The sequence below is a fragment of the Heteronotia binoei genome, chromosome 8 (genome assembly GCF_032191835.1).
Source record: "Heteronotia binoei isolate CCM8104 ecotype False Entrance Well chromosome 8, APGP_CSIRO_Hbin_v1, whole genome shotgun sequence".
Lineage (NCBI taxonomy): Eukaryota > Metazoa > Chordata > Lepidosauria > Squamata > Gekkonidae > Heteronotia > Heteronotia binoei.
Genome location: NC_083230.1, coordinates 41,092,177 through 41,163,424, shown reverse-complemented (window position 1 = coordinate 41,163,424; position 71,248 = coordinate 41,092,177). Strand labels below are relative to the sequence as shown.

Sequence of the window (71,248 nt, the reverse complement as noted above, 5' to 3'; positions counted from 1 at the left end):
GGGGGGGGGAGCCGCCCCCAAAGTGACACCACTTCCTGTTCCCCCCCCACAAGTGGTGGCCATTTTGGGGAAGTTACATCACTTCCTGTTTCCAGCAGGGCTCCCTCGCAAGTGGTGGCCATCTTGCGGAAGTGACATCACCGGAAGTGACATCATATTCTGTTTCTGGAGGCGTGCACACACATGGGGGGCCCACATAAATCTTGGGCCCCGGGCCCCCAAAGCCCTAGCTACGCCACTGCTAACAACCCAGCCTCAACAGATCCCTTTATATTCACTCTCTGTTTCCTATTAATTAGACAGTTTTTGATCCACAAGACGACCTGTCCTTTTACTCCATGACTCTAAGGAGCCTTTGATGAGGAACTTTATCAAAAGCTTTCTGGAAGTCAAGGTAAACAACATCTATTGGGTCCCGTTTGTCCACATGTTTGTTCACCCCCTCAAAGAACTCTAACAGGTTAGTGAGACAAGATCTTCCCTTACAGAATCCATGCTGAGTCTTCCTCAATAACTTTTGTTCATAAATGTGCCTACTAGTTCTCTCTTTATAATGGTTTCCACCAACTTTCCCAGTATTGAAGTCAGACTGACTGGCCTGTAACTTCCCAGATCTCCTCTGTCAAAGGTACAGCTTCCTGATCCTTTGTAGCCTCTGCCTTTTCCTGTGACTTCTATGTGGGAGTTCCCCCTGGGTGGATTCGTAACTCTCAGCCCAAGATAGGTTTTGTGGATTAGCACCTTGCTTTCTTATACATCTGAGCAGCACCAGGAATAGTACCCCACTCAACACCTCTCTCAGGGGAGAGGTGGCAGGTGGGAGTGGGGAGGGACAATAGGTGGGCAAGGGATGGCAGGTGGGGGGAGAGTGGGGAAGCTGTCACTTTAATGGAATGTGCCCCCCTTGTACTAATGGTGTATTTAATATTTGTGCCATCTACTGTTTGTTCCTCAGTTGGTAAATACACTGTTTCTAAACATGAGGTTCTCTTGCTAACTTATGCTATAGAGTTGCCAAGTCCAATTCAAGAAATATCTGGGGACTTTGGGGGTGGAGCCAGGAGACTTTGGGGGCAGAGCCAGGAGCAAGGGTGTGACAAGCATAATTGAACTCCAAGGGAATTCTGGCCATCACATTTAAAGGGACAGCACACCTTTTTAAATGCCTTCTTTCCATAGGAAATAATGAAGGATAGGGGCACCTTCTTTTGGGGCTCATAGGATTGGACTCGCTGGTCCAATCATTTTGAAACTTGGGTGGTATTTTGGGGAGAGGCACTAGATGCTATATTGAAAATGTGGTGCCTCTACCTCAAAAACAGCCCCCCTGGAGCCCCCGATACCTCCAGATCAATTCCCCGTTATATCCTATGAGAATCGATCTCCACTTAGGGAATAATGAAGTGCCCAGCAGACATTTCCCTCTCTCTCCCCCTCCCCACCCCCGTTTCTGGCAACTCTGAAGCAAGGGATTGGCATCTCTACTCACAACTCGCTGCCAGCTTCTTCAAAGTAACACAGACACACCATCCCAAGAGGAAGCCTTTCCAATCGGAGACTGAAGCCTCTGGAGGGGGAAAGTCACATGGTGACTGTGGGGGCGGGGCTTCCCCCTGCCAGTCAGCTGACTGGGGGTGAGAAGGAGCCTGGGAAAGCAGGAGAACCCCTGCTGGGACCTGGGGATTGGCAAGCCTATTGTGCTACATTTTTTAAAATTAGTCTTTAACTTCCTGTAAGACACCTGTTAATTTGTGCTATACAAACTTAACACCGCTACTTCTCTGGAATCATGATTTGTGAAATTGCCTCATATATCCCTTAGCAAGTATTTATTTGCTGAGACACAACATTCTAGGGTTGACCACAAAGTCAATTCACAGTCATAAGCACTGGCTAGATTCTTAAGAAATTTGTGGTTAACTCTACACTAGTTTTGAAGAAAAACAGTATGAATTATCTTATATTGTAATTGAAATATTTACATCCTGCCTTTCTCTTACAAAGGGCCCAATTATAGGGTTGCTAGCTGTGGCTGGGAAATTCCTGGAGATTTTGGTGGTGGAGTCTGGGAAGGTTGGGGTTTGAGGAGGAGAGGGACCTCAGCAGAGTATAATGCCACAGAAATCAACTTCCAAAGCAACTATTTTCTCCAGGGGAACTGATTCCATCAGCTGGAGACCAGTTGTAAGTTCTGGAGATCACCAGTCACTACCTGGAGATAGGCAACTTAAGACCCAAAGCAGCTTTCATCAAGGGAAAAAACCCCAGGGCCTGTGTAAATGAATCATAAACAAGCAATATGATGTACTGCCATCTTGTGGCAATACTGTTAAGGATAAAGGTAGTCCCCTGTGCAAGCACCAGTCGTTTCTGACTCTGGGATGACGTTGCTTTCACAACATTTTCAGGGTGTGGCAATCTTGATGGAGAAAACAGTGTCTTTTCTATTAGACAAGTTACTAGATGTGAAAGATAGATATTTATTTATTAAGGGCACTGTAAAGGGACAGAAACTAACTCTAGCATTGGTTTATGCACCAAATTCATATCAAATACAATTCCCGGAAGACACACTAATTCAACTGCAAGGTTTTCAGGAAAGGGAACTGATCTTGGGGGGAGGGGTGGACTTAAATTACTTAGTGGGCCTCAACCTAGATAGATCTGGACCAAAAATCTGTTCTCACTGTAAAAAAGAATTTAAAACCACACTGCATGATTTATTGGTAAAACACAGTTTATGTGATACCTGGAGACATAAACATCAATCAAAGAGAGATTATACTTATTTCTCTCCAAATTCAGCACTCCTACTAGAACAGACTTTCTCTTAATCTCACAATCACTGGTAGATAGTGTTCTGTCCTCAGACACTGGCATTACAGTGTGGTCAGATCATGCACCAGTCAACTGCAAACTGTTGGAAAGATGACACAGGGAATCTCACTGGGTGCTGAACAAATCAATTTTATTGTCAAATAAAAACAGAAAGGATATAGCAATAATAATTCAAGACTATTTCGCTGTGAATAGTCAGGGTGAGGTGCCCCAACCTCTAGTATGGGATGTGTTTAAAGCAGTGGTCAGAGACAAACTAATTTCACTGACCATGTATCTGAAAAAAGATAGAGAACACGTCAAAACTTCTGATATCAAATATTGAGCAGTTAGAGAAATGACATGAGACAGGAAATAAAAAGCTCTGTAAAAAACTACAAGCTGAACAAAATCTAGAAATGTTGGAGACATCCCAGGTACAAAAAAAAAAATCTGTTGTACATGAGATAGCAGATGTGGCAAAAAAACTCAACTTCACTAAATCAAACCCTGAAGAATCTTTAGCAGAATTTTGTAATCATATACTGTAATCATATAATGTTCACCAAGGCAATGCCTCCAACATGGTCAGAAGTTAATATTTTAATCCCTAAAGTACAAAAACATTTAATGAACTTTGCAACTTACAGACTTATAGCTCTGCTGAACTCAGATGCAAAAAATATTCACTAAAATTCTAGCTAACCAACCGAAACAGATTATTATTCATTATGTTAAATCAGATCAAAATGGTTAGCTAATGGACAATATACAATTGTTTGCTAATGGACAATATACACAGAACACTTAATGTGATCTGCATTGCACACCCAATACAGTGGAAGCTTTTCTTATGGCACTGGACATATAGAAAGCTTTTGACAACATGGAAATATCTCCAGTGTGTGTTACTTCAGGGACAAATTTATGAATGCAATTGTGGCTATCTATGTAGACCCCACTGCAAAACTGAAAGTAAACAACCTAATGTCTGAGACATTTCAGTTGTGGAGAGACACCAGACAAGGTTGCCCCCTCTCACCTTTGCTATCTGCTATCTTGCTATAGAGCCATTAGCAGAAACCATTTGAAGAAACTCACAAATTCCAGGAATTAAAATAGGTGACACAGAGCATATAATCAGTTTACATCGGGGTGGCCAAGCTGCAACTTCTAGCCCTCCCAAGCTTGGCTCTCCCCCACTTTGAAAGTAGAAGGGGTTTTTTTTGTTTGTTTCTCTCTAACCAGAGAGAGAGAGAGATGGTTAGGGGGGAAGGGCAACCAGCCAGAGAGACCTAAGCCCTGACCCCAGAAGCACTCATTTGGGACAGGATAAGCTGGGGGCTCCACGTGCTGCCTCTTCTTGTCTTTGCCATCACTGGGAGTCAGAATGGTAAGTTCTGTGCAGGCCGCTCTGGGCATGGGGTGGGTGAGAGGGAGGGAGTCTTCTCAGGAGGGGGGTGGATGGGGAATGAGAGTGTCCATGGCCTGCACAGCCTCGCCAGTGGAGCTTTGCCCGCTGGTGAGGCTTTGCAGGACGTAGTTGAGGGGTGGGGTGGGCACCTTCTTGGGAGGGGGGTGGATGGGGAATGAGAGTGCCCGCAGCCTGCACAGCCTTGCTTTGAGCTTCAGAGATCAGTTGCAGCAGAACCTTCCCAACACAACTCACACAGTTGCAAGGGCTGAGAGATTTAAAGCTTCGGGGCTCACACTGGCCTCTTCATGTCCAGCATCTAAGACCCCGGGAATCCAGCCAGCAGGATCCAGCCAGCCTGGCAAAGTCAATATTGGGTGGTTCTCTTTCACGCTACTCGGAGGCTTCTGGGCAGGCAGGCATGCTGGAAGGCTCCACAGGTGAGAGAATCTCCTTCCACGTTGGAACAGAGGCCAGTTTTTGAGTTGCAGTTTTGACATCTTGGAGCAGAACAGGAACACAAAGACAGCACAGAATCTCTCCATCAGCACTATATATTCCTTTAGACGGGAATCAGGCAGATCTGAATATGGTGGTAGTGCCATTTTTTCTTGTATTTTTCAACCCTTCACCAGACTGGATGTTATAAGCCTATAGGAATTTCTGGTCCTTTTCACAGCCCTTTTTACTTCAGCAAAGGAATCAATAAGGCCCTCAGACATTAGAAACACATTAAAAAAATTGTAAACCAATACACTCTGATTTTATGATGTTTGTTCAAGTAGTTTGTTAGCTGCATTTTTTTCTGGACTTCTTTTCTTTTGCAAAAGCAGGCCAGACAGCTCCTGTACCCATCCACAATGCAGTTTTATCTTCCTTACAGACATATCTAGCCTTCAACGCAAGGAGTGAAAAAGCTGAGTGGTAAGGTTACCTGAGCTTTGCTGGCTACCCACGCTATTCTTGGAGCTCATGGAGCCACTGCGCCCTGTGCAGCCTCACCAGTGAGCAGAGCTCCATCAGTGAGAATGTATATACAAGTTATCCAGGAACACCACAGAATCTGAGGCTGCCTAGAGAGATAATTGAAAAAAGAGATCAGCTGTCTCTTGATTCTAAAAGCAGAAGTCATATAAACTGTTTTGCAACTCACTACTAGATTATTGAGCTTAAAAAGATGAAGCAAAATAATTAATACTAATAAAAAACACCAGGGGTTGCAGTATGTCTGTTTGGCATGCAGAAGATGTTTCAGTCCCTGGCATTTCCAGTTATGTAATTTGAAATTACATAACTGGAGATGCCAGGGACTGAAACATCTTCTGCATGCCAAGCAGACATACTGCAACCTCTGCCTGAGACTTTGGAAAGCTACTGCCAGTCAAGTAGATAGTACTGACCTTGGTCTGATCCAGTATGAGGCAGCTTCACATATTCTCACGAACTCCCAGGACCTATTATTTGCAGAAAATGATTATAGCCTACACATTTTACAGTTGAGATAAGCAACAGGCAGCCACAGAATTTAATCTGACTACAGACGTCTCACCCAGTCCCCCACATGGCTGTATCTCCCAACACCAATCCCCTGTCATAGTTATGTACCACTTGATTTCTTTCATACCCACCAAGGCACAAGCAAAGGGCTCCTTTAAGCCATTTTTTCACAGCATGAACAGCAACAGAAGCCTATTATAGTCCTAGGAAACAGGAGTTTAAAAGTAGAATGTGTAAGTGGCAAAACACACCACATCATGTAATGTCTGCCATGAAGACTAAGAGCTAAACATCTCAGAGATCCTGAGACATGAATTGTGGCCCTGGTGTTTGTATGTGTATGTGGTAGTGGATTTAACACTTTCCCACATGCTGTCTTCCTGACCATAAATGAGGTGATGGCAGGAAATGTGGGGGGTGGGGAGGAGGAAAGGTAATGCTCCCTTTTGTATCAAAAATCCCCTCCCAATGGCTGCTTTTTGCAGCTAAAACAACCGTTTAGGATCCAGCTGTAGATTCCAGCATTATATTTGATTGGGTTTCATGCCCACACCACGGCTATAAAAGGAAAGGGGTCAGGGGATTAAGCCTGTCTGCAAGCCAGAGGCCTGAGAACTAGTTGGATGAACTAAGTCACATACAGCATTTGTGTATGTGAAAATACAGCATTTACTATGATGCAGTTACAACACCAAACATGGAGATATTGCTATGAAATTTGGTAGACTCATTCCAGACATTATTCCATGAGCAATACCAAATGCCCCAGGGCTCCACAAGGCTGGTGGCCCTCAGGGTATGAGGTTCATACCACTTAAAGTGAGTGGTCAAATGAGGGTGTGCCCATCCAAACTTTGATCTTTCACCTTTCACAAAGCTACGTAAGTGGGATTCCTGTTTGCTCTATTGATCGATCAATCTATCGATCTATCCAATTTTTATTTTATAGCTTTCTACTCCCCCCTCCCCATGAATGGGCTCAGGGCAGATCACAACCATGATAACAACAACAACAACCCCAAAATTAATTAAAATAACATTAATTAAACAATTACAATAGATCCAGGTGGGCAATCATGTTGGTCTGAAGCAATAAAACAATGTTGAAGTCCAGTAGCACCTTTAAGACTAAAAAAGTTTTATTGAGAATGTAAGAATATAAGACTGAGAATTCTGATGTTTATTGTCTTTGCTGGTTTTTTCCACCCAGTCAACCCAACCGATGATTACCAGACCCCAACTTGTTATTCTTTTAACCTGCTAAAAACATTTTTACTATTTTGCTTACTAATTCACTGCCCACTATGTTGTCGAAGGCTTTCACGGCCAGAGTCCACTGGTTGTTGCGGTTTTTCAGCCTGTGTGGCTGTGATCTTGGCATTGTGAGACCTGACGTTTCGCTAGCGACTGTGACTGGCATCCTCAGAGGTGTAACCCAGAGAACTGGAGTTCTCTCTGGGTCAAATTCAAATCTGCCAGTCACGGTTGCTGGCGAAACATCAGGTCTCACAATGCCAAGACCATGGCCACACAGGCCGAAAAACCACAACAACCAATGGACTGTGGCCGTGAAAGCCTTCGACAACATAGTGGGCAGTGAATTAGTAAGCAAAATAGTAAAAATGTTTTCCATGGCCACACAGCCCGGAAAATCTACAACAATCACTGCCCACTCTCTATATATGTAGGACTGCTAATTCCACCCCACACTATTGCCTGATGAAGTGTGCTTTAACACAAAAAAGTTTACATTCTCAATAAAACTTTCTTGGTCTTAAAGGTGCTACTGGACTCAAACTTTGTTCAATTAAAATAATATATATTTTGAACTACAAATAGCACTATCATATTTCAGTGTCACAAAATTATGGTGCTCGGACTGCTGGGCAACAAGATGTCTACAGTCTGCAATCTGGGTCACCTATTGATGAAGTTCAGCAGAGGAAGCTGATGTATTTAGACATCCAAAGGCCTGGCAGAACAGCTCAATTTTGCAGACCCTGCAAAATGGCATAAGGTCTGGCAGGCCCTGATCTCAAGCAAATTGGCTATTCATGGCTATCATGGCCTCCTATCCACGCCAGTGTTAGATGCAACTGAGCCTTGGCAAGGCCCTATGGCCCTTGCTTTTTTCTCCCTCCCTCCAACCATCCACAGCACTACCTTAGCCTGCCTCCCGCCTTCCCTCACTCTTATAGCCACTGATGGCTGTCCTCCTATGCACGGCACCATCAGACACCACAGAAGCTTGGCGAGGCCAAATGTTGACTGCTTTCTTCTCCCACCCTCCATGCTTTTGGCTTCCTCCCCCCCCCCCCACTCTGTGCCAGCCCACCAAAGACTGATTACAAAGCACATACATGATCATCCTGCACATAGCAAGGTGCAATGCTCCATGTGGGGATAACAGTGGGTCTCTGCTGACAGAAGCCATGCTGCACTTTCTATCCACATTGGTTGTTGTTGTTATGCTATGCTATTGTGTGTTTACACTGACTGCCAATTCCACGTCTGTCAACCACAATGTCTTTCTAGAGCCCGTTGTATTTATTTCTACAATGGGTCTTATTCCTAGTTGAACAATAAAATTGAACAATGAGCATGCGAAAGCAACAATAAAAAAAATTACAATAAGATAGATCCAAGCGGGCAGCTCATGATACTCAGATCAAAGGTTTGCTCAATTTGTTAATTTTACTATTCTGTCATTGTACCATTTTACATTCTAAACCACTGCCTACCAGATAATTTTACTTCACTATCATTGGTTCTTAACTCTGTACCATGTTGCATTCTGGGCCACTGCCTACCCAGCTATATATGGCTCTGCTCAGCTATGTATGGCTTTGCTCACTGTGCTGGATTCCTCATCTGATGAAGTGTGCTTAAGAGCACACAAAAGTTTACATTCTAAATAAAAATTGATTGGTCTTAAAGGTGAAACTTGACTCCTGCTTTGCTCAACTGCTTCAGACCAACACAGCTGCCCGCTTGGATCTATTTTTATCTTATTGTAATTTTTTATTGTATTTCTTATTTGGAATAGTAGATTGGAATAATGATTGCAATGCAATGCAATGAATAGTAGAAGCAAAGGACCTACGAAGACAGAGGTCCTTTGCTTGGGCCGCCGCGGCCCGGAGAGGGGGATCCCCCTGCTTGCTTTTGATTGTGCGCCGCTTACGGCGGCGGACAGGGTCAAGAGCTTGGGGGTGCTATTGGAGCCTTCCTTAAAGATGGAGGCTCAGATAGCAGCCGCTGCCAAGTCCGCATTTTTTCATCTTAGGCGGGCAAGGCAGCTGGCCCCCTTTCTGGAGCGCGACGACCTAGCAACAGTGATCCATGCTACGGTCACCTCAAGGTTGGACTACTGCAATGCCCTCTACATGGGGCTGCCCTTGTCTCGGACCCGGAAGCTGCAGCTGGTGCAGAATGCCGCAGCCCGGCTGTTATTGGGTCTCCCAAAGTGGGAACACATCCAGCCGGGTCTCCGGACTCTGCACTGGCTTCCAGTGATATACCGAGTCCGGTACAAGGTGCTGGTTATTACCTTTAAAGCCCTATATGGCCTGGGACCTGCCTACCTGAAGGACCGTCTCTCCCCACATGTTCCCCAGAGAGCACTGAGGTCAGGAACACAAAATCTCCTCACTATCCCCGGGCCAAAAGAAGCCCGTCTGAAAGCCACCAGGGAAAGGGCTTTCTCCGTTATGGCCCCCGTATGGTGGAATCAGCTGCCGGAAGAGGTGAGGGCCCTGCGGGACTTGGCGCAGTTCCGCAGGGCCTGTAAGACGACCCTCTTCCGGCTAGCCTATACCTAGCCTATATTTAGCTAGGATGACAACTTGAGGTAACTGGCCAGCCATCTGTTTACAGGAAACTGAATTACTCTGTTTTTAATGTTTTTAACTGTTTAAATATTTAACTGTTTTATACTTGAAATTGTTTAAATTTTATGTTTGATTAATTGTTGGAAGCCGCCCTGAGCCATTCGTGGGAAGGGCGGGATATAAATCCCAAATAAATAAATAAATAATGTAATTTGTAATGGTAGATTGGAATGTATTTCTCTGGTCTGGGGAAAGAGATGACATAACACTGCACAACTAATTGGCCCACCTGCTGTTAAAAGGATGCTGTTAGTTACTTGATGCTTGAGGAGATGGATGAAGCGTAACAACAGGATCTCAGTTAATTACTCCCAGCATTCCACAATTAAGAAGGGCACATTTATACATCAATCTTCAATTTTGACATATTTATTTGCTTCACTATGCTTTCCCCTGGAATTAAATCCAAATGAATGGTGGCCATGTAATCTAAGTTTGTTATACTTGTTTGGTCCTAGCATCTGTTAAACATCTTCTTTATGTAATGTTGTATTAGGGTTGCCAGATCTGTATTGGAAAATACTTGGAGACTGGGGTGAATTCAGGAGAGGGCACAGTTCAGGGAGGGGAGGGACCTCAACACAGTACAATGCCATAGAGTCCATCCTTCAAAGCAGCCATTTTCGCCAGGGGATCTGATCTCTGCCAGCTGGAGTTCAGTTGTAAAAGCGGGAGATCTCCAGGCCCCACCTGAGGGCTAGCAATGCTATTTTTGTTGCTCACCCTCTACCTATATTTATGAACTGGTAACTTCCATTTCTTAAGGAGTGTGTGTGCACAAAAGCTTGTACCTTGAATAAAACTTGGTTTGTCTTAAAGGTGCCACTGGACTCGATTCTTGTTTAGGTTTGCCAGGTCCTCCCCGGCCGCCGGGGGGGGGGGGAGGGGAAGCGGAAGTGGGGCTGCCAGGTATAGGCTGGGAAACTCCTGGAGAGGTGGGGGTGGAGTCTGGGAAGGAAAGGGGCCTCTGTTGGGTGCAGTGCCAGAGAATCCACCCTCCAAACCATCCCTTCTCTGTAGTCTGGAGATGACCTGTCATTCCAGACAGAGGATCGTCAGGGTCCACCTGGAGGCTGGCCCGTAACAGGTTCTAAACCCGCTAAACGGAGACCTCTCCTCGCGCCTAGCGTAACACCACCACTCACTCCTAGAGTGGGTGAGCTTTCATTGCGCTTGCGCACAGCTCTCACACCCAGTCCTTTTCTTTTCCTCTTCTCCGGCTGGGAACCGGGAAGACCTTCCCGAAATAGCCTTGGGTGATTGTGGAGCCCTTCTCCTGTGTCTCTCTGGTAGGTAGCGCCGCTGCGCAGGCCGCTCAGGCTTCCGCTAGGCAGCGCCGCCGTGAGTCCTTCTGTCTGCGGAGAAAGTGGAGGGCGCTCGCTCCCTGTTCTCTACTGTTGCCGTGAAGGGACATGTGACCGGGAGCTGGCTCAGAGCAGAACGCGCGCGGGGAGGAGGGGGAAGCGGCCTACTTCCTCCTATTTGTCCTGCCGCCGTCGCTGTTGCGCGAGGCTTCCAAGGAGGGCACATCCTATGCGCCGCGGAGGCGCTGAAGGCCGCAGAGCCTCCATGTTGAGGCTGCAGTAACGGAGCCTCTGCCCAAGCCGTTCGTTCTGAAGACGCCGCCAGGTAAGAGATGAAGGAGGGCGGGTAGTGCCGAGGCAGTGGAAGCCGGCTGTGGTGCGGGGGGAGGGGAACAAAGGGAAGGCGCGGGCGCTCTTGTCGGAGGCCTGGAGGAAGCGAGTGGCCTCTCGGCCAGGCCTTGTGAGGCAAGCGGGCCGTCGAGCGCCTTCTCTGCCGTTGTTTGTTCTTAAACGTGCAGACTGTTGCAGCAGGGAAAACAAAAAAGAGACTGGAAAGGCAGTTGTTCAATCTGCGTTATAACGGAAAATGCGTAATGGAGGAAACTTTCACTTTCTGTCGCTTGAATCGCAAGAATTAATACACGGGCTCTCAGCAATTCACCCAAATGCAGGCAGTGGTGAGAACCAAGCATTTTAAGAGTGTTCTGAAGCGGCCAGAACGTGGAAGCTGGTTCCCTACCATTGTTTACAGTTTGCTGTAGCTAGTCATTATTTTCTAATATTTTAAGATTACTTGTTTTCGTGTGTGGCGAGTGACCTAGGCATGCCGTTTTAGTGGTGGCCTTCCCTTGTTCATTTATTGATGCAAACCGGTGGATTTTTGTTTCCATAGGTTCTTGTTTTCTGTCAGCAAAGCGTTGTGGTTTGTTTGAAGCATGTCAAAGCATCTTAATTCCTCTTCACTTTCAATTTCAAACCGTTGCGAATCAGTTTTTGTTGTCAGGCTATGCCTTGATGCTACACGTTTGCTTGCTTACTAGGGTTTTTTTTTTTAAATGATGTTTTCTGAATCTGATTACTGTTTCTGTTTTGTGTGTTTGGTGTCCTTTTACGGGTTGCTTTATGTGTGGAAGCCACAGCATGTATAACAGAGTAGTCTAGCATTAAAAATGGGGGAAATATTTAATTTCCCCACATTAACTTCTCTTGCTGCACTAGAATCATATTACAGATATTTAACAACCAGCATTGTATACTGCTTAGAGTTTCTGACTAGAATCTGGAAGATCTCACTCTGCCCTAGTGTAGGGGTGGGAACTTTTTTTCTGCTGAGGACCATATGGATATTTGTAACATCATTTGCGGGCCATAAAAAATTATCAACTTAAAAAACAGTGCTCCGCCAAGGGAAAGTGATTCAGGCCAGCAAAATTAATGAAAATAATTGTTTTTCTATTTGAAGTCATGTTGGAAGAGCCTAACCTGGTGTGCACACACACAGTCTGCCGCCCTAGGCAAATGCATAGGTCCAGGGCTTTTTTTGTAGAAAAGCCCAGCAGGAACTCAATAACATATTATATTACATCCCCTAATATTAGCATATTAGGTCACACACTCATTAGCATATTAGGCCACACCATCTGGGATAATCAAGTGTAAACTGAACTGTGACAGTAACTTTTCCAGGCTCTGCAGCAATTCTGGCCAGCCAGCCATGCTCCAGGGTGGCTGCTGCACAGTACATTTGGGCCCTGTGATCCCTGCCTGGTGTTGGGGAGGCTGCTGCACAGCACAGCTGGGCCCCACAATCCTCGCTGGCCAGCCAGGCCCCAGGGAGGTTGCCACATGGCTCAGTTCAGCCCAGTAAACCCTGAGGGCCACACCAAGTGACCTCGAGGGCCGTATATGGCCCTCAGGATGGAGATTCCCCACTGGACTAGTGACACATTCTCATCCCTGACATACTTCATGGGGCTGTTGTGAATGGTGTGTAAGCTGCTATTTGGTGGGGAAGGTTGGTATAAGTAATGTAAATAACTAAATTTAACACCCTTCAGTTAATCAAACTCTCTTCTGTGTATGGATAGAAAAAAGCAGGGAAGTCATTGAGTGCTTCTCATGGAACAAAAAGCAGTTGACTGCAAAATCATTGACTGAAAACAGTTGTTAGAAACAACCAAAACTACTTGATAAAAGAGAAACTAATTTTTAATTACAGTACATACTTTAGCTACATGCATTGTTTAGAGAATCAGGAACATAAAGATGTATAATTTAGGGTTGTATTTTTAAAGTAATGTAGAAGATTTTCTCAGTGACTGAAAGTAAGAAAAAAAAGAGCCCCATGGTGCAGAGTGGTAAAGCTGCAGTATTGCAGTCAGAGGCTTTGCTCACAACCTGAGTTTGATCCTGGCGGAAGCTGGGTTCAGGTAGCCGGCTCAGGTGGACTCAGCCTTCCATCTTCTGAGGTGGGTAAAATGAGTACCCAGCTTGCTGGGGAAAAGTGTAAATGACTGGGGAAGGCAATGGCAAACCACCCCATAAAAAAGTCTGCTGTGAAAGCAACACCCAGAGTCGGAAATGACTGGTGCTTGCACAGGGGAATACCTTTAACTTTAAAAAAAAAAGATTTTCTCAGTGACTGAAAGTAAGAATGAGCAGAAATTGAGATCAGTTTTTTCAAGGTGTTGGGTTGTTATTTTCAGGTTGATAGCACACTGCACAGTTTACTGTCTTCTGTGTCCCTGTATTTGCTTAAACAATGCCAGGAGGGAGGGTGAGTAGCAGTGCAGGGGTGTACCAGCCTATTCTATTTGAAATGATCCCCAGCCAGCCTGTTTTCCTCTTGGTTTCTGTTTGGAAACCTAGCTGCAAAGGGAGAAAGAAAGATTACTTGACCTTTACACTGGAAAATAATAGGCAGGGAAAGAGTTAAGTGGCCTTCCCCATTTCCTGATTATTCCCACAATTGACCCCTTCCTGATTTATGTATGAGATGTGTATTTGTTAAGTGCCAACTTCTAAGCTATAACAACCCTGTGAATTAATGACTTCCAAAACTCCCTATTGTTAACAGCCTTGCTCAGGTCTTGTAAATTGAGACCCATGGCTGCCTTGATTGTCAATCCATCTCATGTTGGGTCTCCCTCTTTTCCTTCTGCCTTCAACTTACTATCTTTTCCAGTGAATGTTGTCTTCTCATCATGTCACCAAAGTATAAGAACATAAGAGAAACCATGTTGGATCACGCCAATGGCTTATCCAGTCCAACACTCTGTATCACACAGTGGCCAAAAATTTATTTATTTATATATGTATATATACACACACACACATATATATATATACATATATATATACACACTGTGGCTAATAGACACTGGTGGACCTCTGCTCCATATTTTTATCTAACCCCCTCTTGAAGCTGAATGCCCACGAGTTCTTGTATTGTGAGAAAGGGAGAAAAGTACTTCTTTCTCTACCTTCTCCATCCCATGCATAATCTTGTAAACCTCTATCATGTCACTCCGCAGTCGATGTTTCTCCAAGCTAAAGAGCCCCAAGCATTTTAACCTTTCTTTATAGGGAAAGTGTTCCAAACCTGTAATCATTCTAGTTGCCCTTTTCTGCACTTTTTCCAATGCTATAATATCCTTTTTGAGGTGCGGTGACCAGAATTGCACACAGTATTCCAAATGAGACTGCACCATCGATTTATACAGGGGCTTTATGATACTGGCTGATTTGTTTTCAATTCCCTTCCTAATAATACTCAGCATGGCGTTGGCCTTTTTTATTGCAATCGCACATTGTTTTGACATTTTCAGTGAGTTATCTACCACGACCCCAAGATCTCTTCTCTTGGTCAGTCTCTGCCAGTTCACACCCCATCAACTTGTATTTGCAGCTGGGATTCTTGGCCCCAATGTGCATTACTTTGCACTTGGCCACATTGAACCTCATCTGCCACGTTAACGCCCACTCACCCAGCCTCAACAGATCCCTTTGGAGTTCTTCACAATCCTCTCTGGTTCTTACCACCCTGAACAATTTCATGTCATCCGCAAACTTAGCCACTTCACTGCTTACTCTCAACTCCAAATCATTTATGAACAAGTTAAAGAGCATGGGACCCAGTACTGAGCCTGCGGCACCCCACTGCTTACTGTCCTCCACTGCGAAGACTGCCCATTTTTACTCACTCTCTGCTTCCTATTAATTAGCCAGTTTTTGATCCACAAGAGGACCTGTCCTTTTACTCCATGACTCTCAAGCTTACTAAGGAGCCTTTGATGAGGAACTTTATCAAAAGCTTTCTGGAAGTCAAGGTAACAATATCTATCGGGTCTCCTTTGTCCATATGTTTGTTCACCCTCTCAAAGAAATGTAACAGGTTAGTGAGGCAAGATCTTCCCTTACAGAACCCATTCTGAGTCTTCCTCAATAACTCGTGTTCATCAATGTGCCTACTCATTCTGTCCTTGATAATGGTTTCTACCAACTTTCCCGGTATTGAAGTCAGACTGACTGGCCTGTAATTTCCCGGATCTCCTCTGGAACCCTTTTTAAACATGGGGATGACATTTGCTACCTTCCAGTCCTCAGGAACGGAGGCAGATTTCAATGAAAGATTACATATTTTTGTCAAAAGATCCACAAGTTCAACTATGAGTTCTTTCAGAACTTTTGGATGTACGCCATCCGGACCTGGTGACTTACTAGTTTTTAATTCGTCCATCAGTTATAGGACCTACTCTCTTGTCACCTCAATCTGGCTCGGGTCTTTCAACACCCCTTCCAATAGAAGTGGTTCCGGAGCAGGCAAACACTTCTCATCTTCCACAGTGAAGATGGAGGCAAAAAATTCATTTAGCTTCCCAGCCATTCCCTATCCTCCTTCAGTAATCCTTTGACCCCTTGGTCATCCAAGCGCCCCACTGCCTCCCTGGCTGGTTTTTTGCTTCTAATATATTTGAAGAAAATTTTATTGTTGGTCTTTATGTTTTTTGCAATATGCTCCTCATAGTCCCTTTTTGCCTGCCTGATCACAGTCTTGCATTTGATTTGCCATTGCCTGTGTTCCCTTTTATTAATTTCACTTGGACTAGCTTTTCACCGCTTAAAGGAGTCCTTCTTACCTTTTACAGCTTCCATTACTTTGTTTATTAACCCTGCAGGCCTTCTCTTATACCTGTTCATACCTTTCCTAACTTGTGATATATATTTTATCTGTGCTTCTAGGATTGTAGTTTTAAATAGCCTCCAAGCTTCCCCAAGGGTTTACCTTTCCTTTCAGTTTCCTCTTCACATGCCTCCACATCTCAGAGAATTTACCCCTTTTAAAGTTAAACGTGGTTGTGCCGGTCTTTTGGGGCAACTCTCTATTTATACAAATGGTGAAATCAATAATGTTATGGTCACTGCTCCCAAGCGGTGCGATCACTTTTACATCTCTCACCAGGTCTTGGGCATTACTTAGGACAAAATCCAGTATCGCCCCACCCCTGGTAGGTTCTGTGACCATCTGCTCTATAGCACAGTCATTGAGAGCATCTAGAAACTCAGTCTCTTTCTCTCAACCAGAACACATATTGACCCAATCAATCTGCGGGTAGTTAAAATCACCTATGACGACACAGTTTTTTCGTCTAGCCACCATCTTTAAGCCTTCCATCATATTATAGTCGTCCTCTGTCTTTTGATTTGGTGGGCGATAACAAACTCCCATAGTTAAATTGCCTTTTGGGCCCTCTATTTCAACCCAAAGCATTTCTTTAAGGGAGTCTAATTCTCTGACCTCAGTCTTACTGGACCGTTTGCCCTCTCTGACATACAGAGCCACCCCACCTCTAACCCTTCCCTCCCTATCCTTCCGGTATAACTTATATCCTGGAATCACCGTGTCCCACTGATTCTCCTCATTCCACCAAGTTTCTGAAATGTATAATAGCCTCCATTTGATCATTTGAAAAGTATAATAGCCTCCATTTGATCATTTTAGCTTCTAGGCTTGATTTGATCTAGAACCCACTTGTTTGTCTTTTTGGCAGTCCATGGTATTCATAAAGCTCTCCTCCAATACCACATTTCACATGGATCGGCTTTTTTCCTGTCAGTGTTCATCAGCTTTTATATCCATAGTAATGCAGGATACTGTAGTATGAATTGTCTTGATCTTGGTTGCTGGTGGCACAGCCTTACACTTTAAGGATCTTTTCTAGCTCCTTCCCAGTCTCCTGCCCTTCTGATTTCTTGGTTGCAGTCTTCCTTTTATTATTTATTTATTTTATTGGATTTATATCCTGCCCTCCCCGTCAAAGCAGGCTCAGGGCTGCTCACAACAGTAAAAACATGTACAAATATTAAAAACTTTAAATATTAAAACCTTAAACAATATAACAAAACATTTTAAAAACAATTTGGTGCTAATAATACATTCCAGTAGTTTCAGTTTCAGTCTTCTTGAGTATCGTCATACATGGCTATAGATTAAAAGCAAGTTGAAATAAAGCTGTTTTGTAAGCCCTGCAGAACTGAATGAGGTCCCGCAAGGCTCTTGCTTCTTCCGGCAGTTGGTTCCACCAATAGGGGGCTGCTATAGAGAAGGCTCTCTCTCTCGAGTAATCTTCAATCTTGCCTCCCTCGGTCCAGGGATTGATAACAGGTTCCATGTCCCTGATCTGAGTACCCTCTGGGGAACATATGGGAAGAGACGGTCCCTAAGGTAGACAGGTCCTTGGCCATATAGTTGATGATGGAGCCAAGAAAATCTTGAACATCTGTAGATGTCAACTGTTAATGTTCCTTCCACCAGTTTTCACTTCACCGTAATCTAAATCTAATCTTCCTTTCCTTATGTTTTGCATATAGATTCAACAGATAAGGAGATTAAATAAATCATTGCCACCCAGGAACCATTTTGTTTCTCCAGAGCCTGTCCTATCAGTAGTCTCTTGTCCAGAGTATAGGTTCATAGGGTTTTCAAGGTAAAGTATAGGTGGTTAACCATTCCTTTCTTCTGTACTGTACTTACCAGGGTTAGCACTGCTGTTGCCTGTGATAGATCTTCAACCGGTGTCACTTTCCACTACTGTCGTTGCTTGGTAGCTAACTTCAAGGATTCTTCCACCCTCATCACCATTGGAACTATCCGTTCTCTACTGCTGATGTGTCTGTTAATGCCTGAAGGGGTGATGCATCTTAGTCTGGTGTCTCAGCTGTGACTATTCCACAGTAGTAGTATCGTGCTCGTAGTTTAGCCTCTTGACAGACCTGAAACTCTTTACAGTATTGATCTCAGCTTCACTGAAACACAAAGATCCCCTTACAACATTAAAGTGTTCGTTCAAGAGGGGATATGAGAGAGACGTGAGCAGTACTTAAGGAAACACAAAATTTGGAATGCTTTATGTTCCCTAATAATGTGTGATTGTTCTTCAATCTCTCTTTTAGATTATTTTTTAAATTCTTGAGCTAGGTTCAGTTTGAGTTTGTCATTTTTTGGAGGTTGGCATTACTTTCTTCGCCTGTCAGGTATACTTTTTTATTGGAGTAAACTTTAATTTGTATATTAAAATATTTGTCTTGTATGGAAAAATTTTAGCAAGATGAGAGTGTGAAGAAGCATAGAAAGACTCTGGACAGTCATTTAAGTATATGTATGCAAACCTGTGTTGGCAAATGCCCCTTAACTTTTTACCTGTTGGCCGTAATCTGAAGAACTTTCCAGGATACTCAACAAGTTGCATGCACATAATTAGGATTGTTAAAAATTCAACACCATCACTTCACAAATGAAAATTAAGTAGGAATTCTGCTAGGACGGATAAAAATCTATTTTTTAAAAAAATTAAAAATTGATTTTAAAATTTTTAAAAAATTAAACGCTAGTTGAGGGGAAAATATATCTAAAGATAGTTTTCTGTTTAAGATACATTATAGTCCAAAGTTTATTCATCATGAAATAAGGATTAGTTTTTAATTATGTAGCGTGAGGCTGTATATTCATGCAGTGTTTAAATTTTTTGGTAAATGAATTCCATTAATCTATTCACAATGTCATGCTATTCCAGAGGTTTTTGTAAGATTATTGGCAGTTTTTCTATCTAGAAGATATTATCACAGATGCTTGGTTTTCAGTTCTCAAAACTGAATTTGTGTCTGCAGAGATCATATGCCTTTTCTTTACAGCAAAAATGTATTAAAATAAACATACAGAATTAAGAAACCTCAGTCCTCTGAAAATCTATGCACAAAGAATCCATACCTTACCTCTTAAGTGCTAACTTTCAAGAAGTTAAATGAATATAATATTGTTTGGATGGAATAGGTCTGGATGAGGAGATGTTGAGCTAAGTGTGAAGAGAAAGGGGCAAGCAGTACAAATGACAGTGAAAGTTTTTGAGCAGCATACTCCAGAAATCTTGAAATCTTTATGATTGTATCCTCATGGAAGCGTAAGCAAATACAAGAATACATATGCTGTATAATATTATTGCTTTAGTTAGATAAAATGATGTAAATGGTTATTGTTAATTATTATTTTTATTCTTTTAATAAAGTACAGCAGAAAAGTTGTCTAAGTATGAATAATTAACCTATTAAACTGGAGATAGTTCACCTTACAGTGATTTCATAATTATCTACGTAACTAAAACTAACCTGAAAAGTTATACTAAAATGAAACCTTCATCTGGATAGTGAATATTAAGAATTAGCCTTTATGTAGAAAACCATTATTTAAATTGAGTTTTACTGAAATTGAGTCTACCCTAAAATCTGCAAGCAGCATCTGGAGGAAAATTCTTCTCAGTAGGTTGTTCAGTTCGGTGTCTTAAAGCAGTTGCGTGCTCTCCACTGTTCATAAGGCACATGTGAAGAGGTGAGATGAAGGTAGTGCTGTTACTGTCATTACTATCACTTGGACAGATCCTCAGGTTCTCAGTTTGTACTGGAATTTCTCCATTTGAAAAGAACATGTTTGAGAGCAGGTTTGGAAAGACAGAATTAGAAAGGTTGTCCCCAAGTTTAGAAGTTTGATGATCCCTGCTTTTAGCAGGAGTCACTAGTATAGTGAAATTTGACAATACATATTTTCTTTTGAGATGAATTGGTTTTGGCTGCTGTGCTATGCAAATTTTCAGTCTAAATGTTTTCTCTGTGTCCAGTGGTTCGATAGAATGGCTCCTTGCTGGTAAACAAACTCCTTTCACTTTACCCAGTCACTTGGGTTGACTCTATGCATGACTGCCTTAGTATTACAACTTGTAGGACTATGTTACAAAAGCAAAGCTTAATAGGGACATTTTTAAAACTAGTCAAATGGAAACTATGGTGAGTTGGTTGCACTTTTGAATACGTTTAGGGGAATGTGGGTTGGTTCAGTGATATGGTTCTGTGCTTTTAAAAACTGTCTTTAACCTTTTTGATCCTGTAGGCACGTTTGGAATTCTGACATCATGGTGGGTGAAGCAACAAAATGACTGCTGTAGGAGGTGGAGGCATCTGTAGCCAAATTTAACATTTTAAAAAATCTGCACAGCCAGTCAGAAGCCTTGCTGGGCAAAAGCCCTATGTGACCACACCCATTTCCTAAAAACATGGGGTGAGCACCAGAAAAAGTTCTGGAGCACCATGTTGGGGCTCATGAGCACCATGTTGGGGACCTCTGGTATACAGGTTCTCAAACAATTTTTGAGTTGCAAATAACTTGAGAGATAGGTATATAATTACACAAACTGGGTAAGGCAAATCACTGCTTAGTGCTACTTCTCATCTTACATCTTAAATACATGAAAATATTCATGAGGAAATGTCTTGTAGTTTTATTATTGCGTTTGCTATTACTATAATCCAGTCTTGGGTATTTATTGCAGAGTTTAATATGTGATGTTAAGCTATCTAACTTAATAGCAGAAATGTAATTACTGGTGCCAATATTTTTCAGGTTTATTACGCAGAAATGAGGAATAAAAATCAATGTCTGCAAAATAACGAAGATGAAAATCATGAAGATACGGAAGGTACTTTCTATGCATATGGATATTCTCATAGATATGTCAGAATATAATAAAACCACATAATGTCTGGTGCTGTGTAACATTTCATTTAATTTAACCTCTCCCTTATCCCAATTTCTAGATCCAGCCCTGTAGAATTGAATGTGTTCTGTCTAGGAAAACTTGTACTTCTAATTTCCTTTGCCAGTAGCTAGCTAGAGCTAGTGCACACAAATCATAGGATCACAGTTCTTTTACAGTCACCTACAAAAGAACTATAAGATGCTATTGACTTCCTAGATTTTGAGAGGTTCTTTGGAAGTAACATTGTACTTTCTTAATTACTATGTCTTAAAATTGACATACATCAATAATTTATACAATTCATTGATTTGGGTATAGTGATTATTATATTATAACTAGGAGTAAGGCCCACTGTGAAGAAAAATACAATGGGCTCTAGAAGGAGGCTCCAGGTGAGTGCCCCCCCTTGTTGTCTTCCCACCCACCCAATTGAAGGCATTCACCACCACCTCCAGGGGAGCTGATCTCTGCCATCTGTAATTCTGAGTGACTTCCAGCCAATGTTCCCTCTAAGTTGCAGTGTCTTGTGAGCAAAAATTCGACTTTGTGAGCTACTGGTATTAAAGTTGTGAGCAACTGGCATTAAAGTTGTGAGCTACTGCATAAATTATTGTGCTCTGGGGTCATCCTTCCTGAGCTGAGACAAAAATGTGTGAGTTGAAGGCTAAAAATCTGTGAGCTAGTTCATGCTAACTCAGCTTAGAGGGAACATTGCTTCCAACCCTCACCTGGAGATTGGCAACGGTGATTCCCTAGGAGGAAATGGCATTGTACCTGTCTGAAGTCCCACCCCTCCTCAAATCCCACCCTCTACATTCCCCATCCCTTAAATATCCAGGAATTTCCTAACCTGGAGTTGGCAACCCTATCTCTCCTTCCCTTTATCTGCCCCTCTGACTTCAGCTTTCCATCGCCTTCCCCCTCCCTGCAGCCTCTACATAGGCGGTCTTTCTCCACTGTGTGTGTGTGTGGGGAAACCAAAGCAGTTTGCATCATTCTCTTCTTACAACCCTGTGAGGGGGATTAGGCTGGAAGTCTGTGACTGGTCCGAAATCACCCAGTCAGCTTCCACAGCAAGAACCTGGGTCTGGCAGACCCCACTTTGAATCCCTATGCCGTCCTCAAACTCCCCCACAGAATCTCCAGGGATTTCCCACCAACCTGGAGCTGACAGCCATAGTCAGGACTGACCACAGTGAGTTCTGCCTTAGCAGCCTTTAGTGATGCCTTTCAACACTCTCTCTCTGATAACATTGTTGGTCTTAAGCACCCCGCTTATCTGTCCACCCTGCAAAGCAGCCATTTTCTCCAGGGGAAGTGATCTCTACCATCTGGAGATTAGTTGTAATTCTGAGTCATCTCCAGCCCTCACTTGGAAATTGAACAAAGAGAATCACGGTAGTGAGTAGCAGGAAAAATAAAGCCAAAGGCTTCTGTGATTACCAGCCTGAAATAATAACAAACAATACAAAAATTTAGCAAAAGCTTATATAATATGAGGTGATGATTAAAGTAGAATCAATGCAGTCTCTTATGTACATGGAACATCTCAAACACCACCAGAAATCAAGTCCATATTTTAAGCAATGCAATGCTGTCTCTTGCCAGAAAATCCAGTGGTGAAGTGAAGGATGATGTCACAATAATTCAAGTCTTATAAAGCAGCCAGCAGTTCAATTGTAGCAACAAGGTTGTACTAATTGTACCGTTGTACTAAATGTACCATTGGCATTGACTTGTTACATGTGATTTGAAGTGTTTGGCGTTCATACCCTGTATCTGAAATTGACTTTGTGAAGCTTGAAGAAGCAAATGTGAAACAAGGGCATTAGTACAACCTTGTCACTACAATTGGACTGCTGGCTGCTTTATAAGACTTGGATTATTGTGTCATCATCCTTCCTCACTTCACCACTGGATTTTCTGGCAAGAGACAGCACTGGATTGCTTAAAATATGGACTTTATTTCTGGTGGTGTTGGAAATGTTCCATATATATATGGGAGACTGCATTGATTCCACTTTAATAATCACCTCATATTATACAAGCTTTTGCTAAGTTTTTGTATTGTTTGTTATTATTTGAGGCTGGTAATCATGGAAGCCTTTGGCTTTATTTTTCCTGCTACTCGCCTGGAGATTGGCAACAGTGGTTCCCCAGGAGGAAATTGTTGGTTTGGAGTCTATGTGGCATTGCACGTTTCTGAGGTCCCTCCCCTTCTCAGACCCCACCCTCTCCAGGCCTCCACCCTTAAATATCCAGGAATTTCCTAACCTGGAGTTGGCAACCCTATCTCTTCTTTACTTGCCCCTGAGACTTCTGGTTTCCATCGCCTTCCCCCTCCCTGTAGCCTCTATATAGGAAAAGGACACGTCTTTCCACAGTGGGAGGGACCAAAGCAGCTTACATCAGTCTCCTCTCCCCCCGTGTGATCTGAACAACAGTCCTGTGAGGCAGATCAGGCTGAAAGTCTGTGACTGGTCCAAACTCACCCAGTCAGCTTCCACTGGCAAGCCCCACTCTGAAGCCCTGACTCCTATGCCATCCTCAAATTCCACCACAGAATCTCCAGGGATTTCCCACCAACCTGGAACTGGCAGCCCTAGTCAGCACTGGGCCCAATGAGTTCTTCCTCAAAGGCCTGTATTGATCCCTTTCAGACCAGCAGTCTGTCTCTGACTTTCTCTGCTGTCTCCCTCCTCCTTTTTCCCTCAGCCAATTGAAGGAACGTTTTCTTTATCTCCTCTGTGAATCAGTGCAGCAGGCAGCTTAGCCAATGGGGGAGAATAGGGAGAGCCAGTAACTGCCAGATCTAAGGTTGGTTGCATTTTACTGACATAATCAGCTTTGCTGGGTAGCAACAGCCACTGGGGTGGGAGAGAGGAGCGGACTCAACGCAAGTACTCTTGATTAATAGTTTTGACAGGCCAAAGGTTGATGAAGTGCAGTCCCATCCAATCCCAATGAATCAGGATTCTGGGATTTGCCAACATGAACCTGGTTTTATGTCTATAGATGGCTTTTAAAAAGCATTTGATAACCTACGGAAGGCATGTTTGGTGGCCACTCCAAGAATAGGACAGAACAGATTTAACATTCACAACTTAGTAATCGATTCTGAAACCATCCAATAATTGCTATTATATACTTACTTGTCTGTGAACTTTCCAGAGACATCTGATTGTCTGCTGGTCAGGATGTTGTGTTGGGTAGATGTGGCAATTTCTGTGTCCCACAACCCAGTTAAGACAGAAGTACTTTGCTATGAAGCTCTGGTATTCCTATTGGTGCTTTTGAGAGGGAGGGGCATTTAATTGTTTGGATCCACCTGAGTGCTTCCATGGATGGAAAGATTTATACTCATGGAATATGACTTTCTCCTCCCATATCTCCTGTACAGACTAAAAATTGCATATCAGGAATAGTCTAAAAATAGAATATCAGGGGTGTTTGGGACTGTAATAGGAAGGTGGAAGCAAAGTCATACTCCACAGGTGCAAGTCTTTCCATCCACAGAAATGCTGTGGTGGATTCAAGCCAGTGGGTAAGACTGTAATCCAAGCTGAAAACACTAAATTTTATATTGTAAGGTTCTGATTTAACTATTCTACTTACAGGATATCCAGGATTGACTTTTCTTTTAGATTTATGTATTTGAACAAAATAGTACAAAACCTTGATGATAGTTGCTATTTAAATGGCAGTCACTGTACTTCAGTCCACTGATATCTTCTGCATCTCATAGCAGGTGAAGACAATGAAGAAAATCGTTCCTGTTCTGGCATTTTTTCTGAAGAAACTGACAGGTGCCCCATCTGTCTAAACTGTCTGGTAGAGCAGGACGTTGGTTTTCCTGAAAACTGCAGTCACATATTCTGTGTGACATGTATTCTCAAATGGGCTGAGGTAAGTCTAATTGCTGGTCAATTTATAAAGCAGGTTCTGTAATTTTTAAAAAATTCTCTAAGTTGAGTGATGCAGTGGTTTATTTTTTTCCTGTTGGGGGAATAGACAGTGATCTACAGATCTGTGCCCAAAGGGTCTTTGGGGGCTGTTACACAGCAGGGGACCAGTAAGGGCCTTCTATTGGCTGCCATCACTCTGGTAAGGGTCTGTATGGGAGGGCCCAGAACATCCATCCAACCCCTGTATCCTCCTTAGCAAGTACCTTTTATTGTGACAGAAGAGACGTGAGGACACAGGCGGTTTTAACAAGAAGTTCTTTAAAATGCTCTAGAGCAGGGTTTCCCTAACTTTTTTTCCCTGTGGCCCAGTTATTTTTACACTTCTCCTTCATGGCCCACTAAAATTCGGGGTGGAGCCAGGAGACTTGGGGGAGGAGCTGGGAGACAGGAATTATGTCATTTCCTGTGGTGTCACTTCCAGGTCAAGGGCCAAGTGATGTGACTTCCGGGGCACTCCCCCAAACCTGCCTCTTCTTCTGAAGTAACTTCATTTTCAGAAAAATCTCTCTGAAACTCATGCTGAACCAAAATGGGGGTGGAAAGTGGGCAGTGTGCAACTTTTTCATATATTCCCAGTGTCTGCTCTTTCCACCCCCACACCTGCATGCACCTATCTGTTTGTGTGTTCTTCTCCAGCTTGCAAGCACTCCTAATGCCCATGTTCAATTGCCTGCACCACCTACGCACCCCTTCCTCAACAGCACTTGCCACTGTATGCAGTTTGGAGTGCTGTTGCCGTTGCCATCAGGAATGCCAGCACTGTGTACCACTCACACTGAGCTCTGGCAGCTGCTGTGCCTTAAAATATGCTGACACATTTAGTAGGCCCTTCCTTCAGCTGCTACTACTGGAACCCTGCCTCAAGCTACAACCAAGTTTGCTTGGTGTCAAGAAAATATTTGGACAGCTATTTTTCATACTTTTCCTTGGCTGAAACACTGGGAAATTGCTGTGAAAGGTACAAGAGAATTGTACAGCAATTAATGAATTAATTCCAAGTTATATGAAGTTCATACAAGTTTTTCTGCAGTTATTCCAAAAAGGATATTTATGAGGGGCTTGCAGCTTTTTACTGGCTGTATTTCCCATGCCTTTAAAAGCAGCCCAGCTCCTCTCTGCACAACACAGAGAAGTTGGGGGATGGAAGGAAGGAAAACAGAGCTTAGGCTTTGCAGCCTGTGTCAGTCTTCAAGCCTAGCTTTTATCTGCACAACACAGATTTTGGGGGTGGTGGAAGGAAAACAGATCTCAGGCTTTGCAGCCTGTGTCAGTCTTCAAGCCTAGCTTTTTATCTGCACAACACAGAGACGTTGGGGGATGGAAGGAAGGAAAATGGAGCTCAGGCTTTGCAGCCTGTGCCAGTCTTCAAGCCTAGCTTTTCTCTGCACAACAGAGAGATGGGAAAAGAAGGAAGCAGAGCAGAGCTCATGCTTTGCTAGGGGTGGGGCTAGCTTTGGCTTTTCTTGTGACCCGGTAGTGAGGCTTCCGTGGCCCGGTACCAGGTCATGACCCTACAAATGTAAATCTCAGATTTTAGCATAGCCAGCACATAAGCAGTATATTTGACTTAATGATAGGAAGTAGTGTTTATTAATTCAAAGTATTATTGAGTTCATTTGTATTCGTCTGTTATTTTATTTAAATTGCTAATGGTGGAACTCTGTTGCCTTTCTGCATTTTGTAGATGTTATAGTATCTGTTTCTGCAGGGGTTCTTTGTATTGGCATATTTGCCTGCAACTTTGTAACATTTTTGGTATTACATTTTTCTCTTTGCTGGTAAATGTAGCCTTTCCTTTAGTTATTAAATATCATTGTGATAAAAACAACAGAACTGTAGAACTGCAGACAACAGTGTAAGGCCATAGAGTGGAACCTTCATAATAAATATTACCTTCATAGATAATTATCCAGTCTCTTCAAATGCAAAACAATGTTTCTAGTCAGTTTTTTTATAATCTGTTTACTGGTAGAATAGTTATTCTGAAAATTTGGATTTTAAGCTCACTCCATCTTGTACTATCTGGTCCTGTCAGCAGTTAAAAATGTTTTCTATGATCGTGGTAGCCCTTCAAATAGTTTGAAGATTGTTATCCTAAATTTCTATAGTCAGAAATCTTTGCATTCTTAAAAACTTTCTGTGGTATCTGCAGATATCAGTGGAACCTTGCAGGTTGACAGACAGTGTCAACAGCAGCTAGGTGGAATGCGCATGTGAAGCTGTGACCCATAATACTCTATGGCAGCTCTCCATGCTCTTCCTGCAGTGTATCTACTCTTGGGCTGATCCTTATCTGGGAGGTACATTGTGCTTACTTCTCATCATACATGATTGCTGTCTGAAATTAGTATGCAGCTTTAAAACATGGGTACAAGTTGAGGGGGGTTGCCATTTTAAGGCAGCAGTTGTGTAGGAGGCACTTGACCCAGCAATTTGGTAACCTATGTTTCCCAGAGGAAGAGACCTAATAGATTCAAAAGCTTCAACATCTATTGGTTCTTGCTGATAATTTGATTTAATTTGATAACATGCAAATTTAAAATTTATGAAAACCATAACCCAGCAGTCTTTATTAAATGTATAGTAATTTAAAACTGTGTAAACAAAAACTAATTTTTCTTTTCAAAATTCCCTTTAACTCACCAGAGCCAAAATAGCTTTAAAACCCTCCTGCATCGTTCACTTGCCACTCCATGGATTAGAATTTGCACTTATAGGTTAACGTTTTAAATAATCTACTGATTAAACTGTTCAGTGTTTGCAAGCTGATTTGTTGTTGTTGTTGTTCAAGTTGTTGAAGACAACAAACCCTTAAAACGATGCAAGCAGATCATCTTGAATCATGGTGCTGAATCTGACCCATATAATGGACAGTCAATACACTTGCTTGATAACGTTTAGAAAAATTGCTTTTAATATTCTAAAGAGTAATAGCTGTAAATCTTTCAGACCAGAGCTTCATGTCCAGTTGACCGCAAACAGTTTCAAGCAGTATATAAACTAAATGTGGTAGAAGACTGCATAAAGGTAAGTCCCATGTTCAAGCTTTGTTTAATTTTACACTGCTGCTTACAAAGTATAACTGTTACTATTCACAACTAGCATTTACTTTCTGAAAGATTTGAATAAAGATGGATTTACTGTGGTGGGATGTAATGGTGAGCATGTCTTCCTCTTGCCTTTTCTACGATTTTTTTTTTAGATATGCTAGCAGGTAACAGTTTATTGCCTGCCTTGAGTATTTTTATTTCCAGTAATTTTCATGTGCATGTTTGTCTTTCAGTCAGATGCTTGGTTAATATGGAATTTCACAAACAACGTTACTTTTGGTGGTGCAAATTGAACTTCATTTTAAAATACATATGTCATAGAATATGCCCCAATTTAACTGAAAAAGACTGTAGAATAATTATTCAAACTGCAGAAGACCGTTACTGTGGCGTGCAGTTTTTTCTCTCATTATTTTTCAGTTCAGGTCTATTAGACCCAACAAATTTTCAGGGTTTCCCAAAAAACCTGGATCCCAATACCAGTAAAGTATTCAGATTTGGGATTTTTTTTTTAAATCATAATTTTTTTCAAATTCAGTAGACCTGAACTGAAAGACACCCAAGAAATTTTTTTTAAAGCCGCTGCAGAGCTGCTAAAAACAGCTGAGTGATGACTCAGCAGGGCTCTTTTGGCCTTCTAAAGGCTTCTGTGGATGTCCAAAGATGATCTCTGATGTCCCCGCATGTTCTGACAATGGACCTCTAGGTGTGCTGAACCGTTGGGCAATTGCTTCGTCAGGTGACAGTTTTTTGAGTCCCTGGCTCGTTTGCCTGACAGAGTAATTAATTCAGTAATGAAATCTTAAATGGTATAAATATGGACTAGTAATTGTGATGAAATACAAGAATTAAGAAAATTTAATTATGCAAATTCTGTACTGATGCTGTAACACAGTTTCCAATACCATGTTATAACCATAATTAAACACTTGGGGCCTGCTGTAGTTGTTCCTTCATGTATGCTGTTAGATTCCAGCAGCAGTCCCACCAGCTCAGTGCATTCTGATTTCAGGAGGTGTGCAGATTCAGGGGGAGAGAAGGGAGGAGGGTCATCAGCAAGAAATTCCCTTATGCACAGCAGTGCACAAGGTGAGAAGAATGGAAAGAGTGATTTGCACTGAGATCTTCTTTCTCTTTTTTACAAAGTTCATATTTATCTTAAGCACTTTTTTGTAATGATAAGCTAGGAACATGTAAAGAGGAATTCCAATAACACATATTTTAGTGTTTTTAATAATTAGCTGTATAGTGCTTTTATAATTTAGTTGATTGAATTGCAGCAGGAATTGTTGGTTGAAGACCTCATGAATCACTAAGACAAGATGGGCTTTTTCATTTTTTGCTGGTAGATTTAGCAAAGGTATTCTATTGAACAAGTTTTTGGATATGTGTCTGATTTGCCTAAACTCCTAGAATGAGAACATACTGTCAAATTTCTTTTGGAAACAAATAGAGTAATACTAAGCAACTGTATTATATTTGTAAAGTATGTGTTATGGAAGTGAATAACTTCAGTAGTAACATAAATTGATGTCTAGACCATAAGTATTGGAACAAATTATTTAGATTTTAATTTGGACTAATTATAACATTATCATTGCTTGCAGGTTCAGATAAAGCAACAAGTAAGCAAAGAAGATGACCTAATTAGCTGTAATGAGGGCAAGTATTGCCCTGTGAATATGGAAAACTTCACAAGGTTAGCAGTGGATGATGTGAAATGTGTTGTTTACAAAGTCTTTTTTCAGATTTGAAACGCATTTAATAAATTCTAAGGAGGGGGGTTGTACATAAAGTTGATGCTCAAAATATACTTCTCTGCCAGTTTGTCATCCCATACCATTCTCTTGATATTTTGTTCTAGCTCATTATGTGAATATTGAATAGGTATCTTTTAGATATAATTTTATATGTAAATATCTGTGCACAGTAAGTAACCTTTAGATAACTATTATAAATATAAAAAATACTAGTCCCAGAAGGCTGTATAGAAATAGAGATAACCAACAATTTCTTTTAAAAGCTATTGTATATTCTTCCAGTGCTAAATTCTTGAGAGCCTAGGCTTCTTTTTTGGTAACAGGAATCTGATCCATCTTTAGCATACTTCAAAATATTTTGTTCGCATAACTGTTATTTATTGTTGGTTGCAGAAAGCAAGAAAAAGCATTCAGAAAACCTCTGATGGCAATTTTATGGAAAGGCTGGAACCAAAAATGCAGTACGTTTGTATTCTTTTCACAGTCATAGCCTACCTATGATACTTGAAATTCTACTAATGCTTTAAAATTACAAATGCCTTTGTAATTAATTTTATTTGTATCAAAGCTGAACTGATTTCAGCAGCTCAGGAGATTGTGCATAGAAACGCCACCCAAAAGTGGCTTCTATTCAGAGATCCATGGCAAGTGTGATCTCTCTACCTCCTATATTCAGATGTAGGCTTCTTCCAGTATTTCAGTGTTAGTGACACTTCTGCATGCAGTGTATCATGTGTCCTCAGGACTGAAAATGAGAATGCTGATATGGGCAAAGGTTTGTCATGTGTACATCAGAGGTTCCAGTCATACTCACATTGATTAGATAGGATCTCTAAATTGTAAAATAAATCAAAGGAAAAAAGAAACAAGCAGAGAAAGACTAAAGTGCAGAACGGCATAACATATAAAGTGGAAAGATGTGCAGTAAACTACCTAGAAAAATATAAATCTTCAATTAATATATGCAGTATATATAATATAAAATTAAAATGTAAATTTGTCACTTTTTTCATGCTACATAAATAGTATAAAATGCATAAAAGAATGATAAATAGATGAATAAGTAAAATGATTCAAATACAAATTCACCAAATGTTCAGAGGGCAAAACACTATGTAACTATGATGATGATGATGATGGATTTATATCCCACCCTCCACTCAGACTCTCAAAGCAGCTCACAATCTCCTTTATCTTCCTCTTCCACAAGAGACACCCTGTGAGGTGGGTGGGATTGAGAGGGCTCTCACAAGTAGCTGCCATTTAAAGGACAACCTCTGCCAGAGCTATGGCTTACCCAAGGCCATTCCAGCAGCTGCAAGTGGAGGAGTGGGGAATCAAACCCGGTTCTCCCAGATAAGAGTCCGTGCACTTAACCGCTACACCAAACTGGCTATGCTAGCAGCTCAGTTTTGCATGTTCTTCTAATACACATAATGATTCCTTTGACAACACCATCTGAAATAAAATCAAGTGTTCTAAAGTAAACAACCATTAATGAGAATGAAGACACAAATTGATATCGGTGTGACTACATTGTGAAATCAGACTAGAAAACCTCATAAATACGCAGTAAATCTCAGAAAACCAATGTATGTGGACAATAACAAAACATTGCTGAGCAAAATGTCATTAAATGCTCATGTTTGCCAATAAAGCACAGAGCACTGAATCACGAGCTTTCTAAAAAACAACAATTCTTATTTGCAGCTGTTTAGAAAGCTGACTCATGCCTGTTGTTCTTAACTTCTTCAAGGGACAAAAATATTGCAAATGAAGAGATAAATCCAACTGGTAATTCAGATTACCAGTTTGCTGTCATGATCTCTGTCACCTTGTGGAGAAAACTAGCCACAGTCTTGCCTTCTCTTTTACCATCATTGTCATCACCTTGGGTTACAACATCCAGTCACTCTTCCCCCCCTTCCCCCCCCGGCCAACTTCACAGGGATGTATCACTAGCATGCCAAGGAGCCAAAGCAGGTGGTTAAGGACATGTGCAGTCTCTCTGTAATTAAACAACTTTATTTCTACAAAGCACAAAGTGAGGATATTATAAGAACATATTAGGTGTACTAAGCAAAAAAAAAAGGACAGTTACTAACTAGGTACTTACAATCCATGGTATATCTGGTCTTTGTTAGTTGCATGATGCCTCCCTCCCTGGTGCATCTGCAAGCATCCTTAGCAACATTCCCCTCTGTCATCTTTCATGGCAAACACCTGGGAGAGACAGCTAGCCCTTGATGAATGAAAAAAATGAATTCCCAACTGACCTCCCAGACAAAGGAGCAGCTCCTCCTTTGCAGACCCTCTGCCCCATGTGTTCTCCAAGGCCCTTAGCCTATCTGGATGCCAGGTCCCGAGGCTGAAGCCCGCCATACTTGGACCCTCCAATCAAAAAGTGTTAATACATCAAAATACAGGTATGTTTTCCTTTCAGTCAGAAAAGGATGCACTCCATCCAACAAAGAACACCTTCCTCTCCTCTTCCCAGCCACAGAGAGGCCAGGATCTCTTTCCCTGCCCATAACTGTCACAGCATCTCTTGCCCTCCTGCCTTTTATCCATCACAGCTGCATTGAACCCAGAGTGTGTATCCAGAATGCTTGCTTTGAAGCAAAATTTTCTTGATGTCACAATGAATGCATTTATAAGTACACCACTTTTCAATGGTAATAGAAAACTGTTGGAACGATGATTTAATTCCAAAAAGTGAGGTTCAAGATTTGCCTCCAAGATTTTGTTTATGATCTTACTGTGATATTCTTCAATCCTATTTATTTTTAAAGGACTGTTCAGGATGATTCTGGTCAAGCCTGATTCAGATATACAGTATGTCACAGAAACATGTACAGTATGTCACGGAAATGAGTACACCCCCTCATATTTTGTAAATATTTAAGTATGTCTTTTCATGTAACAACACTGAAGAAATGACATGGCTACAATGTAAAGTAGTGAGTCTTCAGCTTGTATAACAGTGTAAATGTACTGTCCACTCAAAATTACGCAACATACAGCCATTAATGTCTAAACTGCTGGCAGCAAAAGTGAGTACACCCCTAAGTGATAATGTCCAAATGGGGCCCAAAGTGTCAATATTTTGTGTGGCCACCATTATTTTCCAGCACTGCCTTAACCCTCTTGGGCGTAGAGTTCACTAGAGCTTCACAAGTTGCCACTGGAGTCCTCTTCCACTCCTCCATAATGAGGTCACGTAGCTGGTAGATGTTAGAGACCTTGCGCACCTCCACCTTCCGTTTCAGGATGCCCCACAGATGCTCAATAGGGTTTAGGTCTGGAGACATGCTTGGCCAGGCCATCACCTTTACCCTCAGCTTCTTTAGCATGGCAGTGGTCATTTTGGAGGTGTGTTTGGGATCATGTTGGAATACTGCCTTGCGGCCCAGGCTCCAAAGGGAGGGGATCATACTCTGCTTCAGTATGTCACAGTACATGTAGGCATTCATGGTTCCCTCAATGAACTGTAGCTCCCCAGTGCTGGCAGCACTCATGCAGCCCCAGACCATGACATTCCCACCACAATGCTTGACTGTAGGCAAGACACACTTGTCTTTGTACTCCTCACCTGGTTGCCGCCACACACACTTGACACCATCTGAACCAAATAAGTTTATCTTGGTCTCATCGGACCACAGGACATGGTTCCAGAAATCCATGTCCTTAGTCTGCTTGTCTGCAGCAAACTGTTTGCGGGCTTTCTTGTGCCTCATCTTTAGAAGAGGCTTCCTTCTGGGACGACAGCCCTGCAGACCAATTTGATACAGCATGCGGCGTATGGTCTGAGCACTGACAGGCTGACCCCCACCACCACCCCACCTTCAACCTCTGTATCAATGCTTGCAGCACTCATACGTCTATTTCCCAAAGCCAACCTCTGGATATGATGCTGAGCACGGGCACTCAACTTCTTTGGTCGACCATGGTGAGGCCTGTTATGAGTGGAACCTGTCCTGTTAAACCGCTGTATGGTCTTGGCCACCGTGCTGTAGCTCAGTTTTAGGGTCTTGGCAATCTTCTTATAGCCTAGGACATCTTTATGTAGACCAATAATTTGTTTTTTCAGATCCTTAGTTCATTGCCATGAGGTGCCATGTGGAACTTCCAGTGACCAGTATGAGGGAGTGAGAGCGATAACCTGCTCCCCCTTCACACTTGATACCTTGTACCACTAATGAGTCACATGACACCAGGGAGGGAAAATGGCTACTTGGGCCCCATTTAGACATTATCATTTGGGGGTGTACTCACCTTTGTTGCCAGCAGTTTAGATATTAATGGCTGTGTGCTGGGTAATTTTGAGGGGACAGCACAGTTACACTGTTATACAAGCTGTAGACTACTTTACATTGTAGCCAAGTGTCATTTCTTCAGTGTTGTCATATGAAAAGATATACTTAAATATTTACAAAATGTGAGGGGGTGTACTCACTTCTGTGACATACTGTAGGCTTGCACTTAAGAAATCCTAGGTGTCTATTTAGCTTTCCTGTACCAGATTCATTTAACTCCTAATCAGACATAAGGAGCCCCGTGGCACAGAGTGGAGGAGCTCTATAGTGCATAGTGGTAAAGCTGCAGTACTGCGGTCTGAACTCTGCTCACGACCTGAGTTCGATTCCGGCGGAAGCTAGATTCAGGTAGCCAGCTCAAGGTTGACTCAGCCTTCCATCCTTTCAAGGTCGGTAAAATGAGTACCCAGCTTGTGTAGATGACTGGGGAAGGAAATGGCAAACCACCTCGTAAAAAAAGTCTGCTGTGAAAACATCGTGATGCGACATTTTTCCAGATGTAAGAAGAACAAAAGAGAAGCCAAGTTGGATCAGGCCAGTGGCTCATTTAGTCCAACACTCTGTGTCACATAGTGGCCAAAAAAATCCAGGTGCCATCAGGAGGTCCATCAGTGGGGCCAGGACACTAGAAGCCCTCCCGCTGTTGCCCCCCTCCTCAAACACCTAGAATACAGAGCATCACTGCCCCAGACAGAGAGTTCCATCAATACATTGTGGCTAATAGCCACTGATGGACCTCTGCTCCATATGTTTACCCAATCCCCTCTTGAAGCTGGCTATGCTTGTAGCTGCCACCACCTCCTGTGGCAGTGAATTCCATGTTTTAATCACCCTCTGGGTGAAGAAGTACTTTTTTTTATCCATTCTAACCCGACTGCTCAGCAAATTCATTGAGTGTCCATGAGTTCTTGTATTGTGGGAAAGGAAGAAAAGAACTTATTGCTGTACCTTCTCTATCCCATACATAATCTTGTAAACCTCTATCAAGTCACTCAGTTGACATTTCTCCCAGCTAAAGAGCCCAAAGAGTTTTAACCTTTCTTCATAGGGAAAGTGTTCCAACCCTTTAATCATTCTAGTTGTCCTTTTCTGGACTTTTTCCAATGCTTTATCTCTTTTGAGGTGTGGTGACCAGAATTGTACACAGTATTCCAACTGAGGCTGCACCATCGATTTATACAGGGGCATTGTGATACTGGCTGATTTGTTTTCAATTCCCTTCCTAATAATTCCCAGCATAGCATTGGCCTTTTTTATTGCAGTCGCACAGTGTCTTGACATTTTCAGTAAGTTATCTACCATGACCCCAATATCTCTCTCTTGGTCTGTTGAACAGATGCCTCAGCTTTTTTCAGGAAAACAAACTGCATCTGAACTATGAAAAATCTAAGATACTGGTCTTTCCTAAATCTTGTAAAACCCACAATTGGCTATTTGATGGGAAAGAAATAAAACAGGTTAGGCATTTTAAATACCTAGGTCTCCACTGTAGCTACAGCATGACTTGGTCATGTCACCGCAAATCTATAATTAACTTAGCAGTCATTAGTACTTCAGCCATTTCTTGGTTTTTCTTTAATAGAGGCAACCAGTTTGTCCCACGGCTTTAAAAATCTATAAGGCCAAAGTAATCCTGCAGTTACTGTTTGGTATTCCAATATGGATTAATAATAATAATAATAAAATTTTATTTATATCCCGCCCTCCCCGCCTAAGCAGGCTCAGGGTGGCTAACAGGGCGGATTAGTGCCTTTGAGTCCAATATTGAAAGAGTTCAGTCCAAATTTGTTAGGAAAATCATGGGTTTACCACGCTGTGTCCCATATGCCACTCTTTGTTTAGAAACAGGCCTCAATAAGTTAGAAATGAGAGCATGGCTTATATCTATCAAATATTTTATTTTTATAATTGGGAGAGATCCCGCAGGGTTCTTATGGCCTTGGGGAAAGCATTCCACAGCATTGGTGCTGCCACTGAGAAGGCCCTGACCCGTATAGAGCCCAGTCTGGCCTCCCTTGGTCCAGGAATGGACAGTAGATTTTGAGTTCCCGAATGCAGTGCTCTCTGGGAACATATGGGGAAAGGCGGTCCCTTAGATAGTCAGGTCCTCGGCCATATAGGACTTTAAAGGTCAGTCCCATCACTTTGGAATGAACTCGGTACACAATAGGCAGCCAGTGCAGCTCTTTCAACATTGGCTACGTGTGCACTATTCTGCTGACTGGGAGCTATTTATATCAAATGCTGTCTGAATCCTCCTTGTCCAAATGGATTGTTGCATAGAGAAGAAATTATCCACCTTAGGTTTATCTATGGATTCTTTCTATATGCCCCCTCTTACAAGCACACATTATCTAATTAAATGTAGAATTTTAGATATAGAATTGCAAAAACTAATCAGTGCTGCAAATTCATCTTGCTCCCCTTTGAATTTTGGAATTTCCTCAGCTATTGGTCATCTGCCTTCTTATCTATCAACTCTTCATGTTCCACAGTTGCTTAGAGCATTTACTCTTGCCAGATGTAATGCTATCCCATCAGCAGAACCAGCAGATTCCACAGAACAATCAGCACAGTCAACAACCATCTTCCTTATCTGCACACCCTTTCCAACCCTCCCAGCAATTAACACAGAACAATGGTCACATTCAACAGCCAGTTTCCTTTTCACTACCCTTCCAGGAAGCCCCACCAAACAATAGGCACATCCACAAACCAATTGCCCTTTCACCACACCCCCTCCAGCCTAGAAATAGCAGCTCTCCAACAGCCCTGGCCTCACTCAATGCACAGCAGCCAAGAAGGTCAGAGCGCCTGCTCCGGCTGCAACGCCACTGAGGATGTTCTCCGCAGCTGAGAACGAAACGTCTGGAAGAAAAACTTTCTCCAGTAGAACACGGCACTTGAGCCCGAAAGATTCTACAAACCCTAATCATCTCCTAACAATAACTAACTGCCCCACATGATATTCTTGACTAATTATCTTATTAGTTCAAATATATGTCTTCGTATTCAAAATATATAGTCTTGCTTAAATATAGTAAATTACATAGACATATTAGTACATAGCTAATGCCCTATGTGTGCAGAAGGTTCTTATGGAGCCCATTGTGTCACATGCAGGACAACACTTGTAAATATGTCAGGTCTACCTTCAGCTCTTCTACAGCATAGTAAGTGGTTACTAATAATGATAAAGGTCATAGTCACATTAAACGTTTTTTGAAAAGATGTATATCTAATGCAGAGGTCCCCTGGCGTTTTGAAATTTCGGGTGCCTTTGGAATTCTGATACAGTGTGGTGCGTGTAGCCTCAAAATGGCTGCTTCAGAAAGTGGAGCCAACCACAAAATGTCTGCTGGCCAAAGCAATGTTTTTAAAAATCTCCCCATCCAATCAGATCTCTAGTGGTCAGTCAAAAGCCTTGCTAGGGAAAAGCCTGACATGGCACTGGCCACTTTCTCAAAACACTTGGCACCCACCAAGAAAGATGTTGGTGGGTACCATGCATCCACAGTACCATGTAGGGGGCCTCTGATCTACTGACAGATTCCAGATGAATTGTCATGTTGGTCTTAAGCAAAAATACAGTCTTGTGGGACATAACTGACAGTGTTAATTTCAGCACAAGTTTTTGTAAGCAAAAGTGTATATCAGATACATCAAACTGTGGTACATTGTTATAGGTGTGGAGTGGGATGCAAAAGTTCTTCTGGGTGCACTGACCTATTTGTGTAGATTGCTGGATTGTATGCCATGTTGTGAATTCCCATAGATAGATTGCAGATCAAACAGATACCATCTGTTTCCCCCTGGTTTATGTAAGTATGCTAGTGGTTTTCAAAACTGATCCCCACAAATTACATTTTCTGCTGAATTTTGCATGTGTTTGCTTTTTTTAGCTTTTTACATAATTTTCTAAAAGGATTTTAATTATTAATTGCCTTAGGACTGATTAAAATTAGTTTTTGCATATTTTGATTACTATATAGGCTCTTCAGATAATGAAGACAAAAATGCTGTGCTGGTGAAAAAAAACAAGGTTTGTTTAGATATTTATAAATTATGACGATTCCTAGGAACTTTTTTATTATTGAGTTTTAAAATGTATATGAAGTTTGTATGAATTTTTCTTTCATATGCTTACAACACTGTTTTTGTTTCTTGTTTAATTTTAAGCCATCAGAAACTTATTCTGCAGTTTCTTGTTTAATTTTAAGCCATCAGAAACTTCCTCTGCAGTTCTTTTGAAAGTTAACTGCGAAAGGTTGGTTATTTGTGAAATCAAGAGTGTTCCTAGAAAGAGCTTTCCCAAGAATACCTTTTTAAAAGCCATTATCTGTATGACCAACATAGATTTATTTTTAAAATTAAGATAGCTTGGGGCCTCTGGGGAATCACTTCTGCATGCATGTATGCAGCTCAAAAATCCATACATCCCCGTAGTAGCATGTTAGCATGATACTGCTAGATAACTGGTTCTTCAGCACCTGACCTTGAATTCTGTCCATGTAGTATGACAGGGTTATGGCCATGTGTGCTGGAAGTCCCTCATCTTGGTTGCTTCTTGAGACTCTGGGGTGTTTTTGGCTATTATTCCTCATGCTCTGTGGGAGAGCTGAGGAGTGTATGTGTGTGTCATAGCATTTATTCTCCATCTCTAATCTGCCCTTCAAGATAAACTTATGCTTTTAGAAATTTGAGTAGGTCAATTTCCATTTCTCTGTCTGTGTTCCCTTTTAAAAAACTTTACCTGATGTTCAGGTAAAGAGCATCTTTATCTGATGTTCAGGTAAAGAGCATTTTCAGATCATTGAGAGTATCTGTGAATGAAATTTATAACTCAGTAGTTTTCAGCAAGAGACTTGCTTCTCTCCCAAAGAATGTAGAACCCCCTGTGAGTGGCCCACAATTCAGTAGCCTCTGAATTGTGAACATTGTTGTTTGAAGGAGTGATGTCTTAAATGTATATCATTTCTTAAGTAGATAACCAAAGAGTTATTAGATGGAATATGTTTAAAGTAGAGTTGTTCTAGTAGTGCAAAGGTTGTGTGTCACTCTTGCACCAAAAAAAGAGTTCCATGTCTGCATTTGGTTGTACCAAAGTTATTTCTTGCACTAGCATCAGTATTGAGGGAATTGCATTCGTAGTAGTCTGCTGTCTTCATTGTCCATGAAGTCTGATTGGAAAAAAGATGCCAGCTTTTGCAAACTTAACAGAGAACAGAACTGGTTTACTTCATCATTTTATGTGTGTAATACATATGTATCATTAGAAAAATTAGTGACTTAGAGAAACTAAGGAACATTTCAGCCTCATTTCAAAGGTGATAAATGTTCAGGTAACCCTAGTCATGTACATTGCAATCAAATCTTAAAACCTGCAGCAGGTATGGACTTGCATATTATTCCTCTTCTAATGAAATTGTATTCATAGCAGAGCTTCAAAGCAAGCTGCCACTTGTTTTTCAGGAGATTGCCTTTGAGCAGATGCCAAGACAGTTCAATATCTGGCACTACTTGTTGGTATCTCTTAACAGCAGAAGAAATTTGTTACAAAAAGTTCAAGTAGAACAACTTGTGATTGGGGGATGGTGTAGCTCAGCAAGGAATGTGTTCAAGGTGGTGGTCTGACCTCAGGTCACTACTTTTTAGATTACTTTTGGCAGAGTCAGATTCTTTTCTGGTCTAAGATTGCAGAGAAGGATGGAACCTGCCTCACCTTTAGTTCATATCCTTGAAATATGAGTGCTGCATGATGCTCTCAGACAATCTCTTACATCTTAAATAGAAAAGCCATAATTCTTTGTGGAAACAAAGTGCTTAATTCACACTAATGAATCTGATATTGGTCTCCAGATGGTTCTTCCCCACATTTATTCACTGCAGTCCACTGCAGATATGTCCCAACAACATTAGTTTAAAAGATTTATACTGAAAAACTGTTAAGCAGTTGTGTAAACCTAGTAGCAAATGAAATTGAAGTACAAACCAAGAGGTAAAGTGCAGTATAAATATTTTAATACAATAAAATAAATAAAATGTATCTAAAGTGCACTATACAAATGTAGACGTTTGTGACGCAGCACAGAATCTAGATAATTTCTGTGATTGAGATGCATATAAATCACTTGACGTGTTTGGATCTCAAAAATAATTCTGGTTTTTATGGATATTGGATACAAAGGTGAACGAATTCTGTGCTAAATTCAACACTTTGTTTTATAGCCCAGAAGACAGACTTGTTCAAACAGATTCTTCAGAAGTAACTTGTGCAACAGATCTTTTTCCGGCAGTAGTTTCACTGGAGAGTCTCCTAATCACCGCAATGAGTGGTCAGTATCAATCTGCTTTCACAGGCTGTCGTAAAATGTGTGTGTGTTTGCACCTGGAAGTCATGTTGACCTCTGGTGACTGACCTCTACTGGGGGTCTGAAGGATATTTAGAGAGGTGGCTGAATAAAGCCTGTCCTTGTCCTCCTGACTTGATATTTCAAGGAGGTCTCCCATTCAAGTACTAATTAGAGTTGGCCCTGTTTAGTTTCCAAGATCTGATGAGATCGGGCTTGCCTGGGCTATCCAGGTCAGGGCATAGGCTGTTGTAATATTGTAGTACCCAGAATTCTAATATAGCTCACTTGACTTTCTAGAAATGCAGTTCATTAATCTCCTTTCCTGCAGTTACATGCTGTTGTCTTGAGAGGTAAGATGGTAAGAACTGCTTCAGGTAAAAGCACATGAAATTTGATCTGTGTGTTCAGTTCACTCCCATACGATTGTCTCCCATCTTTGCAACTGAGCCCTAATCTCCGTATGAAACTTACAGAAGTACCCTCTAGAGCAGGGGTGTCCAACCTCTGGTTCATGGACCGATACTGGTCAGCAGACTGTTGGCAACTGGGCCACACAAGACCTGATCTTTCTCCCCCCCCCCCCCCCCTCTCTGTTTGCAAAGGAAAGTTGGAGCTGCCTGAGTAGGGTTGGGGGAGTGCTATGATGCTTGCATAGCGTGCTTCTTGTGAGGACCATGCTACAGAAGCTCTGGCCCCGGTTCCTGGCCCCACTCAGACTTCCTGGGTCAGAGGTACTGCGACACTCAGTTTTCCCATGTCACAGGAAGCCCGGGGATTTTGAATTTAAGCCTCCCATACTGACCAGTATACCTGTCTCTGTTGTTGTACTGCCTCTTAGGAGTTGTAGCTGTTTTTCTGGGGAAGACTATAGGTTTGTGGACAAACACTCGTTTAGTTTTGTAGACAACCCCACTCCAGACAGCAGTGGGGCATCATCAACAAAGTATTGCAAGACTGTTAATATTTAAAGTATGTTTGTATTTAAAGTAAAGTAAAAAATGGTGTGTGTGGGGGAAGTATTCGTGATTTTCCTTGAAATAAAGTGCACAATTGTATCATCCCATAACTATTGCTCCCCACCCCCCACTACCCTAGTCCGTGGAAAAATCATCTTCCACAAAACCAGTCCCTGGTGCCAAAAAGTTTGGGGACCACTGCTTTAGAGTACATAAAGGAGTATAGAGATTCCTGTTTGAGCAGAGTTTGCCTGGCAGGCACATTAGCTCTTACTATCAAAGATGTAACCACATTTTTTAAAATACCTAATTAATCTTGACTGAAATGCTAGAAATGTACTATCGTGCCACAGATCTATCTGTTTTCTGGTCTTTGACCAGAGTATGCATTTGTGACTAGTTCTTCCCTTGGGTATAGTTGACCACCCCAGATTGAGTCAGAAAGTTCAGCTCCCATTCTGTTCTCATTTTAAAAGAGTCAAGAGCCTGTTTCTGCCTCAGCCCTTCCATTTGTAGTTTGGGAATAATAATTGGTTACTACAGGTCTGCTTTAAGGCTTACTGAAAACATGGTGGATCGTGTTGATCTCTTCCCTTAGCAGAGGTGATTCCCCTGTCACAAGAGGCTCCAAAGAGTTTTACTTAATAGAGGAATGCTCTCTCCACTGGAGGAAAACACTTCTGCTAGCAGAACAGATCCACAGGATCCAACCAAATGTGAAGTGTTCTGAAATTCTTAATGTAGCATATATGGTATGTCACAGAAGTGAGTACACCCCCTCACATTTGGTAGCTATTTAAGTATAACTTTTCATTTGACAACACTGAAGAAATGACACTTGGCTACAATGTAAAGTAGTGAGTCTACAGCTTGTATAACAGTGTAAATGTGCTGTCCCCTCAAAATTATGCAGCACACAGCCATTAATGTCTAAACTGCTGGCAACGAAAGTGAGTACACCCCTAAGTGATAATGTCCAAATGGGGCCCAAAGTGTCAATATTTTGTGTGGCCACCATTATTTTCCAGCACTGCCTTAACCCTCTTGGGCATAGAGTTCACCAGAGCTTCACAGGTTGCCACTGGAGTCCTCTTCCACTCCTCCATGATGACGTCACGTAGCTGGTAGATGTTAGAGACCTTGCACACCTCCACCTTCCGTTTCAGGATGCCCCACAGATGCTCAATAGGGTTTAGGTCTGGAGACATGCTTGGCCAGGCCATCACCTTTACCCTCAGCTTCTTTAGCAAGGCAGTGGTCGTTTTGGAGGTGTGTTTGGGATCATGTTGGAATACTGCCTTGCGGCCCAGGCTTCGAAGGGAGGGGATCATGCTCTGCTTCAGTATGTCACAGTACATGTTGGCATTCATGGTTCCCTCAATGAACTTTAGCTCCCCAGTGCCGGCAGCACTCATGCAGCCCCAGACCATGACATTCCCACCACCATGCTTGACTGTAGGCAAGACACACTTGTCTTTGTACTCCTCACCTGGTTGCTGCCACACACGCTTGACACCATCTGAACCAAATAAGTTTATCTTGGTCTCATCGGACCACAGGACATGGTTCCAGAAATCCATGTCCTTAGTCTGCTTGTTTGCAGCAAACCATTTGCGGACTTTTTTGTGCATCATCTTTAGAAGAGGCTTCCTTCTGGGACGACAGCCCTGCAGACCAGTTTGATGCAGCGTGCGGCATATGGTCTCAGCACTGACAGGCTGACCCCCCCACCCTTCAACCTCTGTAGCAATGCTGGCAACACTCATACGTCTATTTCCCAAAGCCAACCTCTGGATATGATGCTGAGCACGAGCACTCAACTTCTTTGGTCGACCATGGTGAGGCCTGTTCTGAGTGGAACCTGTCATGTTAAACTGCTGTATGGTCTTGGCCACTGTGCTGCAGCTCAGTTTCAGGGTCTTGGCAATCTTCTTATAGCCTAGGTCATCTTTATGTAGAGCAGCAATTTGTTTTTTCAGATCCTCAGAGAGTTCATTGCCATGAGGTGCCATGTGGAACTTCCAGTGACCAGTATGAGGGAGTGAGAGTGATAACCTGCTCCCCCTTCACACTTGATACCTTGTACCATTAACAAGGAAAAGGGAAAACGGCTACTTGGACCCCATTTGCACATTATCACTTAGGGGTGTACTCCCTTTCGTTGTCAGCAGTTTAGACATTAATGGCTGTGTGTTGCATAATTCTGAGGGGACAGCGCATTTACATTGTTATACAAGCTGTAGACTCACTACTTTACATTGTAGCCAAGTGTCATTTCTTCAGTGTTGTCACATGAAAAGATATACTTAAATATTTACAAAATGTGAGGGAGTGTACTCATTTCCGTGACATACTGTGCATGTTTTGTCACCCTCCAATGACATTTGGTGATGTTACTTGTATTGAATCTATTTGTGTTGATATTTTTACTCAAACATCTTTGTAACAATGTGCTTAGAAAAAGAAAAACAAATTATTTTCAAAAAATTCTTTTCCAGTATAGAGATCAGCAAAATTGACACAATTGTTGAACACAAAAGAAGAGAACTGGAGCGGTCTTTTTCTTTGCTGGCTAGAGTAGAAAGGTAAAACTTCATTTCCGATGATTATAGACTTCCTTTTAAAAAAATATTGTGACAGTAGTTACAGTATCTAAAAACAGCTAGTATCAATGTTACAGTCATATTAATGTTTCTGGCAGTCTTACAACTTAACATGCAAAATTAAACTGTTGTACTAAAATGTGCTTTGGAATAGAATTGCATCATATACTGTAAGCAAATAGAGCCTTGACTAACCCATGGTTTAGTGTGTGAGTTTTTTTGGTCAGAGCTTCATGTAAAACTTTTAGATCACCATGATGTTCAGAACCAATGCTGGCTACAGGTTTGCTTGTTTTTAAGACATAGTGCATAAGCTTAGTATTAACAATGGTGCTGGGGAGGCAGGGAGAACCAAGGAAAAGTTACAAGGAGACAATATATTTATATTTTGACTCAATAAAAGGCAATAAATGTTGTTTCATCACTGAAAGTAATAATATAAACTTTCCTTCAGATGAGTTAGATTTTTCCAAGCCATTGACATCCAGTAAGCAGTTTGGCTAAGATAACAAACTTTTAAGTCTAAAGAGGGGTCTCACAACTAGTTTGAGGTTTTTGTTGTTAGTTTTCAAATATGTAATTTATATTTATCTGACATATGATAGATACTGTTTTCTCGAGCGCTCCTTATGTAAGTCTTGTTTTTAAATTGTTTAATTTTTTACAGAATCCCTTCCATATGCTATGAAATGGAAACTTGTCTCCGGGTACCCAGTGTTGCAGTGGGAACTCCCTTTCCAATAAACACTACGCCTTTGGAAAACTTTGGTAATTTCTTTTTGTAAGTTTTATTTATAGTCTATATAAAGCAATGTTTAACTATAAACACTAATATTCTGATCTGTTAAGAGTATGTTAATACAGATGTGCCTGTGCACTTAAGATGGGTAAAGGTATATAAGAGTGGTTTTTCATATGGACATAAAGTATTTCATGATGAGTTGTCCTAGATTGGGGGTTAGACATGAGATGATTGTCACAGTGGGTGGGCAACATAGAATCTTCAGCTTGTGATAGGACAGCATTTAATGGTGTTACAGTTTATCTCTTCCTTCTAGGGGGAAAAAAAATGTTTTCCCCTCTCCAGTTCAGGCCTATTGGACCAAAAAAATATTTATATTCCTGAATATTCTCTAATACCTCCTAAGCATTGTATTGGGATCAATGTTTCCTCTAAGCTGCAGAGTCTTTTGAGCAAAAATTCTACTTTGTGAGCTACTAGCACTAAAGTTGTGAGCTACTGCATAAATTATTGTGCTCTGGGGCCATTTTTCCTGAGCTAAGATAAAAATGTGTGAGCTGGAGGCTAAAAATATGTGAGCTAGCTTGCGCTAACTTGGTTTAGAGGGAACACTGTTTGGGATATGGATAAATATTTGGGAAACCTGAATTATTTGGCTCCATCGTACAGTCCCCATAGGATATAATGGAGTTCAGAAGTCATTTAAAGTTTAAATGCCTTCTGAGTTAACTTGCTGAGTCATGCTGTGGCAGCACAGCTTGATAAGCTAATATCAGCTTTTATTTGGGTGTGGCTATTTCTCTATTCTGATTTGTTTGAATAAATCCCTGAAAAATACTGATGAGGTACTTTTTGGGTATTTATTCAGCTTGGAATGCACACTCCTTCTTCTTTCCTTACCCCTCCCCTCAGATGTAACCAAGCCGCCATAGCTCTCTAGTATTCAGGTGTACACCAAAGGTTTATCTATCCAGATAAACATAATAATTGGTAGACAAATATATGACACTGATAGATATATATATATATATATATATATATATATATATATATATATATATATATATATATATATATATATATATATATATATAGATAGATAGATAGATAGTACCTATAGTAGCATAGCTATAGTTTGAGGGTGGTTTAGCAGCAATCATATGGCTTGTATTTCTGTCCAGCCTGGGTGTATATTCTTGGGTTTATCTTACAAGTTCGCCAAAACAACAGTGACTCAGAAGACGCTGCTCCTCTCTTACTGATTATGTTACTATGAACCCATCAACTAGTTTTCTAAGTGATTGAAGTTCATTCCATAATGCACTCATCCACTTTGTGCCATAAAGCTCTCATTCAGTTTCTACACTTTTAAGGCTGTCCTGTCCTTCTCCTCTTCATGGTGATTTCATGAGCTGACCATTGGGCTGGAAGCAGCCTTGAGGTGCATTCATTAGGCTGACGTGAAATCCATAAGGAGGTTATGCTTACCATCCTCTGTAGCACCAGAAAGAAACAGCTTTTGTATGCACATTTCATTGATTTTAAATTTCTAACTTATATTTTATTAAGATTTTTGTTTTGTTTTATATTTTTTTATGTACACTACAGTGCAGTAACTTGGCCATGGTAGCTATTTTAAATGTAACACCAGCAATTCATCTTTTTTTTCAGTAAAAGTCTGTAGTGAACCACAAACCAAAAATACCAAGGTCTTTCATGTCTTAGAAATGGTGACCAAATAAATTTACCTTACTATTGATAGACAGGCTTCCAGTAAAATAATGTAAAAAATATTTAGTTACTATCCCATCTCAATATTAGGTGTTTGTTTTCACAGGTAAAACAATGTTAATAAAATAATGCAATAAAAGACAACCCAAGGATTAGCAGCCTTAGATGAAACAATTAGAAAACTAACTGTGAACCTAACCTGCAACAAGAGCAAAATAAGCAGAAAGTTTAAACCAAATAATATTGTGGCCTTGTCGTACATGGTGGTGTATAGAGTAGCTTAAGTAAAATATGGTTCCCTGTGGTAAGGGACTTGCAGTCTGAATTTAAGTGAGAGGGGGAGGAACAGATGAGGTTCACAGGGTAACTTGAGAGGAATTTGAGCCAATGCATTTGTACATATTTGAATTTCATTTCCTTGGTGATGTCTTCTGAGGTGTAAATAGCTTAATGAAAGGAATGGGTTTTCAGACAGTTTGAAAAGAATGAATAGCACTGTAGGTAGTTTCAGGAAAAACTTCAAGTACAACAGGCAAAAATGGCTGAAGTTCTTTAAAATCAGGCAACTAAGCAACTGTAAGGCCATCTAAATAAGCGTTTCTGGGATTCTGCATATGAATTTTGATATGTGTAGTTATTTTGGAAAGAGTGGACTACAGAAACAAGGTCATCTTTGAGTTGAGGTCCTACAGAAACAAGGACATCTTTGAATTAAGTTCCTTAAGAAACTGAATAAAGGAAGTTGCTGTTCAGGCTGTTAACAATGAATAATATGTGGGCATTTCTAAAATGAAACTGTTTGTTCATCATGTCAACATTTTTTTAAAAAAAAAAACCTTTAGGATCTTCAGTAAAAGGATATGCTGTTACCTATGTCCAGGAAGGAGAGGAGAAAAAACAAACTTCTGGTACAGCTGGCACAAGAGGAACAAGAAGGAAGATTTCAGATAATACTCCTAGAAGGAGATCTGCCCGGAATGCTAAAACAGAAACTGCAAATCAGTCTCATAGTTCTCCAAAATCAAGCAGTTCTGGTTGTGAGGCCAGTGGTGATGGTAGCTCTTTTGTGAATGCTTCATGTGCAGATTCTGAAAAATTACCTCCAAAACGAAAGGCAAAGAGAGCAGTGAAACAGCAGGAACCTTTAGTTAAGAAGAAACTCAGAAGTTATGGACGTTGTAAAAAGCCATCTAGTGATCTAGTAGAAGAAGGTAACTCCGAGGCAGAGGTAACAGTGCTGTTAGATAAAGGTCATTCTCCAGATACTGAAAAGAGTACCTCTGATTTTAGTCACAAAAGTAGTGTAGAACTGCAGTCTGCTAATGGCTTAGAAAATTCCATCGACCTTATAAAATGTCAGGAACTTACAGAAAACTCTTGCAAAGTGCCAGATACTTCAGAAGTGTTAGACATGGATCCCTGTGTTCCAGAACCACCTTTGCTCACTCCTGAAGGAGAAACTGGGAAATGTGATGCAGCAGATGATACTGAAATTGAAAGTGAAAGGCAATATGTAAGCACCATTGAACAAGTAGACCAACCTGTATATCTTTCTGGAGAAGAATTGTCTGATGACACAGTAACGCTTGCACATCAGCTTCAGGAATTAGGCAATTCAAAAACTGAATTGCCAGGAAAGGTTGAATTGGTGGCAGTAGGAGACCAGCCTCTGGATATTTCTGAGGACAAATTAGCACTGGGAGATAAATCTGAGGCAGTAGCAGATGAGCCATTGCCCAGCCCTGAAAATGAGTTACAGGAGATACTGGAATGTGTGGAATCAGAAAAGCAGCTGATGTCTGGCACTGAAAATGATGCACTAAGGAAATCGGAATCTGTAGTAGTAACAGGTGAGGTGTTGGACAGGACAGGAAATGAGAGTCCTGAGGAGCCTCTGGCAAGTCATTGTGGCAATTCATTTCCAGAAGAATCTGTGGTGAGAGAAGAGCAGCCATTAGGTAGTCCTAGAAGCAAATTACTGGAGCTCCAGGTACCACTGGAAGTGGAAGATCCTGAAACTGAAGAGAAAAAAGCAAATACTCTTGAAAATAAAGAAGACCAAAAATCTACTGATTTATCGATGAACGTTGCTTCAGGTAATAAACATGACCGATCTTCAGAAGAGGCAACAGAAGCATCTAAAATGAGTGTATTGCCTATTATGCTTACTGATGATGTTAAACATTTCAGTGAAGATAACAATGAGATAGTAGCTATGGAATGTGATTCATTTAGCAGTGACCAGAATGATATTCACGTAGACCAGCCACTAGTGAGTGGCATTGTAGAGCAAGAGGTGGGTCCCTTACCACAGGAAATGAAACACTCTATAGGCTTTACAAATCCAGAAAAGAGAGAAGAATCTGAATGCTCTGCAGAACTTAAAAAAGATAAAAAGACTCGAACTAGAAGATCAAGATTTCATTCTCCATCAACAACTTGGTCTCCAGCCAAGCGAGAAGGAAGAAAATCTCAGTCTCCATCTCCTGAAAGGTCAACTGTGGTTGAAGGCAGGATGTCTCGGTCTCCCCGAAAGGAGATTGTGACTGAAGCCAAGGTGTCTCAGTCTCCCAAAAGGGATAGTTCCAAAGAAGGGCAAAGGTCTCTATCCCAGTCTCCAAAGAGGGATTTGCTAAGAAAAAGGAAAAAATCTTTATCCCAGTCTCCAAAGAGGGATCAGCCAAGGGAAGGGAGGTCTCTGTCTCAGTCTCCAAAGAGAGATCCTCAGAGAGAAGGTAGGTCTCAGTCTCACTCTCCAAAGAGAGATCTGCTGAGAGGAGAGAGGCGATCTTTGTCTCAGTCCCCAAAGAGGGATCTGCTGAGAGAAGGGAGGAGATCTCCTTCTAGTTCACCAAAGAGGGATGGATTGAGAGAAAAGAGGTCATCACGGATGCGAGCAAAAGACTCTTCTCCGAGGCACAAATGTAGGTCTCAGAGTAGTGATAGAGATAGTGATAAAGAGGGGCTAAGACGAGATCATGACAGAGAGAGGGGTAGGAGAAGATGGTCACAATCACGCTCAAGATCTAGATCCAGATCCAGATCCAGACCAAGGAACAAAGGCCCCTCATTCCCTAGAAATGAGAGAGATAGCTATTCACCTCCTAGATGGAAAGAACGGTGGACAAATGACAACTGGAGAAGTCCAAGAGGAAATGATAGGTATAAAAGAAATGATCAGAATAAGCTGTCTGAGAACATGAAGAGAGAAAGGGACAGCACAAACAAAGATGATGAAACACCACTTGATCCTGACCAGTATAGAAAAGATTATCCAGACTGGGTAATGGAAAGGATAAATTCTGTTCCAGAAAGTAGGAACAGAGATAGGGAAAAATTTAAAAGTCCACCGTGGGAAGAAAACAGACACAATAATTCAGGGCCTCCTTGGAATAGAAACTTTGGGTCTAGTTGGAATTCAAATCGTGGCAGAGGTGGCCGAAGCAGAGGTGGTCGTGGCAGAGGTGGCTTTTTGTACAGTGAACAAAACGAAAATTGCTGGCAAACTCGGAAGCCCCACTCAGGGAACATTAATAGTACCGGGAATGAAAGTTCAAGATATCCAGAACATCAGCCATACAAACGCAAGTCAGAGCAAGACTTCTCTTTTGATACACCTGCTGATAGATCTGGCTGGACGTCTGCATCGAGCTGGGCTGTAAGAAAGACTTTACCAGCAGATGTGCAGAATTATTATTCCAGAAGAGGCAGAAATTCTCCAAGTCCACAGTCTGCATGGACAAGACAAGAGGAAGCAGCAGAACCTGAGCAAGGTAGAAGCCTTTCTCACATTTTCTTATGAGTTTGGGGGTAGAGAGTAGGGAGTAGTTTTTTCATAACTTTTTTTTTTATGGAAACCAAAAATTAGTTGCCAAGTTTACTTTCTGTGCAATGAAAAGCATACAGGAAAGCTCATCAAAGTGGTCATCTTTCTACTTTCCAGTTCACTCTGCATAGAGGACGATTAAGCTGAATATAGCAGGGATGAATCCATTTCATGCAGCACTGGAAAATCTGTTAAAATGAAGATGTAGGGTAGAAATATTAAGAATGCTTAATTGCCTTCAAAGGCAATTTTGTATGGAGAACAGAACGAAAATTGCGTGCAAACTTGTATATATATTTAAATTTCCTTTTACAACTACTTGTGAGAGAGCTACACGCAGTCTTTCAGAGTTTTAATGAAGATTTAAAAAGAAAATTCCTCCAGCTCTGTTTTGCTTACATTGCAGAAGACCACTGCATTATCCCTAAGTTCCAATGAAATATTCCTTGGAGTCTTCCATTGGAACTCTGTAAACATCTTAAGCTTTAGAAAGATCATGCATATCTCTCATACAAACTAAATGTTTGCTTTGAACTTTTACTGCATCTTTTAACTAAAATTGATTGGAATTTGCAAAGCAGGCCTGTGGCCCTGGGGGGGTATGGCCTCTCCACCCAACCCCCCCTCGGACCTTTATGGCCCCTCCTTTTCCCGGCCCCTGCTCTCTCCACCGCCACTTTTTTCCATGGCTTTGGTGGCCCCGCCCCCCTCTGCACAGCACCTCCCCCTCCCAGCCACCTACTCACCCACCAGGCGAAAGAATAAAGAGTGGGCTCCTGCAAGGTGCCCCCCTGCCGATCGCATGATCAGCTGGAAAAGCCACACTGAAGCTGACGGCTCCTACACTGGCTTCCCGGCGCGATCAGCAAGTTGTGCTGGTCGTCCCAGCACTGAACTTGCTGATCGCGCCGGAAAGCCGGTGTAGATACTAGCTTCAGAGCAGCTTTTCCAGCCGATCACATGATCAGCAGGGGGGCACCTTGCAGGAGCCCTCTCTTTACTCTTTCACCCAGAGGGTGAGTGGGTGGGAGGGAGGGGGAGGAACCTCGCAGATGGGGCGGGGCTGCCAGAGCTGCGGGGGGGGAGTGGCGGCAGGGAGAGTGAGGGCCGCCTGAGGGTGGGCCCTCCATTCAAACATTTTTCCCGTGGGGCCCCCCAACCGGAATTTTCTGGCTACGGGCCTGCTGCAAAGTATAATCACATTGTACTGATTGACAGTAAATATAGTAGGAAGATGTTTATGGGATCATAACATAATAATTCAAGGAATATCTCCATCAAAATGGAGTCCTCTTAACTTTTTATTTTCATATTCCATAGAACCCAAGCTATGTTGTCTACATATCTGGCAAAATTACTTTATGCTACAGTAAATCAGTCAGGGTCAGCAGGGCATCTGGGTTTTTTGTAAAGCTGTTCAGAACCAAACATCTTCAGATGTTTTTTCTCTGTCTGATAGATCCAAACTTCAAAGACCAAACCAACCAACAAGGAGATAATTCTCAACTAGCGATAAACATCATGCAACCACAGATGAATGTAATGACACCAGTAAATACACAGCATCAGGCAATGAATATCTTCCCATATCCAATGGGTGTTCATGCTCCTATTATGAACATTCAACACAATCCATTTAACCTCCCACCACCAGTGCCCATGCATCTTCATACAGGAGTGCCTCTTGTCCAGGTAGCAACACCCACAAATATGTCTCAGGGACCACCACCACCTCCACCACCACCACCACCATCCCAGCAAGTTAATTATGTTGCCTCCCAACTGGATGGAAAACAGTTGCAGGTATGTATTTCAGTGTGACAAAATACTGTCCGATTTTAGCATTGTGGCTCAGGTCGTCCTATTTTGTATGAATGCTATGTCTGACATAACCAGTTCGTAATTTTCTTTAAATATAATGTTGAAACCCATTGCAGGTCAAATTGTACCTAATTGAATAGGTGTGATATTAAATGGAAAATATAATTTCTATCAGAAATCACTTTTCCTATTTATAAGTTAGTAGTGGGAGGGAAGTCATCCCCTGATTAAGATCCAATCCATATGTTTTATAGTATGGTTGTCATTTCTGCATGATTGGCTTCAAGCATATGAAACCATGTAACTCAGATTGATTACCTGTAAGTTCCTATCTAAACATTGTCAGCTTTTCAGGTAGATACATTGCTGGTGTGAAGACTTGATCTGATCCAACATGATTGTTTAATTGAATCCATTGCAGAATTTCCATAGGTAGAGGGCTAGGTCAAAACAGTATTGGGGTGTGTTAGGGGCATGTTTCAAGCTACTTCTGGGGGAGGGGTTGAAAGTTGCACACCTCATGCAGAAGTCTTTGCACCCACAGAAATGCTGCACTGGATCTCACCCATTGGTTGCATATTTTAGTTCTGTAGTGTGGATGGCACAATGGGATGGAATACTGTCTGTGCCACAATGGACTGCATGACTTGGGTCTAGCTAAACATTACCTAAATAGCTGTATAAGTCCTTTCCATTAATGTTGTTATCCTGTTTCCTAGGAATTTAATGAAAGGGGGGGGAGCAGGAAGAGTAATGAAAATTGTTTCCAGAAGGTTCAGAGAAGCTGGCTACAACATGATTGATTCCATATGTTAAATCCTCTTCTGATAGCCCTACTTATTCTGGGAACCACCTTGTTCACATTTTGTATGCATGTGATGGAGTTTGTTAACATGTGGTTCTATACATTTTGCTTATTCATCTGATTCAAGATTCCTTATTAAACAGCATGGATTTTGCTTGCTAATGTGTGCTATGAGGGACTCTTGCCTAGTTTTGAAATTAGCCACAATACTCATTCCCTGTAATTTATTTACAGAAAAACTAATCCAACAGAAATATGAAAGGGAGCACAAGGAAGTTCTGCATCAGAAACAGGGGTGGGGGAGTTGGGATAGGAAGGAGGAGCTTCCTGTGAACTGACTCGGAGTCCCACAGTCATCTATCCAGGGACAAGTGGTGTGTACATTTGAGAGAAGGGTGGAGTTTCCTACAAGTCCTTTTGTGACTGAAGAAGACTTTACTGGGAAGTATCCATTCATTCCCAGAAGTAGACATGAACCAGTGTTGGCTACTCCTGGGTGCTTCTGCCTCCTTTCTTAAGGATGATACCTCAAAAATAAACAAGAGCAGTGTTGGGAGTCACTGCTACTGTTTGGGATGTGATTTGGGTATGTGTTTGTACTCATAGCGTCTCTGTCTAATACTGGCTTGGAAGTGTGTAGAGCCAACTCAAATGTGTTACAGCTTTACTCCAGGAGTAAAACCAGATTTCCATGAGTCTCCATCAGTCACTTGTGAGGAAGATGGATCTAGTTCTCTCATATCGTTAGTCTTAGCTGGCAGGCCACTGACCTTGTGCCTCTTGGGGGGAGGTCTTTGCCCCTTTACAGAATGGTCAGTATTCTTCTCATACAGACACTGTTGCCATTCACTCACCAACTAACTCTCTATGTGATTGCAGTTGTTTTGGCATCCTTTTTGCCACAGCTGTTCTGCCTGGTGTGTTCTGAGCTGCTCTTGATTGATGGGAAGGATTCTCCTTCTGTAGTGCAATAGAGTTCTGCAATGATTGTCTCCCAGTTTACAGGGGGGGAAATTAACATGCATATTTTCACTTATCATGTGTGCCCTTTGGATTGCTGCTAATACTGGATGGGAACTGGTCAATGCCTGAAATAGGATTGATTCTGTATTGTGGTTGTCATCCTAGAGAGCCAGTTTGGTGTAGTGATTAAGTGTGTGGACTCTTATCTGGGAGAACTGGGTTTGATTCCCCACTTGCACCTGCTGGCATGGCCTTGGGTCAGCCATAGCTCTGGCAGAGGTTGTCCTTGAAAGGGCAGCTGCTGTGAGACCCTTCCAGCCCCACCCACCTCACAGGGTGTCTGTTGTGGGGGAGGAAGGTAAAGGAGATTGTGAGCCGCTCTGAGACTCTTCGGAGTGGAGGGCGGGATATAAATCCAGTATCATCATCATCTTCTACTACTACTAGAGAAAGTCCTGAGCTTTAGCTGCAGACTCTTGATTAATTTGCCATTATACAATCCTTGATGCATTTTGTATCCTTACTAAAAAATTATAGGAAGAAGTCTTGCTTGAAAATAGAAGCATAGTAACTTTTTAATTTATATTAATATGTGTATGCCACTCTTCTAACAGCTATCCCAAAGTGCATCATTAAAGAGAGACCGGGCCTGTCTTCGGGTTTAGTCTAACTTCTGATCTTCTTAAAAACAGGCTATTCCTAGTACTTCCCATGGAGTCAACAATATGGGTACACCAATCCTGCCTGCTTCAACAGCAGCTTTGGGAAGCATGGAAGTAGTTCAGGGACCAAGTTCTGGTAATGCAGCGTTGTCAAGTAACATCAAATCTTCTAATTCTGCTGTAAAATTGACTGAAAGCAAAGTAAGCGTAACGGTGGAAGCCAGCGCAGATAGCTCAAAAAAAGACCAGGCAAGTTCAACACCAAAAGCAATATGCATAATTCTGTAGTGCTGAGATTGGAGAGAATTGATTTGTATTTAGTGTTGTATGCTACCACTCAACACTTAGCTCAGCAAATTGATAGCACACAGTTCATAATGTTAGAGAGAAAATGTCAAATGTATATCAGTCATCTAGCTTGCCTGCCTATATGTACCTTGTGTTAGTAACATGTATGCAAGGCAAGATTGGCTGGGTTTTTTTTTAAAACTTTCTTGTCTGGGTTGTTGGGGGCTGCTGGTGTTTTACCAGAAGCAGCCAGGTAAATGATCGTTCACAGGCCTTTTTTAGATTGCTTGTATCACTGTGAGGGACCATCTATGTCAGCTTGGGGAGAAGTGACCGCTATGAATTTTTCTGTCACCTTCACACATTACCTCAGGCACACCAAATAAAATCCTGTCAGAAAATAACTAAGCACCAGACGTTTTCAAATTCAAAACCAAAAAGTATATTTATTGATTTACAAAAGGCAAAGGAGGGTGTAAAATAATAATTATTCCTTTAGCTATTAACAAATCAGTTGGTAGGCAGAAGTTCAGCTAAACAGACCATTTCAAAACACCAGAGATGTTGGCAGGCTGAAGTATTATAAAATATAAAACTGGCAGAAGATATACAAAACTAACAAGCAGGTACTAAACAGGCAGGCAGTGCTTCCTTAGTACTAGGAACACTATACAGAGAAGGATTATAAAATAAATAGAGTCACACACTCTTTGCCTTTCACACTGAGGACTATCTGACTTGTGCCATAATTTTCCCCACACAGACTCTCACTAGCATACAGGCACACCCCAGACGTTAGAGCGATGCCTCAGGACTCATACCCTTTAGTGCTATCTCACAAGCCCCTCAATCCTGTGTGTCTCAGTCCCACCCATCTAGTGTCCCTGTCTGTCTCCTGGGATTTCTTCTTAGTCACAAGGATCTAGTCTCTCCCCCAGTGGGTTGGTGTGGTCTTAATTGAACCAGGAGTCTGCCCTGAAGTGCTGACAGATCTCCTCAGTAGACTTCAGTTCCCCTCTGCTACCACTCAGAGTTTCCTCACAGAAAGAGCCTGGCTTTGCCCCTTCTTCCAAATAACTCTCTCACAGAAACCCTAAAATCAGTTCTGTCTTACAAGGAACTCAGCCCACAGGCTGTTCTGAGCTCCTTCCCAGTTGCTATATTCAACTGAACTCCTTCAGTACAAAAACTGAACTGAACTGTGAGGCTCCCCCCCCCACACACAGGCCTCTTTGCAATCAATACATTTGGTATCCATGGTTGCAGCTCAGCCAATCAGAGCAAGCTGTTCCCTAACCGCTTCAGTCCATTACAATCACTGTTGAAATCAGCTATTACATTGGCTTGCCTCTTTAAATGTACATAATCAGTTGTTCTGTTTTTGTACTTATGCTGATGCAGTATTACACTAAAAAACTGTAGTTCTGTGATGTTTTCTCAAGTAGCATGAACCTTGTTTTGTAGAAACTGCTAATTCAGGAAAAAGCTGCACAAGAAGTAAAATTAGCTATTAAGCCATTTTACCAAAACAAAGATATTTCGAAAGAAGAATATAAAGAGATTGTGAGAAAAGCCGTAGATAAGGTAAGTGATTTTCCATTAATATCTAAAACTGGTGTCTAAGCATGGCCTTGTGCAAGCAGAAATCTTTGCTTTGCAAGCAGACTTCTGCTCAGCTAAACCCCATATTAGAGCTCTGGGTTCTTTTATCCCTTTTGAAAAAGGAGGAAACACAGTGATGCAAGGAAGCAGGCTTTGGTGTTCTGCAGAATACTTCACTCAAGACTTTTTAAGATATAGTGAAAAGTGGATATTAACTATATAAAGTTAGCCTTGCCTTTTCTGTCTCAAAAGAGCGTGTGAATTTATCCTCTTGCCATCCTGATGTACTATTTCTACCCTGAAGTGCCTCGCGTGCTTCGGCTTCAGTGGCTTTTCTTTCAAAACCCCATCCCCCCCTCCCCCCCCGGTACTAAAATTTGTATAAGCCACTTAAGCTTGCCTATCGACAGATAGCAAAGGGCTGTTTGTGCTCGATGGGGGAAGGTGTCTGAGTAAGTATGGCACAGTGCATTTCCTATAAGGAGGACTCTTCCTTGTAATCATATGATCGATGGAATTGGCATAGACTAAGTATTGATGCTTAAGCAGTGGTCTGCTCTTTATATTTAGGTTTGTCACAGCAAGAGTGGGGAAGTGAATTCTGCAAAAGTGGCAAATTTGGTCAAAGCTTATGTGGACAAATACAAACATTCAAGGAAGAAGAACCCCGAAGAGGCAATTTCTGTGGAAAAAAAATGAATCAGCTGAAAAACGCCATCAAGATGTCTGCAAAGTGCAATTTTGACATGGACTATTAACAAAAAATAGTGGATGAGATCTGATTTTGATAAAATTATTTTTCAATATAGTGTATAATGTTTTGTTATAAATACAGATTAATGCTGCAACTTTATCCTTTTGCAAAAGGATATGTAAAGAGAAACTGAAAGGAAAAAAGAGAGAGCACCCCCCCACTTAGTCATATACAATTGTGGGCATGCCACATGTGTACAGTATCTTGGTTCAAACAGTGGAGTGCAGAGAGGCACAGATGTTTGCCAGATTACTGATGTTTGAAGAGGAGTATGTACAATATATGTAAATCAGTCAAGGTGATTTTTTTCCTTTGGTCCTCCTGCCAACCCTATCCAACTCTTTCAGTTCTAGTACAACAAAGTGTTTTGCTTCATTTTACAGGCTCAACATGTGTTTTAAAAGCACACTGTGTCTGAGTAGAACTCTTCAAAAAACAAAACATAGCAAATTTTGGTGCCCAGAATTGTGGGCATGGTTTTCCTATTGTAACACCAAATAAAGGCTATGCTGCTTGTTATTTTGTGGCTTTTCAGTTCTTGCTTTGGTTGGAATTCCAGAAGGCAACCAAAACCAGTGCTTTGTCCTCACCTTGGTGTAGGGAAATGACCTTTCAGCTCTCCAGTGTAGTTCAAAAGCATTTTGTGCTTAATTTTTTGTCTTGGGGGTACAAAATGCCTGACTTCAGTTTTGCCTGGTATTTTTCAGTGCAGGCTACCTTCAACACTTGGAGTACAATTTTTTGCTACTCAGTATGTGGTAGATGGTGTAAGCAATAGCGTCAGTCATATCTTTGGCAGTTACCTCGTGGTCTAGCATAAGCTATCTGTTGTTGGCATGTGACGTAAAAGCCAAATACACTCAAGCAAAGATTCTTTCATTATGTTGGCTGCATAAAAATTGTCAAGCCCTAATACAATGCATGAGACCTAACTCTCATGCAAAAATTGGAATTGCTCCCAGTTTTTATAATAGAGTTGGAATGAATGCAAGTCCTAGATAGGAATTCCTTAAGCATGCTGCGGTTGTACTTGCAGTATCTTGGTTGAAGCTTGCAGTGATTGACACTGGCCTCACTGCAAGCCTGTTGGTTCATGAAAGATACAAAGCACTACTTGCTGCTGTGCTCATATGTGCCCCCCTCTTGTCCCCTGATTGAAGGCTTCCTGGTTTTGGAAGCCTTTCATTGAACTATTTATCATGATGCAGGCAACTGGGCGAAGTCTGCTTCTTTCCCACAAGTCTGGATAACAATCAATGTTCTCCTGGCTTATGAAGAAGGAAACAATGCCAGTTTGACAGACAGGTGCATTTGGGAATCAGAGTAAACTTGAATTTGGTCCAAGGCTTCTGAAAAAAAGGGGGAGGAAGAATCATGTAGGCATGGCAACAAGTTCCTGCCTGTTATACACAGTAGAGGTTTGTGATGTCTGTATCTAGAGTTGTAGGAGGGGGCAGCTTGATTTAAAGTTGAAGCACAGTGCTATTAAAACAGTTTATCCAGTGTTCCTGAGAGCTCTTCACTACAGCCAGGCACCTCTCAAGTTAGCACAGAAGGTCCCAAACTGAGGAATATAGAACAAAACACTGTCAGAATAGTTATCTGTTGATTTTTATTTTTGCAGACAATGAATTATTTGGGTGTGCATTGTGTATAATTAAAGAGACATATTGTGAAATGTTTTAGTATGGATATAATTTTTTTACTGTTAGGCCATGTTTTAGATTTCAGAAGAAAATTTTGTTTTATGCCAGTAGATATGTTCATGGCTATTCAGCCTAGATTCAACTGAAACCTCACAATTGGAAAGCTCAGTAATTCGCTTATGTCAGTCTGATTTAATCATACTGTACATATTTATACTTAACTGTGTTCTGTGAATAATTGAACTTGGCCATTCTACTCTATACAGTCATGGAGCAGATGTAATGTTTCCTGATCAAGTACTCAGCTGTTTTCCTGTAGTCTTGCATTCCATCTTTGATGAGAGATGCAGCTTAACATTATGTCAGCACAGAGTTAAATGAACCAAGGCTAGCTTAAAACCCAGAGTTCAGAACCCACTTCTAACCCTGGTTTCAGATTTGGGTTTAAAGTATTATGGTTCATGCTCAGCAACATATATAGTGAACACTTAATGCATACACAGGAATCTGTAATAAAAATTCTCCGGTCATGGTAGCAAATCTGACAATCCTGATTGGTTGGGGCTTGGTGGGACTGTTGGGTATCAGCCTTTGGCCCATCAAAGTATCAATCAAGAGTACTTGCATGCCATTGGTTGAGTCTGCCCCTCTCTCCCACCTGAGTGGCTGTTGGTAGCCAGCAAAACTGATTCTCTCAGCATGTTCCTGTGGGAACACACTATTGGCCCATCACACGTTGGTCACCGTCTCTGGCCTCCCATTGGCTGAGTCTGCTGCCCCCACCCACTGCAGACCCTGAAATGTTGAACAAACTGCCAAAAACAGACTTATCTCAGAGACAGCCACATCTCCAACTCTTCTTTGTGTCCTCTCTGTCAACCAGCTTCAGAAAGGGCTCCAGAGCTACTGCAGCTTCACAACAGGCCTCCCAGCACCCACAGCCTCCAAGGACCACAGATATAGCTATTAACATTCCCAGTAGAGCCCATGGCTGTCCCCTGGGAAGAGCTAGCCAGAGGCTGTTCCTAGGCAACCCGGGCTGCTTTTATAAGGAAAGGGAGAGGCCTCAAGGGAATATAATGCCATACAGTCCACCCTAAAAACAGTTATTTTCTCCAGGATGAGGAGACAGATCTGTTGTCTAGATGGCAGAGATCAGCTCCCCTTGAGGTGTGGGGGAGTGAATGCCTTTGCTTTTGTGAGAAGATAGTAAGGGGGGGGGCTCTCACCCAGAGGCCTTTAGCAATACTTTTCCAGGTTGGTGGGAAATCACTGGAGATTCTGTGGTGGAGTTTGAGGAAGGCATGGGAGTTAGGGCTTCAGAACAGGGTCTACCAGACCCAGGTTCTTGCTGTGGAAGCTGACTGGGTGATTTCCGACTACTCCACAGACTTTCAGCCTAACCTGCCTCACAGGGATGTTGTTCAAATCACTTGGGGGGGGATAAGAATGATGTAAACTGCTTTGGTCCTCCCCCACATTGTGAAGAAAGATAATCATTTTCCTATAGAGGCTGCAGGGAGGGGGAAGGTGGTGGAAACCTAAAGTCAGAGGAGCATATAAAGGGAAGGAGATAGGGTTGCCAACTCCAGGTTAGGAAATTCCTGGAGATTTAAGGGTGGGGTTTGAGGAGGGGTGGACCTCAGACATGCCATTTCCTCCTGGGGAACCAATGTTGCCAATCTCTAGGTGAGGGCTGGAGATCACTCAAAATTACAACTGTTCTCCCAGATGGCAGAGATCCTTTGAGATGTGTGTGTGCAGTGGGGGGCAGGGGGAGTGAATGCCTTCACTTGGATGCATGGGAAGACAGCAAAGGTGGAGGGACACTTGCCTAGAGCCTCCTAGAGCCCACTGTATTTTTCTTCACAATGGGCCTTCTAGTATTACATAATACAGCAACACTTCACCATGTAGAGAGAAATAGTCTAAAAAAAAAGTCCCAAGCACTCCAAAACAATGTTATAATCCAATGTCCCTCTATTATTAGATGCTTGCTGACTTCTCTGGACCTGAGACTCTTCTCCCAAAACTGGAGTGCAGGAACTTTGAGCTTGATGATCATTTTGTCTCTGTTGAGAATCCTGGTTCACCTTGCTATGTAGCCGCCTTTAAAATGTTTACATTCATTTCAAAATGGAACAAGATAAAGCCTTCGCTGTTTTCACATATTGCAGGACACGTTCTTCCAAACAGTTCCTTATTCTAATAGGAGAACAAGGAGCGGATTAGAAGAATGTACTGCAATATTTGAAAACAGCGAAGGCTTTATCTTGTTCCATTTTGAAATGAATGTAAACATTTTTAAGGAGGCTACATAGCAGGGTGAACCAGGACTCTGGACGAGACAAAATGATCATCTAGTTCAAGGTTCCTGCACCCCAATTTTGGGAGAAGTGTCTCCAGGTTTAGAGAAGTCAGCAAGCACCTAATAATAGAGGGACACTGGATTATAACATTGTTTTGGAGTGCTTGGGACTTTTTTTTAGACTATTTCTCTTTACCTGTAGCATGGTGGAGTGTTGCTGCATTATGTAATATTCCTATGTGGATGCATTAAGTGTTAACTATGTAAGTTGTAATTGTTAACGTTTATTCTACTTTATAAATATTGTATTGCTTCTAGAGGATTAATCTTTTGTCACGGTCTGGTTTTCTAGCTGGCTTTGTGCTGCACAGACTGTGTTCTCTGTTATTGGTGTGCTTTGCTCATGCTCAGCAGGACGGTGCAGATAAATCACTCGCCATAATAGAAAAAGGAAGGGCATTTGTACAGAAGGGATGGGGAGAAGGTAATGGTATACAATTTTTAGATGCAAGGAGAAGTGTGTGTATGCGCAAAAAAGGAACAGTTCCAAATTCTTAACCATTGTTAATAGTGTATCTTTGCTGAGTAACACTGGAGCCTTCATCAGCAGTGTTCCTTACAGAAGCCAGACAAAATGTCTAAGAGAAACTTGCAGCACTAAAAAGGTTAAGAGATTTCTTTTACTGACTTAACCTGTGCTTAATGAATCTTCACTCCCCTCCCCTCCAAAGGATGTTGACTGGTATGCAGTCTAGAATTCAAAATGTTATCCCTAAGTACACACCCTCTTAAATTGAATTGAGAGGAGTGAGGCATTCATCTCTGATTAGAAACTGCAGGTTGGGTCCAGAGGTTGGCTGCCCTGGAAGGTCTACCCATCTGTAGAACACAACTTTTGGATATAAATACTGTTCACTCTGGATTCCAATCTCTAGTGAGAGTTCAGGTGAACTCTGATCATCAAATTGGCAATGCCAGTAATGAGTACTTGAAAGAGAATCTGGTTGCATTCTGCTCCCCCCCGCCAAGTTATTGATGTGTCAGTACTGACAAAGTTGACTTAGCTGATGTAAAGGGTGTGCCTAGCTGGATTTGGCGATTGCCAGCTGTTGAGGAAAATAGGAGTGCAGGAAACTTTCCATGCACTTTCATCCTCACTGTATTCATTTGAGGAGGGAGAGAAGCTGGTTTCTCAATTGCATAAAGAAAGACCGTTATTAAAAGTCTTTTTAACTTCAATACCAAGTATAAATTCATTAAAACCTATAAAAATCTGGTATGCAGTATACATCCTTAATCATAATTCAGTACTTAAACACTGCACTCCTAATTTTCCCAGCAGTAGCCCATTCAATTATTTTCATGTGCTTTGAAATATGTGGGCATTTTGGTGCAATCTGACCACAGTCCTCTGTGCACTTACATGGGCATAAGTCCCACTGAATTCTGTAGGACTTCAGAGAAACATTTAAGAATTCTGTATTCTTATGACTCTTGACTGAAGGTTTGCTAATCTCTAAGTCTTGTCATTTCCCAACAGCTGAAGTAATTTTAATATCCAAGCGGTAGGAGCAAATCCAACTGATGCATGAGAAAATGGTTAAATCTGGGGCTTTTTGAAATCCTAGATTATTTAGTGCACTGTGTACTCCTTCCAGTCATTGACTGTGCTTGTGGCTAAAGTTTTATAATTTAAAAATGATTTAAAAATTTGGAGCACAAGGTCTGATCTGACTGCTGTAGTGGCTAATCTGACTTCAGGCTGTGGTGACTATAGCATAAGGCTAGGCTAAGTGTGCTAAAACATTCTAAAGAGTTTTATGTAGCTGAGCATATTTTATAATAAATTCTTTTTACTAAACTGGAAGAAGTCTGTCTTTCACTCAGACTAGTTCATTAGAATGTGCAAACAGAGAATGAGTGGTCTGTCTACTGGTACGATATACTCTCCATTTCTGACTTGTGGAGCCAGATTTTAGATGAAAAGGCTGGCCCAGGAGATACATAACCTTAAGACCAGCTAAGGATGATTGATGCTTATACCTTCCACAGTAGCATTCTTTTGGTAGTTGAAGAATGCTACAATGCTTCACGGATTTCCAAAGCTCTCAGCCTCTGTGATAGGTGCAGGAAGGAGCTATGTTCCTGAATCTGTTGAGGCCTTTCTGTCCTTTCTCAGCTGTATTTTCCAAAGGATAAGGATGACTTGCTGGATCAAATTAGGTGAGTAGCCATGGTGGTCTGAAGCAATAGAACAAAGTTTGAGTCCAGTGGTACCTTTAAGACCAACAAAGTTTAATACTGAATATAAGACAGCTTACACCCAAAATTAAACTTTGTTGGTCTTAAAGATACCATGGGACTCAAACTTTGCCCTACTGCCAGATCAACTGTCTTCTCTCTCTGTCCATCCCAAGACATTAGATAGGGAGGACTAGAGGGAGAAACAGGGTTGCAGTTACCTGTAACCATTGTTCATCGAGTGGTCTGTGCAGGAAAGATTTCCAAAGCTTTCTAGTAGATTAGGAGTGCCCCTCCTCTTTCTGCTGCTTTCCTGCCAAACCAATCACATGACTAGGAGGAGGGGTGCTACTTTCTCAGTTATCTCCATGCCACCACCAGAGACCCCAAGAAACTCAGGTTCCAGAGAGTTCACAGCAAGGCAGGAGGGAGGGATGTGAGCCTACACAGAAGACCACTCGATGAACAATGGTCGCATGTAAGTGCAACCCTGTTTTCCTCTTTGTAGTTTCTGTGCAGTCCTACATGGAGAAACTAGCAAGCTCACTGAGTAAAGGAGGTGTGTGTGAATCTCTCAGAAGAAGAGACCAGAGAGGATCGCCTTCTCAACAGTTGTTTAGCCTTCACCCAGAACTATCTTAGAGCAGCAAGCTCTCTGCAAGTGTCCCAACTGAAATACATGCAGGAAAGTGGCAAAGAAAAAACAGCACTCTTGAAGAGAGCTATGATACATAAAGTGGCATTGAGCAGCATGCACTCAAGGCAGAGTGTGATAGCCTCTACCAACCCACAAGGATGGGTTGTGTGAGGACATTGACCATATGTGACATGATGACTGAGAGACAATCCTTGGTAGGGGATCTTGGCCAGGGCATCACCTGGTGAAACTTCATGAATGGAGAGGGCATAGGTTAGAACCCCCAATGTCCTCATTCCACGGTTGAAAGTACTGCATATTAAAAAAAACCTATTCTAAATAAACCACCAGGGAAGTGCAAAAATAAAACAAGGAGTTATACCTTTAGAAATTCAATAAGGGAAAGTTAGAGAGTTTGTGTCCCAATCAGTGCCCAAAACAATCAATAGCACAAGAAATGGTCCAAACTCTGTTACAGCTTCAGTAGAGACACTCCACTTAAAGGTACAAGATCTGATAGTGCAGAAGTTGTGCTTGCCACTCAGAAAAGTGGGAGTCTACTGCTTCAATGCAGTAAAGGAGCTGATCAAAGTACCAAGTTATCAGCAGGAATAAGCAGATCTACGCCATTATGATGAAGGCAGTGAAAACAGGTGTAATGTGGCCAAAGAAAGGATGGACCATGCAATCTGTGCAACAATATAGCCAGAGACAAAACATAAAAACAGATTGTCTTGGTGGGGGATTAGAAGGGTATTCCTCAATTATGGGTCTCTGTCAGGAAAGAAGTACAAAGGACGGGGCCTGGAATATTCCATTGCAGGGCAAGGCAAAACAGCCCAGACCTCCAATCAAAGTATTGGGGAGCTGGTCTCCATTAGTCAATAAGAACATAACTACACTATATTCCATAACTATGTGAAGTGTTTGCAGTAAAATAAAAAAGTAAAATATGTCTAGGGGAAAGTTGTAGTATGACAAACTAATTTTGCAGAACACCAGAAGCCACTGGGAAACACATGCCCACAGCAGGGCCTCCACACTATAGGGTAAGAAACATATCTAATATGACACTAACTTCCAGAGGCTCAAGAGTCAAAAGAAGTGCTCTGAGAAGAATGCAGTGCGGAGACCACAAGAATGGTGCACATTATGTCTGTCTCAGTAAGAAAGAAAAACAAGTCTTGGTATCCCCTGGAAGGTAAAACCAAAAATATAAATTGTTACAGTGTTGCATACAAATATGTAAAAATGCAAGAAAATGCAGTGGAAGCCAAAAAGAGCTGACTGACTAAAGACTAAGAAAGGCAAAGGGAAACTCACGGCAGGTTTGATGCAGTTCTGCAGGGCCTGCAAGATAGAGCTGTTCCACCAGGCCTATGTTTGAGGGCAATGATGGTTTCCATTCTAGACTGGCTTCCCTTCCCTTCCCCCTTCGCCTTTCCCCCTGGTCCTGCTTACCAGATTGATTTGAGGATACTTATTTTCCCTCCCAGGATGAGAAGCACCAGGTCATGCTTCTTTATATGACTACTGGTTGTTGCTGTACTGTAGAACTGTTTTAAATTTTTAACTACTGTTTGTTGCATGCATGTTGTTACCTGCTCTGAGCCTGGTTATACCAGGGTGAGGGGGCGGGGGGAGGCTATAAATTGAACAAATGAATGAATGAAATGAAGTTCCCCTGGAAAAGATCAACATCAAAAGAACAGGGAAAAACAATCTAGTAACCTCACATGGGCCACCCTAATGGCTGTGCACTTTGTAAAACAGCCAAGGCGTAATCCCAAATGAAGTGGAATGTTGGAATTCTACTGAGAGCTTCCATCCGCAATGACAGAGGCACTATCTGCAGGGACATAGAGAGGTCAATGAACTGTAGAGAGATCAAACAAGACAGCAAGCCACAAAATCTGGTTCTGATCATAGGTCTCTTCAGGTGCACACCTTAACACATAAGAATAATTTGACATTGCACCCTTTTATCTGTCCCAGCGGTAGCACTGAACTGAATAGTTCAGGGGTGGCCAAACTGTGGCCTGGGAGCCACATGTGGCTGTTTCACACATATTGTGTGACTCGAAGCCCCCACTGCCCTGTTGGCCAGCTTGGAAAAGGCATTTCTTTAAATCACTTCTCCAAGCCAAGCCAAGTTGCTTTCTTTCCACCTCTCCCTCCCTTCCCCATCTGTTTTCCTTCCTTCCTCCCATTCATGATCCATCCATCCATCTCAAATCTCTGATATTTATTCTATGTGGCTCTTATGTTAAGCAAATTTGACCACCATTGATCTAATTAATGGGAGACAGATACCCCCACCCCTTGAGGAAAGGTAGGGAAGTGACATAGGTGTGAAAAGAATTGCATCAAGTCTGATGGACAAGAAGCAGACCAGAGAGAAAAATTTTTTTGCTTGTTTGTTTTTCTGTTATAGAGTAAATCAACATTCCGCCAGAGCATTTAAGTGTGTCCTTACAGACTCTCTTGGCTTCATTACTGTCCTGTATAGCCGACGAGTAATAGCAATCAGGGAGCCAGCAGCACTTTGTACGTAGACTGCTTTTAAACTGTCCCAGGCAGTTTTCGCCGTGGTCTTACCGGACACATGAATTAATTGGTCGTCTCCCACACTAAGGACAGTGTTAACCAGCGCCTTCTCATTCTTTACTGCGTTCCTCACCATCAAGCTGGGCTGGAGGTGCTTTGACCATCGACCACAGACCCTCTCGTTTGAGGAAATGCTCCATAGTTAGTGGAGGTTAGCTTCTCAACAAGCTGAGCTATTGAAATATGAACCATGCTGACATCCTCTCTACACTGCTGTTCAAAGCCTTACAGAGCTCGTCCTTGCTCTCGTTCTCAAACAATGGCAGCAGACATCCACTCTGGCTCGGTTCACCACAGCAGGCTTGCCTCACCTAAAGCCTCCATAGCATAGCGGACATTGGCGGTCTGGGCCCATAACCATGTCGTTTTATCGTTATTATCGCTAGTTTTGGTAGGTTAGTCACTATAGCAAGCAACAGTCCAACAAAACTCTGTGCTTAACTATATACAATTTATTTACAATATTTACATTCACCAGCAAAGTGCTCCACCAAACAACCATCTAGAGTAGGAGAAAACATTGCACAGCACAGCACTGCTTATATACAAATTACATAGTATCTGCACCAATGAGTTACAAATGCTGAGTCATTGTGTACTGGACACTCAACCTCTGCACTCATTCCCAAATGCCAGTCAGAACTGGTTTCACTTTGTTGAGACTTGCTAAACACTGATGTCGTCTTTTTGACACTGTCCGTTAGATCAGCATGATCTCAATAGTCACTAGCCTAATGCCTTATTGAGCATTTTTATATGGTGACAGACCAATCAAGCATATCTTTGCTTAAGGGGTTGTAGTAGAGGCTGTAACATTAGTTAGTAATTACAGCTTGCAGATCAGAGACTTTGTCCCATGGAGCAGCTGTTTTGAGTGGGAAAACATAAGATGTCCTTTAAAAAGATCAGTATGGAGTTTATCTTAATCCCTAACAGAGACTCAAAGCATCTTATAACATTTTATATTTTCTCATTCCATCCTCACTAGAACCCTGCAAGGCAGGCCGGGTTGAGAGACTGTGATGGCCCAAGGTCAGCATGTTTTCAGACAAATTGACATCTAAACTTGGGTATCTCCACTTTAGCCTAATGCTCTAGCCACTATACTACACTGCCTTTTGATATGAATGGTGTCATATAAGAGTGACTCATGCTGGGTTATAACTGTTAATGAAAACAGTGGCGGCTAAAGAGTCTCCCAAATGATTGATGGTTCCAAAGGCTACCATAGAATCGAGAGGAGAGGCAAACTACTTAGGCTTTCTTCCAAAAGCATACTTGCTGATCACTTCTGAGTTCCCTATGGAGATGACAACAGTAACCCTTGCCTGTGCTTGAAACAACACCTGTGTTGAAAAGCTCCTTCGGGTCATAAGTATCAGTGCTGAGAGACTGCAGTAAGGTGGTGGGCCGAGGCTGCTGAGTCACTGTGTCAGCCTTTAGAACTGGGCATTAGCAAAGGGCTTAGAGCTGAGATCAACAGAGAACTGGTTCTGACCCTGGAACTAAGGCAGTCCCAATAGATTTAGTGGTAAAATAAAGCCTGCCTTAAGCATAGGTAGTTTGTTATCTCCCAACAATACCTTAAAAAAACAAATGCCAGGGCTGCACTTACCTGTAACTGTTGTTCATCAAGTTGTCTCTGTGCAGGCACACATGGGTTCTGCGCAGCCTCAGGACAGCCACTGGTGGATTTCTTCTCTAACTCAGCAATGGAATGGGAGGAGCCCCTCCCAACAGAAGACTTGTGAGTTGCTTTCCACTTACAGAACCATAGAATCATAGAGTTGGAAGGGACCTCCAGGGTCATCTAGTCCAACCCCCTGCACAATGCAGGAAACTCACAAATACCTCCCCATAAATTCATAGGATCTTCATTGCTGTCAGATGGCCATCTAGCCTCTGTTTAAAAACCTCCAAGGAAGGAGAGCCTACCACCTCCTGAGGAAGCCTGTTCCACTTAGGAACTGCTTTAAACGTCAGGAAGTTCTTCCTAATGTTGAGCCAGAACTCTTCTGATTTAATTTCAACAGAAAACAATTCCACACCATCCTCTATACTATATTCAAGTACTTGAAGCTGGTGATCATATCACCTCTCAGCCACCTCCTCTCCAGATTAAACATGCCCATCTCCTTCAACCTTTCTTCACAGGACTTGGTTTCCAGACCCCTCACCATCTTCGTCACCCTTCTCTGGACCCATTCCAGCTTGTCTATATCCTTCTTAAAATATGGTGCCCAAACCTAAACACAGTACTCCAGGTGAGGTCGTACCAGAGCAGAGTAAAGCAATACCGTCACTTCACGTAATCTGGACACTATACTTCTGTTGATACAGCCCAAAATTGCATTTGCCTTTTTTAGCCACCACATCACACTGTTAACTCATGTTCAGCATATAATCCACTAAGACCCCTAGATCCTTTTTGCACATACTACTGCTAAGACAAGTCTCCCCCATCCTATAATCATGCATTGGATTTTTCCTAACTAAATGCAGAACTTTACATTAATCCCTGTTAAAATTCATTTCATTGGTTTTAGCTCAGTTTTCCAGCCTGTCAAGGTCATCCTGTATCCTGTTTCTGTCTTCTACTGTATTTGCAACCCCTGCCAATTTAGTATCATCTGCAAATTTAATAAGCATTCCCTATAGTCCTTCATCCACATAATTTATAAAGATGTTGAACAAAACAGGTCCCAGGACAGATCCTTGAGGCACTCCACTTGTCACTCCTCTCCAAGAGGATGAGGAACCATTCACAAGCACTCTTTGGGTGCGATCTGTCAACCTGTTACAGATCCACCTAACAGTAACAGGATCCAAACCACATTTTACCAACTTGTCAACAAGGATAGTATGTGGAACCTTATCAAAAGCCTTACTGAAATCAAGATAAATGATATCTACAGCATTCCGCTGATCCAGCAAGGTAATCACTTTCTCAAAAAGAAAGATCAGGTTAGTCTAACATGACTTGCTCTTGAGAAACCCATGCTGGCTCTTAGTAATCACAGCCATCCTTTCTAAATGTTCCATGACTGACTGACTGATGATTTGTTCTAAAACTTTTCCAGGTATAGATATCAAGCTGACGGGTCGGTAGTTACCTGGATCCTCCTTTTCCCCCTTCTTGAAGATAACATTCGCCCGCCTCCAATCTTCCAGCGTCTCTCCTGTTCTCCAAGAATTCTCAAAAATAATAGCCAGAGGCTCAGAAATTGCATGCAAAAGCTCTTTTAGAACCCTTGGATGCAGTTCATATGGCCCTGAGGACTTAGTTTCATTTAAAGAAACTAGGTGTTTATGTACTACCCCTAGGTTGGAACTTCATACCCTCATTATATGTTCTGTTTTTGCCATGTTGAGCACTGTTTCCCTCAGAAGAGGAAAAGTAGGAATTGAGCAGTTCTGCCCTCTCTTCATTACCTGTTACAATTTCACTTTCCTGCCATCGCAATGGGCCTACCATGTCCTTGCTTTTTTTCTTACTCGGAACATAACAAAAGAACCCTTTTTTGTTGTTTTTAGCATCTTTGGCCAGCCTAAGCTCACACTGAGCTTTAGCTTTCTTAACTTTTTCTCTACAAGCACTGGTGATTTGTTTACATTCATCCTTGGTTATAAGGCCTTCCTTCGAGTTCCTAAAGGAGTCTTTTTTAATTTCTCTTTAGAGAGCTGTTTATGGAGCCAACTTGGCTTTTTTAGTCTTCTTCCATTTTTTCTTCTCATAGGAATTGTCTGTGATTGAGCTTTCAGTATTTCACTTTTAAGAAACTCCCACCCCTCTTGAACCCCCTTCATCCTAAGTATTTCTGACCATGGCGTGACTTTGTCCATGGGGTTGCAAAGAGTCGGACTCAACTGTGCAACTTAACAACAAAGTTCTAAATTTGTCGAAGTTTGCCTTTCTGAAGTCCAGCTATAAGTTTGACTATGTATAGCTTTCCCTTTCCCTAAGACTGTAAATTCCAAAATCACATGGACACTACTGCCCAGGGTGTCCACTATTTTCACCTCTTCAATCAATTCTTCCTTGTTGGTGAGAATCAAATCTAAGATAGCAGATCCCCTTGTTTCCTTTTCCACTTTCTGGAAAAGGAAGTTGTCAGAAAGACAAGTCAGGAATCTATTTGACTTTTCATATTTAGCAGAGTTGGACTTCCAACAGATGTCCGGGTAATTGAAATCTCCCATGATCAATGTTTCCCTTCTCTTGGAGAACTTTGCAATCTGTTGTAGAAGTATCTCATCCAAGTCTTCTGCCTGGCTTGGTGGTCTCTAGCAGACCCTCACCATACTGTTATTTCTTACTCCTTTCATTTTTACCCAGAGACTCTCAACTGAGCTGCCATGCTCAGATCCACTTATTTCCTTGCAAGTATATACCTCCTTCACATATACTGTTATGCCTCTGCCCTTTCTCATTTGTCTGTCCCTTTTAAATAAATTGTACCCCTGAATCCTAATATTCCAATTGTGAGTGTCATCCCACCAAGTTTCAGTAAGGCCTATTATGTCATAGTCTCCTTCCTGTATTAGGTCTTCCAGTTCCTTCTGTTTGTTTCTCATACTCTGTGCATTAGTGTAGAGACATCTGAGTTC

At 41.9% G+C, this 71,248-nt stretch overlaps 1 protein-coding gene across 2 annotated transcripts; it reads left to right on the top strand.

Annotated features, from left to right (window-relative positions):
• The first annotated feature begins 10,554 nt into the window (after nt 1–10,554).
• SCAF11 (SR-related CTD associated factor 11) lies at nt 10,555–57,722 on the top strand. 2 transcript variants are annotated; one of them, XM_060244952.1, is made up of 15 exons: nt 10,555–11,247; nt 20,869–20,944; nt 24,750–24,910; nt 27,919–27,996; nt 29,627–29,718; nt 30,173–30,240; nt 38,088–38,137; nt 40,324–40,430; nt 43,903–43,989; nt 44,675–44,775; nt 47,323–50,253; nt 51,766–52,109; nt 54,588–54,806; nt 56,310–56,429; nt 57,018–57,722. In XM_060244952.1, exons 2-15 carry the CDS (start codon nt 20,884–20,886, stop codon nt 57,144–57,146), a joined length of 4,548 nt encoding a protein of 1,515 aa, XP_060100935.1. In that variant the 5' UTR covers nt 10,555–11,247; nt 20,869–20,883; the 3' UTR covers nt 57,147–57,722. The 2 variants fall into 2 exon arrangements, with proteins under 2 accessions (XP_060100935.1, XP_060100934.1); XM_060244951.1 differs by lacking the exons at nt 10,555–11,247; nt 20,869–20,944; nt 24,750–24,910; ... (4 more) ...; nt 56,310–56,429; nt 57,018–57,722 and having other exon boundaries at nt 40,328–40,430; nt 43,908–43,989; nt 54,588–54,914.
• The last annotated feature ends 13,526 nt before the right edge of the window (nt 57,723–71,248 follow it).

What these genes read in the sequence shown, in the direction of transcription:
- SCAF11 (XM_060244952.1), top strand. Translation starts at nt 20,884, where the DNA reads ATGAGGAATAAAAATCAATGTCTGCAAAATAACGAAGATGAAAATCAT. An exon ending in CCTAATCACCGCAATGAGTG is followed by an intron (nt 40,431 to 43,902) that starts GTCAGTATCAAT and finishes ATTCTTTTCCAG; the next exon opens with TATAGAGATCAGCAAAATTG. An exon ending in TGAGAAAAGCCGTAGATAAG is followed by an intron (nt 56,430 to 57,017) that starts GTAAGTGATTTT and finishes CTTTATATTTAG; the next exon opens with GTTTGTCACAGCAAGAGTGG.